The 70,738-nt window shown below is 49.5% G+C and overlaps 1 protein-coding gene across 3 annotated transcripts; it reads left to right on the forward strand.

The window, feature by feature from the left end:
* The first annotated feature begins 1,019 nt into the window (after positions 1 to 1,019).
* Positions 1,020 to 32,267, forward strand: OLFM1 (olfactomedin 1). 3 transcript variants are annotated; one of them, XM_030506840.2, is made up of 6 exons: positions 1,783 to 2,574; positions 13,825 to 13,974; positions 19,279 to 19,434; positions 21,899 to 22,118; positions 27,269 to 27,375; positions 30,514 to 32,264. In XM_030506840.2, the coding sequence occupies exons 1-6, from the start codon at positions 2,509 to 2,511 to the stop codon at positions 31,186 to 31,188; spliced, it is 1,374 nt and encodes a 457-aa protein (XP_030362700.1). In that variant the 5' UTR covers positions 1,783 to 2,508; the 3' UTR covers positions 31,189 to 32,264. The 3 variants fall into 3 exon arrangements, with proteins under 3 accessions (XP_030362701.1, XP_030362700.1, XP_030362698.1); XM_030506838.1 differs by lacking the exon at positions 1,783 to 2,574 and adding an exon at positions 11,238 to 12,095 and having other exon boundaries at positions 30,514 to 32,267; XM_030506841.2 differs by lacking the exons at positions 21,899 to 22,118; positions 27,269 to 27,375; positions 30,514 to 32,264 and adding an exon at positions 21,335 to 21,702 and having other exon boundaries at positions 1,020 to 2,574.
* Positions 32,268 to 70,738: the final 38,471 nt, after the last annotated feature.

A 70,738-nucleotide genomic window follows, 5' to 3' on the forward strand; every position in this document is an offset into this window, starting at 1 on the left:
ACAGGGTTTCACACTCTGGAGCCTAAGTTCAATCACAAGGTTCTTGATATTAATTAAGAAAGGCTTCAAAAGGGGAATAAATTAGACCAAATTGCACAGCTGATGCTTTTGTCATTTACCCAGGTGAAAGCCCTGACTACTGCCATGAGGCCAATGAAGGCAAATGTCTATAAAAGCAAAGCAGGGGGAGAAAAGCGATTCCCCTTTGGGGATGTGCTGTTGCTGACTTAGGAAAGGTGCTGTTTCAGAGCCTTATCTTTTACCACTGTGGAAATCAAGGTGTGGTTCTTCTGTTCTGAGGTGTAGGACACCCAAACTGGAATCACCCTCCATGGTCCCAGCGACTTAAGGTGAAACTCATCTCATCCTTGAAAATCTGTATGTGAAAGAAGCTTTTGTTGCTGCCCTCCTGCACCTCTCGAATCTTAGTGGTGGACTTGGCAGTGGTAACGGTTGGGCTTGATGATCTTAAAGGTCTTTTCTAACATAAATGATTCTATGATTCTATTTCAAGCCCCGTGAGCTCCAGATGTACCTGGGCGCCCGCATGAAGCATCCTGAGCTGCATCGACCACGCGCTGCCTCGTGTCACAGGGTTAATGGGAAGCTGCTCAGGTGGGTTCCGAAGGCACTTTCAGCAGTGCACCCAGCAGGGAAATACAACCACGTGTAAGTCACTCATCCTCCCTCCTCCCCGTGATTTGGGGGACTTTTTTGTCCCTCTCTGATCCCTGCCAGGGCTGAGTGATGCCTGTGGTAAAAATTAAAAGATAACTAGAACTTCTAAGGCATCAGGGCAGGATGTGTTCGTACCATGGATGCTTCTGGCCTCATTGCACTGCTTTTGATAAAGTCAAGGGGAGCTTAATGCTTTTTAAAGGTCCTCAGCTTTTATGGGCTATAAAGCATTGACCTTAAAGGGAGGTGCTGAGGGAAGTATATTAAAGAGAGCTCTATGTGGGGTGGTCAGAGTTGCAGTTTTCTCACGGCTGCTCTCAGAACTGCCTCTCTCTGAGCTCTCATTGAACTGACATGTTGATGCCCTCCCTAGAGAAGAGCTGTTTGAAGCTGCGGGATGCTGCAAAACTCACTCTCAGGAGGTCCAGGACAACCTTTCCTTGGACATTTGCTGATGGCAGCACCCAGAAGTCTTTATCCAGTTTGTTCCCAGCTGTTTGTCCCCACTGAGCATCAGGCACCGTGCTGCAGATTTCCTGGTTTCTGCTGAAAGCTGCACTCTGTGATCCCGGGACTTAGGAAAGGCAGAGACCCCATCTCTGCCCTGGGAATAACTGGTACCAGAGGACTCCAGAAGAAACCCTTTAGCAATGAGCAGTCAAGGGAGGAAACCCTCTTGTGGGGCCCCTGCTAATGGTGGGCCTGTGGCATTTCTATTAAATCATTCAATAATCATTAAGATCTGCATCACATTTCTCACCTCTGGAAAAGAGGAATGGTGCTATTCACCTGCATTGCCACATCCTGAGACTTCACAGTATTTGTGAGGTCCTGAGAAAACCCTGATTTAGGAAGCATTGGAGTATGTGGGAGAGAGAAATGGGGGATAAAGGGTCCCCATGGACCTGGGGGGTGTCACAGACATATTGCAAGTGGGTGCTGCCTGCAGCCCCCCGCATCAGCAGGACCCTTTGCAGGGTGCTGGGGGTGGGTGCAAGGGAGGGTCTCTGGAAAGCGAGGGGGTGCCCACCTTTAATTAAATGATTTAATTAAGGGCTGTCACTGCCTTTCGTTAATTGAGGGCTGAGCCTTACAGCAGGTGCTGCTCGGAGCCCTCCTGCAGGGTGGGTTTGCAAAGGCAGCTTTGCTCGGGGGGGTTGGTGCTTTGGGGGGGATGGGGTCCCTTTGCACACCTCCTTGCTCCTGGGCAACCCGGAGAGCAGGGGATGCCTCGTGGGTCCATGAGCTCGGGGTGGGAGGGGGTCCCCGCAGCATCACCCCACTGCCTGGGCTGGTTTTCCCCCTCTCCCTTTGCCGTGGTTAGTTAAATTTCCCCCGCCTCAGTTGATGTCACATCCTGTTCCCCAGCCAGCCCCTGCTCGCAGCCAGCCCTACCAATTCCTTTATTTTTTTAAATCCCTGTCCTCTCCCCATCACCCCCCTTTTCCAGGCAAACTTTTGGCGATAGCCGCGATTATCGCCTCGTGCTCCGCTGCATTTCTCCTCGCGAATGGTTTTCAATCAGGGGAGCCATTAAAAAAAAAAAAAAACAAATCATCATTCTAGCCGAGAGCCAGCGCCGAGAGCAGCGAACCGGGATCCCAATAAATATGCAAAGTGCAGGCTCTGCTGAGCCGATTCCTTGCGCTGCTTCCTGGGGGTGCTGAGAGCCGCCTGGAAAACCGGCCGGGCTTTGGGTTTCATTGCGTTTTGTTGCCTTTTTTTCCCCGTGTTTTTCCCGGTGGGAAGCAAGCCCCGCTGCCGGCGGGAGGCGGCTCGGGCTCGCCGGCGCTGATCTGTATGCGAGCTGCCTAGGACGGGGTGCGCGCCATGCAACCGGCAAGCAAGCTCCTGACCCTCTGCCTCCTCATCCTCATGGGCACCGAACTCACCCAAGTAGGTCTCTCTCGTGCTTTTCCCACCCTTCCCCCTTCCCTCCCTATTCTCCCCAACGCCATTTTCTATTAAACCTCGACAGCACAAAAGAAAACTGGGATGAGGACCAGCCCCCCCCCCCCCCCCCCCGCACCCCACTTTGCTCAGCCCCGGGCTGGATGGGGGAGCGGGATGGGGGGCTCAGGACACCGGACTCCAAACCGCGGGGAGAAGGAAGGGGCCGTCCCGGCGGGTGTTGGGGGTCCCTGGGGTGGAGGGTCCCCATCTGCTGCCCCGCTTGCAGGGAAAGTTGCAGCCCCCCCTCCCGCCACCGGTCTCGGCCGAGTTCGGGGCTGCCTGTCCCGGGTTCCCGCAGGGACCAGCCCTGAGTGCACGGTGATGGCCTCTCCTGCCCCCCTCCTCCACCCCAGCCCCTCGTGGGGGTCGCTTGACTGGGTTTGGGTGACATTTAAAAGTCCCTTGATGTTCCATTGGTGACAGGCTGGTGGGAGAAAGCAGCATCTTATTCACCTCCCTCTCCCCCCTCCGCCTTTTCTTTTTATTACTGGATTTGAATGCTTGTCTTTGCTGTCCCAGCCCCTGGACTGAGTAAGGAGTGAGGCTGAGGAGGGGGAAAGGTGTGACACAAAAGCTATCACTTGCAAGTGGAAATAGAAGTCTATTTGACTTCTTTAAGATCACTGGGGGGAGGTTGTCTTTGGTGGCTTTTTTTTTTCCCCCAGCCACTGAGGAAAGGAAGAAAAGTAATTGCAAGAGGATGCTCTAGATTGTGGGGTTAATTGTGATGCTGCCTGGAAGCAAGAAAGAAAGAAAAAGAAGCTATAAATAGGAGGGGAATGGAGGCTTCTTAGTGTAGGAGCAATTAGCAGCTGGGCTCTCATCCTGGATGCTTTGTGTAGATTATTTTTCCCTTTCTCCTACTGACAATGCTCTCCCCTGTCACTGCCCTAGTGCTGAAGTTTCAGAGGCTGAAGCCTTTTGGCTTTGCACCCTCAGAGTATTTCTGCCACCCCCGGGGAGAAATGGCTAAAAGTAAAAAGCTGCTTTAATTGCATGGAGAGAAGGGATGGGAAGGTTGTCATTGGAGGGGAGGGGGAAGCAAAGAAATCCAAGAGCTGTGTGGATGAGGAGGGGTGGGAAGGATCCAGAGCCGCAAGTGAGCGCGCAGGAGAAGCCCATTGTGTGCGGGAGGATGCGCGGGGCGTGCGCATGCGCCGCAATGGACAAAGCACCCGGTGGCCACCAGCATGGACCAGGAACCCCAAAAAGGGGCTCCTGGCACGGGCCACGGCAGCAGCGTGTGAGGCTGGCCCTTGTCCCCCAGCCCCACCAGCCTCCCCTCTGCTCAGCCCCGGGGTGCACCGAGGGCCTGGGGACGAGGGTAGTTGGTACCCACTCCCCAGGGGCTGCACGTCCCTTATCAGCTGCGATGGTCCCGTCGCTCTGCATTCGTGGGTTTTCCAAGGACACAGTTATCACCTCCTGTGCCAAGGATGCTGTGGTGCCTGGCTGCTACTTCCTTTGCTTGCTTGCTTTTGTTTTGTGGATGCAGCACTCCAACTTTCTGACCAACTTTAAATCAGGGTGGGTTTGAGCACTGCGGGTGGCTTCAGCGGTGACCTCCAACCTGCCCCAGGCAGTGGGAAGCCCCTGCTAAAGCCCTGCCTCTGCCGAGCTGCCTTTGCTGGGGCTGGTGGCTGGTTTGCAGTGTCCAATGGAGCTTTGCTGCCTGCAGGTAACTGGGTCCTGCCAGGCCCCATGCTGGCCATGCAGAGCTCTCTTTACCTGCTGACTCGCTTGGCACTGCAGAGCCCCTTCAGAGTTTGAGCATCTCATTCCTGTAAGCACAGCTGGCAGATGCTATCCCCAGATATGCCTTGCAGCCCAGGCACCGCCCAGCTCAGTGTCTTCACGTTTAATTCAGCATTGGATTCACATCTCTATCACATGTGAGAAGTGTCTCCCATCCCCTACAGAGATCCCATGCCAGGGGAGGAGGGAGCGAGGTTCAGGGGAGGGAGATTGCTGGTTTAGGCAGCTTTCCCTGATGATGCAGAAGCTACTGCCACCCCTTCCTCTTCCTCCCTGCAGTGACACTGGCAGGCCAGCACATGAGGCAGAAATGGGGAGAGGGATGGCTGTTAAATGGGGCTGGAGGGGGGGGAGCACGTGGCTCTCCTTCCAGCTGGGTGCTGGGAAAGCTCTTCACATGGGGGGAAGGGAGTTGTCTCCAAGGTATTGGTGCTGCAGCATCCTCTGATGGTCCCCTGGGCAGGAGGAAGGATGCTCACACCCTGCTGGGAGCGCATGGGGGATGCACAGGCTGCACCATGGTGTTGGGGGGGTTTCGAGACCTGGATGTGGTTTTGGCTGTGTGAAACAAGGGGAGAGCTGCCCCTACACCCCCTTCCCACCCCATCCCAGGCCCTTGCAGAAGCTCCTGCGTGCCTCTCGATCCCCTGCCAAAGATCTCCTAACTTGTTCTGCACCTTGCCTTGGCTCCCCACAGGTCATAACCCAAAATGAGGTATTGAGGCTGGGTTGAGTGGCTGGTTTTGGGGTGCAGTGGCTGGGTGCGGGGGCTAGGATGGAGGTGCAGCACCCTTGCTCTGGCTCTGCATGCGGTGCTGGGCAGAGTGTGGGGCTTTCTCTCCTTGTTGTTTTCTCAGTGAGACCAAGGGCAGGTCCTGTGGTGGCCGTGGAGGATCAGAGCCAACTGATGCTCTCTAAGGATGCGCTTGTCACATGCAGAAGGATAGAGCTGCCAGAGGGTTTGGGCTGCTGTAGCAAAGCCAGAGTATGGGCAGAGGGGACCCAGGATGCCATTGCTTGTCTGTCTGTCCAGCCTGTCCTTCTGTCATGCCCTGTGCTTGCTGCTGAGCTGTTACTGGTGAAAACCTCTTCGTGTTCCTCAAAGTTTTGTGGCGCTGACATCCACTTACCCGGTGATCACTGCAACCACGCAGGAAGCAGTGGTTGCAGCAGGAGTTAGTGCACATGTAGGGCTTCTGCAAGGAGAAAAACAAGCCAATTCTGCCATTGATTTTCCTGAAAGCACATCAGGTCCCTTTGGGGCTGTTTTCATGGGAAGGATGAGAACTGCCAGGGACACGCTGCCCTTCCCAAAGCTGCCCCTGTCCTGCTGTGCTGGCTCACTTCCACCCATGGGCATTGCCCAGTGCCCAGTTTGGTGCCCAGGCTCTTCCCTCCCCTCTCAGGGAAGCACATGGGAAGGGGCAGGATTAAGCTGGAAATCTGCAGCCGGTAACAGGAGGCAGCTGCCTCATCTCATAAACCAATTTGTGTCTCATTTCACTAACTTCAGCTTTAACCAATAAAAAAGAAAGGTAATTTCCAGCCCTGGGTTGTATTTATTACTCCAGTTACCCGTCCTCGTAATCAGTATTAGCATCACTACGTAAAGTAATACAAAACTAATTACTATCTGAGGGAGTTAGACAAAGGCTGTAGACTGTGTTGAGAGTGGAAGGAGATAATTCTCCAGTTACGAGTGTTGGCTTTGCTCTGCTGTGATGAAGCTATGAACAAAAGGGGACTAGGCAGGGACAGGGACACCCGAGGAGTGTCCCTCTGGGGTTTGTTGCCTGTAGGTACCTTGGCCAGGCTCTTTGGGAGATGCAGATGGGCGGGGGATACCTGAGAGGTTGAGTCAGTCCCCCAAAAGGGGAAATGCACTTGGGAAAACTGAGGCACAGAGTCTGAGCCATGTCTGAGCACCAGCAAATCCTGACTGTGGGGGAAGAGCACCTAAAAATCCTAGTTCTGCTGCTTTTGTGGACTCTAGCTATTGATTGTGACTGCCCTCCCGGAGCTGAGCCCAGGAGCCCGGCTCCCAGCCTCTGGATTGGTTTGTCCTGGGTTTTGGCCCTGGGAAGGGTTCTCCCTGTTCAGGACTCAGGTCCTGGCTCCCATCTGGGAAGCAGCGTTCAAACCTATCTGAAATACAGAAGGTCTCCTGGGGAGGTAACAGTGGGGCAGTAGCACAGCCATGTGCCGGGATCCCTGCTCTGTTTCCCAAGCAATGTGCAGAACAGGATTTCAGTGTAAAGGCACTTTGTGACTGGAGGCAGGCAACTGGCCCAGGGGAGTACACCCAAAACATCATCATCCCTAAGCAAAACATCTGAGTGACAGGAAACCTGTGCTGGCTGTAATGGGCTCTGCTCCAGCCCAGAGGCTCTGACACTGTTGCCACTCGCTGTTAGATCCCAGGTTTAATATCAGGAGCAGCTTTAGCTAAACACAGGTTTAGCAAAGGGAAGACCTGCAAAGGGGTTATTGTGTTCCAGTGTAACACAAAGAGCAGGTTCTTTCTGCTCACCATGCAGATAACTATAAAGGAAAGCTTGCACAGGGTTTGCTGGAAAAGGAGTGGTTCCAGTGTCCGTAGCTGGGCTTAACTCTCTGGAGCACATTGGGCTGCCTGATCCCAAAAAGTGCGGCACCAGGAACAGGCAGTTTCACACCATGTCCCAACAGGAGCTGGCAGTGACTGCAGTATCATGGTCACTGTTCCCAAAGCACTTTGGGGTCTTTTATTGCCATTTTGTTTCCTTCCTTCGTTTTCCCTTGTCTGTCCATCCACACTCTCCCTGTGCCAGGAGAGGGGTTTGCTCTGAGCTGGGACAGTGCTGAGGTGATGCTGTCCAGCTCCAGGACTGAGGGTGTGTGAGCGATGACAGCACTGATAGTGACAGGGAAAAAAACAAGGACTTTTGGAAGTCAGACCCAAACTCAAGGAAATCTGTTGTCATTCATTGCTGTGGCTGTTGTGACCTGCTGGGAGACAGATGCCCCATGGCAAATACAACAGCAGATGGCGCCACGCTCCAAAGGTGATGGGGTACAAAGTGTATGTTCCTTCGTGAGGATGAGGTTGCCCACGCTGCCTGCCAGGGTGGGTGCCTTTTGTGCCCACTGCTGTTCCCAGCCCTCCTGCTTCCCATGGGCTGGTGGGGAGGGATTTGGGGTCCTTCCACCCTGCAGCTCCCCTGCCTCATGCAGCCTGTGCTCCTTTGCAACAGGGACTCTGGCAGCGCGGCATCAGTAAGGACTTCAGGTGGGATGTGAAGAGTCAGTGGAGGCACAGTCCTCCAGAGGCTGTTTCAGAGCCCCTCCGTCAGATACAGGAGGGATCTTTGGAGACAAGTCACTTAGTCCAAGTGTCTAAGGAGGATCCCTGAAGTTACACAGCAGGGTCCTTCCGGACAGAACAGACCTTTCCCACAGCATCTCTTGGGTCTTCAGTGTGGAGAGGATACAAAAAGAGCTGGAGTATGGGCTGTGCCCGCAGCACAGAGCAGTCCTAGGGCAGGACTGTGTGCCCTGCTGCATGACGGAGCTCTGTGCTCCTGGGACAGGAGCTGTCAGCCCTGGGAAGGTGCCTCCATTGGTTCCTCAGCTGGACACATCTCCCTCACTGGAGATGGGTGTCAGCTGAGATGCCTCCAGCATTTACTGAGCAGGTTGGAGCAGCAGCAGGAGTTGAGGCTGTTAAAATACGGGTCTATGTGTTTCAAAGCAGCCCCCTTCCTCTCACAGTGCAGTCAACAGGAGTCCTCTCACTGGGGTCCACAGATCCCATCCCCACAAAAGCTTGGGAGCAACAGGAACTTCAGCACCTCTTCTCTGAACCAGCCAGGAGAGGGAGACAATGACCGGCGTGTCCTGCGCACACACACGGAGGAATTGGCCCTATTTGCAAGCCCTGACCCTTGCGGGGCTCCTTTAGGCAGCCAGCCACGTTTGGCAACATCACCTCCCAGCAGCGGAATTTTCCGCTATAAGCAGCTATTGTGGAAGAGCTGGTTCTGTGCTTTGTCTATCATTGCTCCTCTTTCTCTGCTCACAATACATGCACAGGGGAGGATCTTTTGTCCCTCGCAGTCCATCCTTTGCTGGGGTTCACTCTCTGCTTGCAGCAGGGGAGCTCCTGCTCGTGTGGGGAGGGCAGCTGCAGGGACCGTATCAGGACAAGAAAAACTCGGTGACAACATGAGAGGGGTTTAAAGCAACATCTTGTGCAAAAAACCCCAAAGTGACCCCCAAATCAGAGCTCAACGGGTTCAGCAGAGCTGGTGCCAAAGAGATTTGTGCAGACATTACAGTAGCAAGTTGCTCTTTAAAGGTCAGGTCCTGCTTTGCTCTGGAAGGCCCGTCAGTGGATGCTATCAGGTCAAAAAGAGTCACCTGAGTCTCCTCCCTCTTGATTTCAGGAGCCTTTCTTCTGATTTGCTCAAGATGAGTAAAGGCAATGTCAGGTCTCCTGCATGGAGTTCATGTCCTTACTGTATTTTGCTGGCTGTGTTTGTTTTGTTGCCAGGCTGGGCTTCTGAAACCAGGGAAGTCACTCAGGTAGGGAAGAGATGTCCATGTCTGCACATCACCTACTGCAGACTCTGAGATGACCAAGGTAATTTGCCTTTTCCTGCTTGATGCCCATGCCCTGGCAGGGACCTGTGGCTGCTGCTCCTCTCTCTGTGCCTTGCTGTCCCCGCCTGAAGAAGCTTTAATCATGGCAAAGCACTTGAAGGGCATAAGCATGAAATTACCTGTGTGCACTGGTAGGAGATTAGTCTTTCTTTAATCCAGGTGGAACCCAGAGCAAGGCAAGGAGTGCTTCTTACCCCACTGAATACCATTTTAAATAGTAAAGTATTTGTAAGTCTAATTTCCTTTGTATGTGTTTGGAGTAGACAAATAGGAGGGATAAACTTTACTTACAAACTCAATTTCAGAATTAACATTAAGGTGATTTAAGTGCAGCACTCGAGTGTGGTGTGAAATCAGATCAGCAATCAGGGTCTCGAGTGCGACAGTGCTGAGCGCAGCACAAGCACCTGTGAGAGCAGAAGGGGCTGAATGGGAACAGAATGGGGAGCTGGGATTTATTCTCATGGATAGAAGCCACCTGAGGCTTTTCCCTGATGAACCTGGTCCTCAGCCACAGCCCGAAACTCCTCCTTGGTGCTCACCTCCTCGGGCATGACCTGCCAGCAGTTTTGCTATGGAAAGAATGCTTGATTCGTGGGCTGGGTGAAGCTGGAAATAGTTTATATCTGCTTTGGGAGCCCTAAGCAGGGCAGTGTCTGATTAAGGGGGCAGGCGTGTTCTCTTATTGATCTGACCTGGTGCTAGTGCTCGTACTCCACCTCATCTCTTTCTCTCCACCTGGTGGATTTGCTCACTGCACTTTCATTTCATGCTCTGCAGCATCTCTTCAGTGCTCTGCAGGAACAGCCTCACTCGGCTCCCGCTAGTCCTCACTGTCTCTGCCCAGAGCAGCAGTGCTGGGTGCTGCGATGTCCCACACCAAGGGCTGCTCCCCAGCCAGCGACAAGGCAGCTCAGAAGTGATGGCATTTCAGGGCACAGCTCCCTGCTTCCCTGCAGGGACGTGCTCCGCACACTGGCCTGGGTGCTCTATGGCAAGGAAGCATCGGTGGGTCGAGGATTGGGCACCCCCTCAGCTGACACCCAGCCAGCTCCTGAGGAGGGGACAGTGGGACCTACAGCCCTGAGGAGCTGTGCCGTTAGAAGAGCAGCTCTGGAGGTAGAAGGTTTGGAGCTGGGCTGATCAGACTGCAGTGGGAATGTGGTGGCTCCCATGGGCCAGCCAGGCTGGAGCTGGTGCACAGGGTGTCCTGGAGCAGAGCCGTGGTGGTTGCTCCAACAGGCTGCGGCTGGTGCTGTACCAGTGGAGTGGGGGGTGTCACTTCCATCCTCTGGAGAGGGCCAGGGGATTGATTTCATCATTGGCTCTGCAAAAGGTGTTTAAAGGCTCACTTAGGGAAGGTTGTGCACGGAACTGCACACCAGTTGGTCAGAGACTTTGGTTCTGAAGTCCCCAGGATATTTCTGCAAATGCCTTCAGGAAATCTGGGTGATGTTCACTCCAGCTCACTGCAGGCTATATCCCAGGCCTGTACAGATATGCTGTATACACTGTTTGCAGCGTAAGAGCCTGCAGTGGGGTTCCTTGGCAGAGTTTGCCCCACAGCCACACCAGCCAGAGAATCACAGGTTGGTTTGGGTTGGGAGGGACTGTAAAGCTCATCCAGTTCCAACCCCCCGCCATGGACAGGAACACCTTCCACTGGACCAGGTTGCTCCGTGTTCCTCTTGTGTTGTGGGCCACAAAGCCAAGCATCTTCTTCCAGCTCTGGGGTGGGATGTCCTGGCACTCTGGCACTGCCCCAGCTCTCCTATCCGTGCACCTCTGCCTGCTGGGAATGGGGCAGGAGTGGGCAGGGGATTTTGATTCAGCTCAAGCTTGTTGGACTCTGTGTGCTGACGGAGGGCTGTGTTTGCAGACCGTGGTGAGGGGACAAGCAGGGATGTGGGGGATGCTCCGACGGCCCGGGGGGGCCGCCTGGGTCCCACACCTCGCGGCGTTGTGCGGGACCGGTGCAGCCCCTGCGTGCGCCCCAGCAGAGAGTGCTGCTCCCTCTGCCCTCACTGGCAGCACCTCCCATTCGTCCCGTGGAGAAGATGCGTCTCCGGTACAGGCGCTACTTCGCTGCGGCCGGTGAGACCGGTCCCGGTCCCGCACCGCTCTCGGAAGCCAGCAGAGGGCGCCGCAGGGCCGCGCCGCAGCAGGGCCACGCCGCAGCGGAGGAGCCGCCTCCGCCCCGCCCGCGCCCTTCTCCCGCTCCCAAATCGCCGCTGCCGCCTCCCGAGTCTCCGCTCTCCCCAAACCTTCCCCCCAACACACCTCCTCAAGTCTTTTCCCCAATCCCCCCCTTCGCAAATCTTTTCCCCTCTCCCCAAATCCTCCTCTCCCCTCCCCAAACCTTTCTGTTTCTCCTCAAATATCTTCCTCTCTCTCCAATTCCTTCCCCTCTCCCCAACTCTTTTCTCGCCTCCGTCCCCCCGCCTCCCCTTCCCCAAATCTCGCTCCCTCCCCACAAGAAAATTCTTTCCCTCCCCAAATCTCTCCTCCCGCCCTCCGCTCCCCAAATTCCTTCTTCTGTGCCCCCCCGCCCATCCGCAGTCGCTCCGGCTGCCTGGGCGCTCCGCGGCGCTCACGCCCCCCCGCCGCTCCTCCCTCTCTCCCGGTCCCCTCCCATCCCCGTCCCGCCTCCTGCAGCCGCTCGCTCCGCTCCGGCTGGGGCGCGCCCGGTGGCGGCGGGCGCAGGGAGGCGGCACCGGCAGAAGCACCGATAGAAGCAGCGGTAGAGGCACCGGCAGCACCATCGCCAGCGCCGGGCAGCGCCGCGGCGGGGCGGCGGCGGACGATGGGCCGGCGGCGATCGGCGGCGGTGGCCGGGCGAGTGGTGCAGCCCGTCCCCAGCGGCATGAAGCCCGGCGCCGGTGCAGAATGAAGGGTGCCTGGCGCCCCCCCCCGCAGACATGTCTGTGCCTTTACTCAAGATTGGAGTCGTCCTCAGCACCATGGCCATGATCACCAACTGGATGTCGCAGACGCTGCCCTCCCTCGTGGGGCTCAACACCACCAAACTCACGGCGGCCACGGGCGGCACCTTGGACCGCAGCACGGGAGTAAGTGCGGGGCGCGGCGGGGGGGCTGCCCGGAGCATCCCTGCCTCCCGGAGCACCTGCTTCCCGGAGCGGCTGCGCCCCGCCGCCCTGTCCCTCCTCGGGATGAAATCCCTCCTTGCCCCGGTGCCCCCCCGTACCCCTGGGATCTCTAAGCCGCCCCCCACCAGACCCTACAGGACCCTCCCTCGGCTGCAGAGAGCAGTGTCCCGGGGAGAGGCAGCGCCCCTCGGCGTGGTGGGGCGGCTGGGGTGGCAGGAAGGGGAGCTCTTCTGCTTCAGCTCCTGCTCGGGTTTAGCATCCCTAGCCCGGGGCTGGGGGCGATCCGGAGCCTTCAGCCAAAGGGTTGCGAAGTTTCCCTCGTGGCCGCTTTGCAGCCGCCGGGGACAGCGGGTGCGGGTCCGGGTGCGGGACCCCGGGGTCTCCTCCGCGTCCCTGCCTGTCACCGGAGCCGGTCATGGGGTGGGAAAGGCAGCGGCGGACTTTCGGTGTGTTCCGGTCGTGCCGTATGTTCCCTGTTCCTGTGTTGCTGGAGCGCTGGTGCCATGCCTGGTCTTGGCACTTTGGGAATGGATGAGAAAACAATCCTTGTGTCTTCCCTTAGCAGGGAAAAATGGGCACCTTTCGCCTCCAGGCTGCATGCTTGTGCCTCCTGAAAGAGCAGAGCAATTACAGCTCTGCTGTGTCAAGTGTTTCAGGTAGTGGTTCTGCTGGTTGTGAATGAAGCTGGGGTTTGGATTTTTTCCATGTTACCAGGGATTATGAGACCCATTTATCATGTTTTTTCCTTCGTGTTTGTTATAGCTGGGGAACCAAATTGTCTCTCTGCCTCACTGTCCCTCTTAGTGCACATCTGACAACATGGGTGTTTCATCACGATATGGTCTTTAAGGTCCCTTCCAACCCTGACCATTGTATGATTTGCAAGGTGATTTGTAATATATTGAAACAGTAGAAAGAGCATTTGCCTCCTGGTTGGCAACACGGCGGTACCCCCAAAGTGATTGGAGCTTTAATTGTGGTTAAAGAATGTGTTTTGCCAAGTGCTGTGAGACCAAAGGAAAACAAAGAGCAGCACAGGGTGCATGAGGGGAGTTGGGGAGCGTGTTCAGGGCTGGGGTCCCCGACTGCAGCATGTCCTGACCCGCAGAGCATTCTCGAGGACATGGTTGTCTGGTGACCGTCCCCTTTCCAGGAGGGCTTGGTAGAGGAGGGGGAAACGTAACTCCCGGTGTCCCTTTACTCTGGAGAGCTGATTTTCCTGCTGCCGGATCTGGGAGAGCTCTGCAGCAGCACATTGATCCCTGCTCAGCCCTCAGCCCGGACACTGTATCCTCACTGGTAGCGCAGGCACATTCTTCCCGTGGCGTCAAGGAGAAGTCAAGTGCTTTGTACGAGCAAACAGGCAGCGGTTCTCCATCCCAATGCACTCGGTGCCCTTCAGCATGCTACAGCCCTTGCTGCCTAATGGTTTCCATCATGCCCATGCTTCCCCCCTTGCATTGCCTCCTTGCTCCAGCTCTTGCTCTCCTTTTATTTGTCCCCGATCCATATTTTTGCATTACAAGTGAATTTTGCCTGCTGGGCCCTCAGAGGAGCCTCCCTCTGCATCCAGCACAGCTCCAGGATCAGCCACATTCCCTCTGCTTCCTCCACTCAGGCCCCCTTCACCTCCTGCACCCCTACCAGGCCCCCCGCCATTAACTTCACCATCTTTCCCTGTGTCCATTAGGTGCTGCCTACCAACCCAGAGGAAAGCTGGCAGGTCTACAGCTCTGCCCAGGATAGCGAGGGACGTTGTATATGCACAGTGGTGGCACCTCAACAGACGATGTGCTCACGCGATGCCAGGACAAAGCAGCTGAGACAACTATTAGAAAAGGTAATGGTTGAGTCCTTCTGGGAAAGGTGGATGGTTTGGTGTGATGCTGGGCGTAAAAACCCAACTGGGCTGGGCTGAGCCTTGGTTTCCAGGGAAGATGGAGCCCTGGATCCCACGCCATGTGTGAAGCGGGGAATAATCAGCTGCAGTTGGGAGGATGAAACTCTAAGTATTTCTGAGGCACAGAGGAAAAGGGGCCATGGCCTAAAGCCAGGTTAAAACTGCTGAGATCAAAGCCACAGTATTGAACTGTATCACTCAAAAAAAGCTGTTATTTACCTGTTTTCCCCCATTACATTAACACCAGCAGTTTCAGAGCCCGAGCTTCAACAGGATGACAGAAGCTCGACTTAAAACCCCAAAGCCCGTGCGTTCCTGGCCAAGCTGATATTAAAAAGGTCGAATAAAACAGTACAAGCTGTCGACATCAAATAGCACAGAAATGACAGTTAGTGGGGTTCTTCCTAATGTTGACATCCACTTGATTAGTTTTTAATAGTCTGCTGTCCAGAGAGATCAAAGAATCTCATTAGGGAAACATTCCCGATAACAAGAAATTTTCCAGATAATGGATTTCGTTGCAGAAATGCTGTTTCATGTGAAATGCTCTTCTCTTTAAAATCTAAGTGGCCTCCTGTGCTGGATATTTAATCATCCCTCGTGCCCTAATGCTATGTTTGCATGTGCTGTGCATGACAAAGTAATTTTTATCCTGCTGCTTTTGGGAAGTTGCCGTATTAGTCACTCAAAACCATATTAAACCTACATTTAACTGATTTTCCTGCGTGATGAGGACAATAGAGGGAGGCAGGAAACATTTAGCCCTAAATGACTTCTTTGGTATGTCAGAGGCTTCTAAAAATAATACCACTCCCAGCTTTTCTTTCTCTAAGCAACAGCAGCAATCGGTCCAGCAGCACATTTAAGAGGCAGCGAGTGTTGTATTAGCAGCTGACACGGGCATCTGAGAGCCTTTGCATTCCCAGAACCACTCATATGCATTAAACAAGCAGGATTTGACCCAATGCCCTCAGCAAATGGGTCTATGAGACCTGGGATAACATCAGCTCCTGTGTGGAGGGCGTAAGTGCTCCGGGATTTTTCCCTTCTGCAGCTCTCTGGCTGCCAATGAATAAAGTGAGGGAGGAGCAGTATATTTCAAGGCATGTGTTCTGGGGGTATGGTACCTGCCTGCTAATCTGTCTGCATCTCACTCCTACGCTAACCTATATGAAAATCCCAAAATAAAGACTAGGCTCTTAGTGCCAGACATCTGATCTTGATGGAGGCTGAAATGATAATCCCTGTAGGAAAATGCAACTGCAGAGAAGAGCTTCCAGCATCCCGGGAAGGATTTCAGACCTGAAAACTCCTTCCCTCATCTGACATCTTAACTCTAGCTTTGGGGTGGGAAAACGCACATCTCCTGATTTCTGTCTGCCAGCAGAGGAAGCAGCATAATGTGTCAGAGAGGTAACTGGGTTTGGATTTCCAAAGGAGAGACCTGGCAGTTACCTGTGGAAATAACAAGGCGTTGTATGTGTCTGTGTGTGTACCCGTGCGTACGCAGACCAATTACAGCATCTTCAGTGCAGATCTCTGCACAGAAGCTTCAGCCGCTGAATGTACTTTGAGGATCAGAGCTGCCAAGACCCCATCTACCCTCAACTCTTGGCATGGGCATATGCATAGAACCTGCAGCTCCTGCTGCTTGCAAGTGAATCCTGGGCACCCCGTTGGGTTAAAGAGCAGGCGTTGAGTGAGGTGAGGTGAGCCAGGTCCACTCACCACCATACAACCTGCCAGCCTGTGTTCTGACACCGAGGAGCCTGAGCTCATCTTTGGCTGCAGTACACGGAGTCCTTCCAGCCTGGCATGTGTCAGGTGCTGAGTCCAGATCCTGGACTGCATCCAAACCAAGACATCACCCAAATCCTGTTCATAAACAGATTATGTTTTACCTTCAAACAGATTTTTAGATAATTTTTGGGCCCTGTTATCTGGGAGGACTTCCTCCTCCGATGGTTAAACTGTTTCTGGTTTCCTGCCAATTCTTGATCTTTGCCAGCACTGATTTCCGGATTAAACAGTTCTTTTTGTTCCTTTGATATTCACTCTGAGGTGTTTATAGGGAGGACAACAGCATCTCTTCTCAGCCTTGCCTTTGCTTTCTACAGAGCTTGTAAGATGAACTTCCCATGTCCTGGTCCATCGGCTGAGCCCATCTCTCTGCTAATCCTTCATGTAGACCATGAAAAATCTCCCTCAAGATGCCTCATGCTACTGCTCCACCAGTTTGTCCAGCTACTCAAAGCTAAAGATTCGTTCTAATTCAAACCCCAAAGATGGGCTTAGAACAGCCCTTTCTGAGCTGGCATGAAAGGCTGATCCACAGGGAAGCTTGAGCAGAGTTTAAACCATGGCTTTGACAAGATAAACCTCACTAGGATCATCAGGCCAGTATTGACCCTCTGTTACACTGGTTTAATTCTGAAACAACTCAGTGCCAAACAAGATGAGCAGAACAGCACTGGAAGTTTCATTTGTATTGGTTTTCTGTTTCAAATGCTAAAATTAACTCTTTTCCCCAAGACAATCACAGGTATCTCTTTCACATTAGCCTGATGGAAAATGAGGTTTCATTTGAGCGTGTGTGCTCCACCAATGGAGGCAAAAAGCATTTTAGCTGATGTTTGAGGATAGCAGTTAATGGCTGAAGCTGAGGGAATCTGAGAGCCCATATCCTTGGGTCTCAGCTCATTAGAGCACTTTGTACGTATGTTTAAGCTCTGAACAGTCTCGCTGAAATCTAATCATGTGCCAAAGTACTTTGCTGGATCAAGGGGGGAATGTGCTAATGAAAGAAAATGAGTAGATCTTCAGCTGATGAAGTACATGTTACTGTCGGGGATCAGGAATGGCGGAGATTGACTCAGTGTAAGTAAGTCTGGCCAGGATCTTGCCTGGTTGAAAATAATATGGGCAACAAAGAGTGAGAGTCTGGGCTTGGAAAACATACCCGAAATAGCACAGCAGCCTATTTTAGGTGTCTCTGTTTGGAGACATGTGAGGATGCTGTTTTCCTCTGCCGTCAGGGGAGAGGCTGACTCCTCCAGAGGTGATTCAGAGCAGAAACCTGAGTGAGATACTCTGATTCATTTCCCAGTGGAGTCTGTCTCTGCCTCCCCACCATCCATGAGGCAGTAGAAGGAGCCCGCTCCATAGCCTGGCTTAGCCCCTGTGGGGTTAGAAACCAGAAACCCTCTTTGCTGCTTACTTGCAGTTTGCCCTTTAATTGGGATTAGGCATTAGTGGAATAAATGAGATCAATTTTGTATGATCCCTGCGAGTCATTCCTATTCCAACCCATTGGAACAGTTCTGCTATGTAGATACAGCTCGACTAACAGCAGGATAGGCTGGATTACCAGAATACAAATATCTACAGACAAGTCATGCTTGTCTAAAGCTTCCCTTCTGCTGCCCCAGGGTGGAGAGAGGTCTTCAAACTCCTCCTCATCCAGCCCAGGTAACTCAGCAACCAACCATGTCTGCTGAGAGCTCATGTAGCCCGGGGGGGCACATGGGCTCAGGCTGAGCTCAGGTTTGCTCTTTTCCTCTTCAAACCAATAGGGTCTTGTTCTTCTCTTCCCTGCTCCTCAAACCTCCCTGAGCAGGTCCTTGGTGGTAGGCAGGATGGGTGCTGGTTCATCTCTGAGTAATGTGTTGGGACTTAGAGGCTGAAAATAGCTTCACCTTTGCTGAGGAAGACTGTTAGAGCCCTGGAGCAGTTGTTCAAAATGTTTCTTCACTGTTGGCCTTTGAAATAGGGGTTGTCCATACATTTTTAATAGCTCCCTGTAATAGTTTGCTTGTCGTTGTGCATGAGCAATGGGCGTTTTGATCGCTTCAGAGATGCAGACACCAAAGTTGGCATTTGACCTGTGCTGGTTTCAGCAAGTAGCCTCCGAGACCTGGCTGCGTGCGTGTGTCCTGCCGTCCCCTTGCTCTGTCACTTGAGGTAAGTCACAGCAGCCCAGTGGGATTTGCTGGAGGAAATACTGCACTTGCACCATTCTTTCCCCATCCCAGCCTGCCTGTGCTTGGCTTTGGCGAGGCTGGAGACGAGAGCGGATGTGACAGCAAGGGCTTTGGGAAGTGTCCCGGAGCGGATCTGCAGGAGTGGTGCTGGCTCATGTTTGGGCTTTGCTCAGACCCTCACAGATGAAGAGAATCGAAGGGTGCCTTTAATGTGGGGCCCTGATGCAGCCGCACACTGGGGTGCCTGATTCATTTCGAACAGACGTCATCCCTACGGATGCCAGCAGTCATGTTCCTGTGGGTAATGTGACAGCGGCACCAGTCGTGGGTTGAGCCCCGTGATGTACAAACCATGGTACAAACACAACCATCCCTGACGTAAAGACCTTAAATTACACCACTGTTTAATGCTAAAAGGTGCTCGGGTGCCTGCCTATGTCAGAGCTGCTTTTACCCTCTCTTAGGCCAAAAAGTGAGAGAAGGGAATATCTTAATAAATGAGATGGCAGCCAGCCTCCAGAATCAGGTCAGCCCAGCTATGGTTTCCTTCCCCTCCTTACACCTTCAGCTCTTTTTCTCACGATAAGCCCAGCCAACCTTCTTGCATCATTCCTTCAGCAGGGCCAGATGGGCGCCGCAGGGATGCGGCATCGCTCGGCTAGGAAAGATGCCGACATGGCACAGCCACCTGGGTGGGCAGGCTCCAGCGGGGCCACCCCGAGCAGGAGCTCCTGCGGTGCTTCCGAGCTCTGGGATGCCCTCACCTGCAGCTGGATTTGTTTGGCAGATGCTGTGTATATAAGCAGTAGTGCTGTTTGGCTAATGAAGTGTTACTAGCTGGGAGTAAAGTTTGCACTTAGGCAATCAGTGTCACTTACGTACATGAAGAAATGGTAATGTGCACCTCAGCAGAAGTATTTCTTATAGTCAGATGTGCTTCTGCTCAACTGAGAGCCTCTCCTCATGTGATGGTGAGGCCATCGTGAGGGGTGAGTTCTAGCACTGACTATAACCTATGTTTGCATGTGTGATTGTTATTCTCTGAAGTATGGCAGGATAGACATTTATGAACCCAATTTGCTCTGTTTTAGAGCATGGGGTCATAATCCTATGAGGTGCTATTGATTGACTAGTAAATAATGCAGAGGTGCATTACCATTTAGTTTGTTGACTGTGTAGGAAAAGGATTCAGCGTTGGGATGTGAGTGGGGCTGCCTCGCTGCTGGGGAAGCACCTTCTAACTGAGTCCCTTCTCGTTTGGCAGGTGCAAAACATGTCCCAGTCGATAGAGGTGTTGGACAGGCGGACTCAAAGAGACCTACAGTACGTGGAGAAGATGGAAAACCAGATGAGGGGACTGGAATCAAAATTTAAGCAAGTGGAAGAAAGCCACAAGCAGCACCTGGCAAGGCAGTTTAAGGTATGTCTGCTTTCCAAACTGCTACCCAAGCTGTGGCCAGGGATTTAGTGGGTGCACACAGGACTGTGGCCCTGGTCCCCATCAGCTCATGTGGCTGTTGGTCTGGTTGTACACAGTGCTGGCCATCATCCACCCATCCGGCTCCCCCCCATCCAAAGCACAGCCAGATCCAGGCTGCGGCATCACATCCTCCATCATCTGCAATACGTTTCTCTATGGGGTGAAAGCCTACATTTGTGCATTTCCAGACCTACAAACGACCTCGGTGCCCAAACAGCAGTGTAGGATCTCCCTGCAGCAGGGGTCTGCAGGGAGACCCTGGGGTGATGGAGGTCAGAGTGAGGTGGGTTCCCCTTCATGGCCTGGGAGGCCATGCCTACACCATGCCCAGGACCCATTTCTTGGGAAGAGCCAGGACCTGGGGCTCCATTTCCATTTCTGGCAAACCAGAACGGGCTGTCACCAAATCACCTCCCTCCAACGGGTGGTCGTAGCAGTGGGACAATTGATCTAAATATCAACCTCCCCAAAAGCAAACCCAAAGTACCACTGTTGCAGCTGTCCTCAGGGCAAACTGTGCATTTGAAGGATGTGCAAACATCCAAGTTTGAAGTAATGATGGGGGCAGCAGAGCCAGCACCTTCTGATGGGTTATGTGTGTTTTGTCCTGGTGTCCTACAAATGAGAAGGTATCAGTGAAGCTGCCATTGGGAGCAGTGGTGAAACGTCCAAGAAATTGATTGAGAACAAATGAAATTGCCCAAAAGAGGCTGTCAGCAGTATTTGGAGTCATAAATCTTAGTAATGCTTTGGGTTAATAGATATGAAAAACGCAAATGGAGAAGATTCCTAGTAAAATTTGGGGATGTTTTTGCTTAGACATCTGGCTGATCCCCGTCCTGGTTTGCAGGCACCTCCTCAGCGGCTGGTGTTTTAAAGCAGATTGGGGCTTTTTTAGTTGAAATGAAAAATTCAGTTAAATACTGAAATACCAAGAGTACATCATAAAAAGCTGTGGAAAAGGTTCTTAAAACTTTTCACCAATTCCACCTCCTCCACTCCTCATCTCCGGTTCTCACAGGACCCTAAATTTAGCTCCGCAGTCTGGATGGAAAGACCAGCTTTCCAATTTAAGCATGAGTTTCTTTCTATTTTTTCACTTCTTCATTTTCTTCCCCCTCCATCCCGATGAGTTTAATCCTCCCCGTCGCCAGCCAGGGAGCTTGCACCAGCAAGTGCAAGTACATAAGAAAGTAAATATATTCCCCAAGTGCAAAGCGCAGGAGGAAAAGCCTCATGACATATATAGGAGGGGATGGGAAGGAAGGCCAGAGATGAGGCTGAGGAGCAATCTGTGGTCCCATTCTGCCCGAGCTGCTTCAGCAGACAGGCACATGTCCCAGCCCTGCCTGCTGGGAGGTTGGCCACTGTGTGCAGTAATTTGAGCAGCACCAGGTACGCTGCGTGTATCTAACATGCTTCATTAAGGGTAGGTGCATGCATATTTATGGCTACTCATTAGCGGCTGGAGCAAAGCATCCTCAACGAAATGCTGTGTAGCGTGCCTTTAAATGAGGCCTTCATTGAATTAAAAAAGATACATAAAAACCCTCCAATTCTGCAAAGTAAATTCGATCATGACTTTGATTTTGATGTTCCTTATAGCATGCTGAAAAACAGTAAGGGCTTTTTGTCTAATTTGCTGCCAAAGCACCATTTGAAATAACAGCCACAGCATTTTGTTTCTGCTAATGCCAGCATTAAACTGTGAGTGGTTTGGAGCTCTCGTGTTGTTTTTTTCTCTCTCTAGTCCGTAAGAGTATGTGTCTATGAATGGCTATCTATATAAGGCAGGTTAGCGAGCTAGATCCTCAACAGTATTTCATTTTCTTGCTTACAGGGCTAACTTAAAAGCAAGTTTTTTCAATGCTGCAGTGACTGAAGAAGCAGTTCACTCCCATGTAACCATGAAAAGAGGGCCACAGAGCATTTTGCACCATGCATTGATTTTTTTGATTATTTTCCAAATTAGCACCATATCTCACTAAGGAACCTTGAACCACCCAACCAAGATCTTCCTTTGCATGCAATTGTAGATGCATTTCATGAATAGTTTGAAACCCTTGTCAATGCATATATATATTATTTTCTTTTATTTTTTGGAAAGAAAAAAAACGACAAAAAACAACTCTTTGTGTATGTGATCTGAAGCATGTAACCCTAAGATGTTGCATTCTAAAAATGACAAATAAAGGCCTTTCCCAAATATTTTGGTGTTCTGCAGCCTGTTTAATATGTTCTTTCCAATACATCATTTGGACCAAAATAATAATTAAACTAGTTTTAATGATAATAATTGTGGGATATGAACATTTGCACTCACGTAGGAAGCGACCAGGTCAAGGCAGAGGGTTGCAGATTTTTGCACGCATAGCACTGAACCAAGCTTATTTTAACCTTGCAGGCAATAAAAGCGAAAATGGAGGAACTTAGGCCTTTGATACCAGTGTTGGAAGAGTACAAAGCCGATGCAAAATTGGTATTGCAGTTTAAAGAGGAGGTCCAGAATCTGACGTCAGTTCTAAACGAACTCCAGGAAGAGATTGGCGCCTATGACTACGAAGAGCTTCAGAACAGAGTGTCAAATCTTGAAGAAAGGCTTCGTGCATGCATGCAAAAATTAGGTAGGCTCAGAACAACATGGTGGCACTGGCTGAACACCATCGGTGTTAACCCACGCATCCCGTCTGGAGGCAGAGATGCTAGACTGGACATCTCCTTGGGCCTGGCTGTAAGGGATGAGCTTGCACAGCCAGGTTTGATCCTGAACATCCTTATGCTATCAGTACCATCCATCCCGGGAGTAGTCCTGCTGAGGATTACTCGCAGGAGCGATGTTGCTCATGGTGTAAGTGCTACAGGATCGGGCCCTGGGCTGGGCATGTGGTGTTTTGCAGCGTTTGCATAAGCGGGCGGTGAGACGCGGTCCATGCGCTTATGCAAAGCAAACACATGCACCCGTGTGGCTTGTGCATCGATGCCCCATCTTGTTGCGAACTGGACCTGGCACATCAGAGGTCTCGTGCACCACGTTGAGCAGCGTGTGTGTGTGTGTGTGTGTGTGTGCAGGCTGTGACTCGGTTTCCCTTTTCCCTTTTGCATCTTGCAAATTCCTGTTGAGAAGAGCATGGCGTAGCTGGGGTGGGATAGAAATCCTCCCCATCCTTCCTGTTCCCCAGGGGAGCCCCTTCCATCAGGCCAAGTCAGCAGCGTGAGAGATTCATCTCTAATCTCATTCAGAGAGTATTAATTGGCTGAAGCCTGTTGGGTCTATTTTGGGGAGACACAGCAGTAGCTAATCCCAGTGTCCCAGCCCAGAGGTGGAGAAGGGGGAAGGTGGGTGCTGCCTCCTGCAGCTGCAGAAGCCTCCCTGCTGGTTGCTGGCCCAGCTCTGACCTGATTTGATTTCTCCTCACATTATTGACTTTCTTGTTACGCAGTTTAGATAATCTAAACACATGAACTGCTCCGCAGTCTATTTTGGTAGCACATATGAAATTACACTCTCAGGTAACTTCACGGAAGATCAGATCTCTCCTGAGCACTTTATATCCTTGGCAAGGTAACGCTTTGTTTCTCTCTTGTCTCTGCTGGTGGGATTGCTTTTGCTTGTTTCTAGATGCCTCCACACTTCAGTAAGCAGCCGCCTCCCCTGTATTTCCATCTGATGTGGCCCTTATAAGCCACCTCTCACTTGGAATCGGGGAGAAGGAAGTGATGGTCGTGGAGAAGGCAGCAGAGTTGGGGGGTGGCAGGGAAGCCCTGACCTTGTCCTCACCCACTTGAATTTCACCCTGAAGCCCTAGTGGGGACAGAAATGATGGAGATTTTAATGACTTGATGCTTTCTGTGTTAGCAGTACCTAATTCATGGAGTTTTATCATGTGGGGACTGTACAGACATCTCAGGAATGACAGTCCTGCAGTGGGTAGGATAAGAAAGGATGGAGACCAGGGCCGGGAGTGCCTGATTGACCAGAGCAACCCCCCGGCAGCCCCACGCTGGCAGCACGGGGCAGCCCTGCCTGCGAACAGCTTTTCTCATTCCTCCCCTGCTGAAGGCAGAGGTGGGTGTGATGGGAGGAGAGGTGCCCACTCCTTGGGCACCATCTGCTGCTGCATCCGTATCCTTCAGCTCATCACTTGAAGATGAGGCAGAGCTGTAGGTGATGGGGAGAGGGACCAGGGGTTTGAGTCTGGGCTGTGGAAGCTCTTTCACAGGGATAGCTCTTTAACCAGAACCATCCTGGACCCCACAGCCTCTCTCCAGCCAGCCTTAGTGGAGCTGTCCAGGCCAGGCTGACTCCATCAGAGCCAGGGAAGCTGTGATGATCTGATGATCCTCCCGCAGACCCTGGACAGGCTTTAGGAAATAGCTCCCAAACCATTCAGGGCTCCAAAATAAATAGAGTTTGCTCTTGGACCATTAGCCCCTTCTGCTCTGGGGCATATCCTGCCTCATTACACCCCTCTCATGCTCCACCCAGGCAGGAGCCCAGGGAACTGATGGTGAGCTCTTCTAAACAACTTCTTTTATAAACTTTTTGGGGGAGGTTGAATCTTTCTGAGGCTTTATTGGGCTTTTTGGCTGTGCCCCTTCTTTTTCCATTTGCTCTCTCTGTGACCATGGTGTCTGGGCAGTGTTTCTGCCCTGGGGTATTGTATCACCCCTGGGTACTGGTGGAGATGGATGCTGAGTCTCACAAACGTTTCGCCCAGGAAGGTGATTTATTTGGTCACTAGGCAGCAAACAACACAGATTGAATTTCCAATGTTGTTTATGGCTCCGGAGTGTAAATCAGTGCAAATGGTGGTTAATCGAGTTAAATTGGGATAACAACCTCACAGACACTTGGCTGCTGCACGATGAGGCTGTTTGCTGCAAATTACCTGTTCAGAGGGATTTGCTGGTGTTTCAAAAGGAATGGTTTAGCTTAGATTTGCTCTGCATGGGCAGCAACACTGCTCACCTGATGCACGTTCACCTTCTAGAGCTCAGGGTTCAGCTTGGAGTGCTCAGAACAGGATCAGGGACCTGCCACAATAAGTATGGGGTGAGGGAAAGGGATGTATTCCCATTCAGTTTGCCTCTCCCCACCCTCTGGGAAGCACCAGGGCTTGACAGTGCAGCAGCATCTTCCTTAGACAAGGTCCTGTTTTGCATTTTGGGCTTCTTAAGCATTATTGATGGATCAATAGTGAAAACATCTCCTGACCCTGACGTGTGTGAATGGGATAAAGGCATGTTCAATCTGTTATTCTGTTTACATTCTTAAAGATCACTATTTATACAGGGATTTTAGTGTTTCCATTAGTGTTCCTAAGAGCAGCCGTGGAGGAGCTGGGAGGTTGTCACTCCTTGACGAGAGGGGGAATTCAACCTGACAGCAGGAGCTCTCCCTGACTCCTGCAGAGAATCCCAGCCCACAGCCCTGGTGCAGGGACGGGACCAGGACTGGGATGAGAGGATCCAACCTTGGATTCATGGGAAGCCCCAGCAGGGAAGGTGCTTGGCTGTAGCAGCAGCAGCCTGAGCAGAACTGCAGAGTCCAGAAGGAGATGGTGCTGGTGTCGGTGGCTGCGTTGGTGGATAAACTGCTGCTGAGCTGCTCAGGATTGCTTGTAGGCTGGATCTGAGGAGGAATATGGAGCGGAGGTGTTGGTATCCTGGGAGGATGGAGCACTCGTTTTAACTGGCTGGAGCAGAGCGTGTCTTCTCATGCTGGAAAATTCCTGGTGCAGCTCGAGGAAGGGGCTGTGTGCATGGAGATGCTGTGTATGCAGAGTGCTGAGCTGCAGGGGTCAGGTTGGCTGCAGGGTCACTTGGGAAGAGGCTGGTTTGTGCTGTTTTCTAGGAGTAGGGACATGCAGGCTTGCATGGGGGACAGGTCCAGGGAAACTGGAGTGAGAACAGGTCTTTCATGTATGCCCCGAAAGCTCACAGGCTTCCCCTGTATCCCGGACTCATGGATGAGCACCAGGTCATGCTTTCCTAATTAGAGGCCTTAAAGGATCCATTTTAGACTTTCCCTCTGGCATCTGAGTGCCTGTGGTAGATTTACACCAGGAAAGGAAACACCTTGCCCTGTGTAAGAGCAGTCCTCTTGCATTGCTGAAGAGGTGCTGTGAATGTGCCTCCAGCTAAACACATCTGAGCTGCAGCCTCCCCATTGCAGACACACCAGTTCACCCTTAGCAGCTGCTGCTGCTGCTTTTTAACATTTTTTTTTTAAATCAATGAGCTTTTATCCAACGTTTCTCTCCAGGGAAATGGAAGAGAAGAGATAAAGTGACAGCAACGCAGGGCTGCGATAACGGCAGGCAGCGTTGAGCAGATCTGTGATTAGAGGAAGGCTGGTCCTCTGCTAGGGGAATTTGCAAGACATTAAGCATTTATTATGGTAACCTGTTGCATCTCTTTGTCAGTACCTTGTTCTCCTCCAGAGCTGGGAGGTTTTGAAGGCACCAGGCAGGAGGATAAGCTCCCAAATGTCGTGTCTCAGTGAGGCCAGGGAAGCTCCCTGCTCTTACGTGGGACCTCTATCTGCCTGGTGTCTGAAGGCTGTGGGAAGACGGGTGGTTCCCTTGGCCATGTTGTGCTGGTGTATATCAAGAATAGCTTCATCTATTTTATGCCCCAGGCTAAGGTGACCCCTTTGGCCACAGCTCAGAGCTGAGAGAGGTGGATGTGTCCCATGGCTGTGATCGGGAATATAAAGGGTCAAATGAGGCTAAGGAGAGAGGCAGCAAAGAGATATTGTGGACTCTGTGTACTGGAAACATTCCAGGTCAGGTTGGTTGGGGCTTTGAGCAACCTGATCTAATTGAAGGTGTCCCTGCTCATCGCAGGGGTTGGAACTGGATGACTTTTACTGGTCCCTTCTAACTCAAACCAGTCTATGATTCAGGTTGGTAATTTAGAGCAGAAGGACCTTGTCCTGAGCTGGCAGAGCGATACCCCTGTTTCAGCAGCACCTCCAGGGGCTCCCACCCCCAGCCCCACACCTGGGTACCTGCACTGAACCACAGGGCCATGTGTGCTGCCATGCCATGCCACAGCTCAGCCTGCACACCCAGCACCCGGAGCAGCCATCCCATCCCACCACCACCTTCCCCTGCCCCAGCCTGCCAGGGGCTCCTCCTTCAGAAAGAAGTCAGGAGACAGGAGGAGGCTGGTGACTTCATTAGTGTCTCTAAGTGTGCAGACATGATAGAGAGAAGGTGGATGGTAGAAGCTGGTAAATGGTGTTTGCAGGGATGAGATTTTATTGCACATAATTTCCCACCTTTTCTTTTTCTCTCCTTTGCATAACCTGTACCAAATGCCTATTTCCAGGAGGGCTGGAATGGGCACATCTGTCTTTATGTCAGCTGCACCCACTCTATTATAGCAGAAATGAGCAGAACATTCAGCTAATTTCCCTACCTGGCTGCTCGACCCTGGCTAACACTTCTCATAGAGTCATAGAATCATCTGCTATTTGTGACGTTAGCAGCAGGGCTGCTTCAGGAAGGCTCCTTCTTGGGGCTGGGTGATAAGGCCAGTCGGTTCTTAAGAGGCATGAAACAAACAAAAGCATCCCACAGTTACTCTTGGCCTAACTACCTCTAACTAAATAGATCCAGAGCTGCCCATCAGTGGGGCAGAGCAGTGTGGTGTGAGTGGCTGGCTCTGGTGCCCCCCACTGGGGCTTCAGAGCTGGCTGGCATAGACCCCCTGCCAAAGGAACCGTGTGGTCTGACGTGGTGCTCACCAGCCTTGAACTCTTTTTCAGCTTGTGGCAAGCTGACGGGAATAAGTGATCCCATCACAATTAAAACCTCGGGGTCCAGGTTCGGATCGTGGATGACAGACCCTCTCGCTCCCGAGGGAGAGAACAAGGTAAGACCGCGAAAGCTTCGTCTTTGTGTTCCCACTCCACTGATGGGGCTGAGGTCATTGAAAACTCATTACATCCCAGCACCAAAGCCCAGGTTGTGCCCTGTGAAACCTGTGGAAGGTTCAAGTCCATCTCACAGGGCTCTGCTGGCCTCCTCTGCAGCAGCATGGAGCTGAGGATTCCACAGGGAGCATGAGGATAGGGCTGAGCAGCCCCGTGCAGTGGTCCCTTCCCAGAGCAGGTAAAACTCACTGCAGTCATAAGCGTGCATGGTCTCAGAAGTGTCACCACAAGGTCTGAGCCCCCCATGGCAGGGAGAAATCCAATACTGGGTTTCCCATTTGGGTTTGGCAGCCAGGAGGAAGCCAGGGCTGAGCAGAGGGACCTGGTCCCTGCTGCTCTTCTGCTGCCAGCACCTCCAATAATGTATCTGGCTGCCATTGTCCTCCATCCTCCTCCTTCATTGGTGTGAGGAATTAACTGACTGCAGCCAGAGAGAGATTTGTTTTGCTTTGTTTGGGTCTTTTTTTTCCATTCAGACTATTCAATTTTGATCCCAAGGAGGTAGGAGGCCAATAACTGGCTGAAAATCAATCCAGGCTTCCCGTGACTGATGGAATGGAAAATATCTCAGAGTGTTTGCTGAGGATTTGCAGGCAGCAAAACAAAACAGAAACCTCAGAGCTTGGCTGCATGGTAATTCCCTCCTGCATGCAGCATCCTTCATCAAAAGATGAAGGCACCAGCAAGGGCTGTATTGGGGCACCTATTCTGAGAGCTCTGCCCTGTGATCAGTTTTCTGTAGCTAAGAGAGGACGAGGGGTGCTCTGGATGAGGGATGCTCTGAAGAAGCCACCCTGAGGGTGACTCCATTTCCCCATGGATGCACAGCAATGAAGCAGCAGTGACTTGAGATGTTGGGCTCTTTCTCTGAACCAGCAGCCAACTGGTTGGCACTGGTTCCCCAGTATGACACCTCCATATTTTACAGTTATTAAACCAATAAGATTCTCATCAGAAGTGAGATGGGAAGGCTTTACCAACATCACATCTTGTCTTGCTCAAGAGAGGGGACAGACCTGTCCCCTTCAGGCTGTCCTTGCTGCATCCCTCAGCACTAACATGATTTATACATCTGTGAAGGGAGAGCCAGGCCTGTTGCAGCTGAAGCTGGTTGATCAAATGCTAAAGATCTTCCCATCTTCAGAGAGTTTTGTCTCAAACCACTATTTTTGATAGGTTTTTTTTACCCGTGCCTTATTCTGCAGGGTATTTTTGTCCTGAGAGTGGACAGGCCTGTAGCTCAAGCTTCACAAGCATCTGTGTGTATATAATATATAAATGCACTGGGAATTTCATCAGAAACAGAATTAAGGGAACTTCATTGGCTGCCCAGCAGAGTGGGAAGCTGGGGATGAGGAGAGATGGGCAGTGTATCATATCCATCTTATGCCGCCAAGCCCCAGGAGGTGGTTGGTGGTTCATAGGTTCATCTGTTCATGTCATGAGATCATTGAACACAACTGGGGAAAACGGTGATCCCGCAGGAGCGTGTCAGTGGGTGGATGCTGAGCACTGGGATTGACAGGTATTGGCAGGAGAAGGTTGCTCAAAGGCAGCCGGTGTGATGAGGTGCTGCTATCCATCAATCTCTGCTTCTCCAAAGCCGTTGGGTCCTGCCACCTTGCAGCCCCAGTGTGTTGACATGGGGTTCTGCTCTTCTGGGCTTTTCTTTACCTCTCTAAAAGCTGAGCACAATGCATTGGCATGTGTAATTCTTTTAATTCCAGGTAATGAAATGGGAGCAGCAGAGAGACAATCAGTTTTCTTGGGGGGGTTTATGTTATTTCCCAAGCTGGTTCAGTCGAAGGCATCTCATTAGGTGCTCCCCAGCACCACATCTTGGAGCAGAAGCTCTCCCAGGCTGCAGGCACGTCTCTACTGTGGGCTCAGGGACACGTTGTGGGTTTTCTCCGGTGCTGTCACAGCCACCCTCCAGCCCGCAGTGGTGGTGTGAGGATCAGAGCTCTTTGCCAGGCATTCATCCCCCCTCTGCAGTGTTTTCAGGGGGTAACAATGGAAGGCTGAAGTTCCCTACAAAGTTTTTGCAGACCTCACTTGGCCTTTCAAATACAGCAGCCAAAAGCCTTTACATGCACACACAGTGTGTAAATGTCTCCTAATGTCTCTCCTAAGTGACCCTGGAGACAGCCACACTGCAGAGACAACACTATCAGCTTTTACAAGGGGTTTGTTTGCAGAAGTTTGGACTACAGCAGTACCCAAACTACATCCTTTAAGGCTTCCCTCTTGCTACATCATTTTCTCCTTCCTAACCAGCTTTTAGGGAAAGCAGCTATCTTTGTTTTTAGGCAGTAACTGCATAGAATGTCACTCACTGAATGGGTATTTCTTCTTGATATTAACTGCACAGCTTGGCCATTTGCCTCGGAATTGGTTTCATATGACAAAAGCTATTTCTTTCAGGAGTCTAGACGGTGTCCCCAGTGAACTGGCACTTAAACGATGATCTAAAATCTCTCCCCCATCTCCTGATAGCAGGATTTTGATGGCTTTGTCTCTCATAGCGGCCTTGGTTTAAGCTTTTGATGCAGAAGTGTATGATTTTTAAACCAATATGGACTTTGCCTGATTTTCCTTGACAATGAGCGATTACATCCGTTGCTTCTGCATGCCAAATTAATGGAGTTCTGCACGCCACATTAATGGAGTTCTGTGCAGCAGCTGGGATAATTCACTGAGTGCTGCCGTGATGGGGCTTGCAGGAAGCAAGAGCAGCATCAACATAATGTGCTGGGTTTAGCCAAAGATGTTAATTGCCCTTTGGAAGGATGGTGCTAGTCATGCAGCAGGTCCCAGAGAAGCTCCCATGTTCCTGGAGAGATACCAGGTTACTCCCGGGAAAGCTTTGCTGTTCAGTTGATTTCTTAGCTGATTTTGGGTTCCAAGATTTGAGTTTATTTCTGAGTGAAGGTGACAGGCGTTGGACAAAGCGTTTTCCAGTGGGTTGGATGCCTTGCTCTGAGTTTTGCTCCCAGCTCAGTTCCCAGGTGATGTGCAAAGGGCTCAGGTGGGTCTCTGCTGTTTTCTAACCCCTCGTGTTTCTGCTGCTCACCCAGGTCTGGTACATGGACAGCTACCACAACAACCGCTTTGTCCGTGAATATAAATCCATGGCAGATTTCATGAATACTGACAATTTTACCTCTCACCGTCTCCCTCACCCATGGTCAGGCACTGGTCAAGTGGTCTACAATGGCTCTATCTATTTCAATAAATACCAAAGCCACATAATTATCAGGTTTGACTTGAAAACAGAGACCATTCTCAAGACACGCAGCCTGGATTATGCCGGCTACAACAACATGTACCACTACGCCTGGGGTGGCCACTCGGACATTGACCTCATGGTGGATGAGAACGGGCTGTGGGCTGTCTATGCCACCAACCAGAATGCGGGCAACATCGTCATCAGCAAGTTGGACCCCAACACCCTGCAGAGCCTCCAGACCTGGAACACCAGCTACCCGAAACGCAGCGCCGGGGAGGCCTTCATCATCTGCGGCACGCTCTATGTCACCAATGGCTACTCGGGAGGTACCAAGGTGCACTACGCCTACCAGACCAACGCCTCCACCTACGAGTACATCGACATCCCCTTCCAAAACAAGTACTCACACATTTCCATGTTGGACTACAACCCCAAGGATCGGGCCCTCTATGCCTGGAACAACGGGCACCAAATACTTTACAATGTCACCCTCTTCCACGTCATCAGGTCTGACGAGTTGTAGTCCATCCTTCTTTAGAAACTGATTTAGAAAAGGAAACAAAAAGGAAAAAAAGGGAGAAACAAATTTAAAAGAAAATACTAATGTCAAGAAAACACACTTTAAATAAGTAAACATATAAACAGCTGCCAAAATTAAGATCAACATCATGGAGGATTATTCAGCATAAACCCGACAGATCAGCATTACCTCTACATTTCTAGAAGTCTGGCCCTGTGTTATAGACTCACGAATAACCATGTACTTGCAGCTGGAACTGCACTTAAAGAACCACTTCAGTTTGGGTTTTGTTTTGTTTCTGTTCCGATAGCAAACCTATAGTACATACTAAAGTAAGGCAATGACTGTTGAAGGTTTATCCTTGGGAGACTCGCTCTCTTCTGTATGTGGGTTGCATGGACATTCCCCCGACGTCCCGGTCAGCTGTGATGGATGTGTGATTTGTATCTCGAAGAAGAAGAAGCTGACCCGTGAGGAGCGCTCGCTGTCTGAACAAGACCTATCACAGGTTAGTTTTCTTTGCCTTCCATTGCAGCTACTGTCTCTCAACTGTGTTCTTGTCACTTAGATTAACTGTGCTGAGACCCGAAGTAGCTCATGGATCTGTGTCTTAGTAACTATTAAACACGATGGTTTAAGTATGTATTATGAACAAGTTGTTGTACCCATATTGTTTGAACTTATGTATTCAGCAAATATATTGTATAATGTATGTCTGTTATTTACCAGAGGTGGCAAAACTTTGTATGTCCAGTTTATGCAATGAATGTTGTAAATGCAATGATGTAGTTTGGATTAATAAATGATGGTTTTGTTTCTAAAAAGAAAAAAAGAGATCAGTGTTCACCCTTATACACAGATAACCAATTTCATGTTGATAATTACAGGAATATTCTCTTACTGTTATACTATCTACATAGCATTATGGTGGTTGGAAATCGCTTCTGTGGAAATCCTGTGGCATCAGGTTCCCATGGGAAGCCCCGGTTATGGAAACGTGAAGGTAATTAATTTTTTTTTAAGAGGAAAACTTTGTACTATCCACAGTTATCTAAGGAACAATAAAAATATTAGGAGACTTCCCTGCTTTGGTTATTGTCTTCTCTGTACGTGTGACCAAGAGGGGTAACAGGGACTAGTGGGGGGGGTTGGAGGTAATTTTTGAGCCACCATCCTGACTCCCCTTACACTTCGAATTTGGGTATTCGTAGAATCATAGAATGGGTTGGGTTGGAAGGCACCTTAAAGATCATCTTGTTCCAACCCCCTCGATGGGTAGCTGCTGCCAGGAGGGGCTAACAATGAGGAGCTGGGGCTGGGAGGATGGAGGGTTTGGCTGTGCTCTGCAGGGCTCCTGCAGTGGGATTGCCTCACAGATACTGCTTCAAGGAGAGAAGATCCTTGTGCTGTTGCTGCCTGCTGATGTGGGCTGCAACTGCCGGCACTGCCCTGCTCAGCCTCTTCCCTGTGAGAGTGGGGTCAGAGGGTGACAGCGATTGAGGTCAGGGCTACAACGGGAGGAAATGGTGGTGTCTGTCATGTTCATTAGCATTGGAGACATGGTGCCTTCGACTGCCGGGTGCAATCGGATCGTTTTCCTTCTCAGATGCTCAGAGTGCTGCTCATGCTGAATTTGCTGTAGTCTCATGCTAGCAAAAACCTCCTTCCATTTAATGCAGCTAGCATGGCAATGCTTGTTCTAATGAGCAACTGGTACTGTTGGGTCCTGAGCACTCAACACAGTCATTCCTCTTGTTTTTGCCAAAGCAGGGGCCTCGCAGCGTTGCAGGATGCTGCAGTACAGCAACACACACCTTGAAATGATCCAATCTGTGGTTTCCCAGAGCTGGATTAAACCACAATCAACAAACGATCCTCCACATGCAGATGTTTGAGCCAGTTACGTGGGTTTAAGATACTGCCCTGTGTCAGCACTACTCTTCCTGAAATGTTGGCTGTATCCAGAATGGGGACAGCTCTCTGAGGACCCATTTCTGTGCTACACATCGTATTTCCAGGGCTCTGGACTGCCAGGTTTGTGGAGATATTCAATATTTAGCAGTGCTTTTCCCTCCAAGAAGCTAAAAACGGGGGATAGAGACCCATGGTGTAATTGGCAGCAGTATTGATCTTCAATGCACAAGAGAAATCTGTTAAGCCAAAAAGCTGTAAGGCCCCTGCAGTCGTTTCTATTTAATTAATGTGTTTCTTCAGTGCCAACTCATTTAAAGGGAGCACGCTGGGTTTATCAGATATAGAGCTGGATCCAGCCACTGCTGCAGTCGATGGGACGGGCGCCGATGCCTACAGCAGGGACTAGGCTTTGCAGGCAACTAGAAGCGCTCAGCACCTCAAGCACATTGGGGTGATGCTCACACACTCTTGCTGGAGTCCTGAACCAGGGCTGGTGTCAGGTACCACACGCCGAATTGTTTCTTGGTGCAGATTATTGTCCCACACAATGGAGCTGTGCTGATCGCTCTGAGCACCAGCCGGTTCTTCTCTAAGACCTCTGTAGGTGTTCATGAGGGTTGTCCCAGCCCATCTGTCTGGTTTTGGGGAGATGTTTCACATGGACATAGCAGGACATCACCTGAATGTGCCACCAACCCAGCCAGGCACGCTGCTACTGAAGCACTCCCTGTGCCAAATTACCCAAAGTCAGCTTTGTCATTAGGCGAGATTTGAGGACAAAAGAACACATTTGCTTCAAAACATTGATCTGCAAAAATAAATTGAATTACAGAAAGGCAAAATACTGCTGTTTGCTTTAGGGCACAGCTACATTTAGATTCTCATTTTCCTAGTGCAATTCATTTAAGACAAGACTCAACAGCACAAAACGTCCTTGAATACAACAAAGCCAGAGAAGCTTTTCTGTAACATGGACCCAAAGTTAATGAGATGAGAAAAGCACTTTAAGGGGTGTACCTTGGTCCTATTTGCCTGTAGTGCAATATTCTATAAATGGATGCCATATGGTCATATACTTATTGGTATGTATTACTTTTCAAGTGGATGAGCCATTCAAAGACAAGCACATCCCAGAGGATTGCTTTCTATAGCCTTTGATTTACTTATTTGGTGCGTGAGGCAAATTTAGCCGTGGGAGTCAGCGAGTTACTTCAGAGAAGCATCTGACCATACTTTTGTATGTGTGTTTACGTGTTGCTAATATTTTACAAGGGATTAATTTGAAAGCACTGCAGTAGACGTTTGTGAGCGCTTTGGTTTGATGCAGAAGCCAGGTTCTGCTCCCAGCCCCATTAACCATGCTGAGTCCCAGCTCCGTAGCTGAGCTGTTATGGAAGAAAATTAACTCTATCCCAGCCAAAACCAGGGCTGTATGTAAGTGGACAGATTTAATTTTGCAGTTCCTTCATCCTTTGAGTCAGATGAACTGATGATCTCCAGCTGGTTCATACCTGCCTTGGAATGAATGGGGTATCTGTTGGGGCTTGTTCTCATTCTCACAGTTCATGGTCCTTTTCCATCCTTTCCTCTGAGACAACCTGGAGCCCTAATGCCCACCCAGAGGACCCCAGCCCAGCTTTTGGGCATGGTGGGACACAAATACAGCACAGCTGTGCATAGTGCCAGCTCAGACCATGGGCAAAGCAGTTCCCAGCACCTCATCACCGTGATGCCTTGTCATTCTCCAGCCCATGTCTATCAATGTGTGTGACTGGGTCTGTGTGCTGGGGAGAACCTGGATTTTGGGGCTCACATAGAGGAACTGAAGCTCATCCTTCCTCCACCGGTGGCAAAGCTCATGGGAGCAGCAGTGGGCTGTGAAATGCAGCGACAGTGCTTACATAGACTGTCCTGTTGAATTAAATGAAGCTTAGCACCTGGCCTAAAAGCCAGGCAGCAATCCTGGCTGTTGCTTAGCATCATCACAACACTGAGAGCTAAAAATGTTCCTTTTTTCCTTTGCTGTTCCTCCTGTGACCTTCATTAGTTCTGCAAGCACCTAATGCAGAGCCCATATGGAGACAGTTATAATGAAAAAATGAATCCTGGCCCCTTAATTAGCTCCTCATTATCTGAGAGCTCCATATTGGAGCATTAAACCACTGCAAAGCAATTGGTTGAGTTTCCAATTAAAACTTTTTAGAATTGTTGAGCCTTTTAATACTTTGTGTTGACAAATCGTCTTGGACCTGCACCAATACACACATTTCCATCACTGGGGAGGGACGGCTGGGGAGCTGGTAGTTAGTTAGTCATGTAAAATCCTTGGGTTTAATAAAGGCATAAACCATGTCAATGAAGCTGCTCTTTTTATACCTGGTACAATAGAGATGCCTCTGAATGACTACTGAAAAGAAAGAGTCATTAAGAGGGCAATTACATGCTGATTTCCTAATAACTCTGCTTTTACAGCACTGTAAAAACAAATGTACACATCCCTCTTTGTATTAATTTACCCTGGATATGCTCCTACCCACGCTGGTAGGTGCTGAGCCCCTCTGTTTCCTCAGGGGTGAATAAGGAGCTTGTAAGGCTCAGCTCCTCCCAACAGCACGCTGCAGGATTAGGCCTGTCATGAATAAATAAAAGCCAGATGGGCATGGATTATATCCACTGTGCTGTGCAAGCTGTTAGCTGGAGGAATGCGGCTACCAGATATGGACACAGAAGAAAAATGGGTCTCTCCTATGAAGCACGGAGCCACACAGGCATCACCTCAATGAGTTTATGGCTTCATTACTGTGCCAAAACCATGAGGAGGTGGGTGGCTGATTGACAACCCCAGGGCTGAGCAAGTCCTGAAATCTGCAAAGCCAAAGGGAAGCAAAGGGAGCAGCAATGACTCTGCTGACCTGGACAGGTAGTAAGTGATTTGCTTCTTAAAAATGGTTCCCAAGCTACTTAGAAGGGATGGCCACCTTTATATCACATCCAACAAGTACAACGGAGGGGTGCAGCTTATCTGCAGCAGAACAGGCACCAGCTCACAGGGCTTCAACTAACCTCAGACAGCTTCTTCCTCCTGTAAAATAGTCCCCATGTCCACCAGGCTGTATGAGTTCACAGCCATTAAGGGTCTGTTGTATAATCATTGTAGGAGGACACATATCACCCATGGGAGCCAACTGGGGGAAGTGGCTTTGGTGTGCACAGAGCTGTGAGGAGGGATCAGTGGAAGCCATGACAAACAGCGCAGTGCCAGAGCGACCTACGCTGGACTTTTTGTTCTCAGCCTGTGCCAAGGACTTGTGATAATGTGGTGCTTCTGTTCTTTGGGATGTTGTAAAGCCATGAGCTGATCTGTATTGAACATGTCATTTGTATTCCCACGCTGTTTTTTAAGCAAATCTGTCAAATAAAACCAAAAAAGGAATGGAAAGAGAAATGCAAAGGAGTGATTACATAAGGAATTCTCCATGACCATTCCAGGCACCGGGCTCTGCTGTCCTCCAAGAGAAGGTTGAAATGACCCTGAGAAACAGCTTTGGTCTGGGATGGAGAGCAGCATCGCAGAGCACCAGCTCTGACACCCAGACAGGGGCTCAGGGCCACCTCCAGCCACTCTGCTACTGCGGTTGTCCAGAGGATGCTGCTTCCCTCCTGCCCCTCAGCATCCTCCAAGCTCTGGGGCTGCTTTGCAGTGAATGAGCTCCCTCTCGCCAGACACAGGCAAGCTCTTTCTCACCCTCCTGGCTTTTTGAGCTGGCTTTTACAGACCTCACCACTTTCAGCATCACTTTTCCCCGCCCTTCTGTGAACATTTACCCATTTTTTGCGCTTTCTGAGCACCAAAAAACAAGGTGTCTGCAGGCAGATGAGCACCTGCAGCAGCAATGTGGGTCCTTCCTCAAGCACACATAGCGAGCCCCCAGCAACACAAGCAAGGGACCTCAGGGACAGGAAGCATGAATCTGCCATCTGTGGCAATTTAGCATTTACCAGCCATATTGCACAGGGGCACTGTCACTCTGAATGAATGTTAAAGCGTTTCCTCTATGTGGTCTGAGCAGTCTCCCTTCCCCATCAAATTGGCCATGGCGTGCCATAATAAAATAGACATAGTGGGGCTGTGAAGGGTCACTCAGAGGGGCTGACATTCACTCGGGGAGGTCCCCTTCGTAAGGAGGCATTCAATTAAAGTTTTATTGCAATTCTGCAGTGTGAAGCCGCAAGGGTGAGCCTCGATCACTGTGCTGGGACTTTAAATTAGGAGCTGAGGAGGAATTTCCAGTGATCCTGGCTGTGGGCATGGGACAGTCAGCTCTGCTCAGCTGCAGGAAGGAGAACATTGGTGTCACCACGCACTTGGCTCTGCTTTGCAGGACTAGCAGGATGAGGAAGCAGAAGCATGGGATAACCTGGGAGCAAATGTCATCAGGCAAGGATGAAAGGCTAGATCTGGAGTGCCACAGTGAGAGGGACCGAGGCGCATGGAGTGGGATCTGGGAGCCAGGGTTCCAACAGCACTTTGAGGAATGAGACTCAGGTGTGTCCTGCAAGCAGGTGTTAAGTGTTAGGTGTTAGGTTAGCCTGCAGAAAAGGTGTTAGGTCAGGCCCACTGTTTTTGAGCACAAATATTTGCGCTCTGAAGCCAGGTATCCTCTTGCAAACACTGCTCAAGAGCTGGCAGCCTTCAGCTGCCAATGCACAGGCTGCACAGCACATTGTGATGCTCAGATAGGAGCTGAGAGTTGTTTCCAGACTTCCACAATTCTTCTTTTTATCATTTCCCCTGAAGCAGCAGGAAGAATCAGCACAAATCATGGGTGTAGCAGTGGCCGGAGGCATCTGGGACTTGCAGTGAATGGAGCAAAACAGGGTTGTGACCCTCTGCTACAGCAATGATGATGATGATGGTACTGGGCCAGGTCTGAGCGCCTGTCTCCTTGCTGGACAAAGGGCTGGGCACTGGCCCTCTGTGGATTTTAGGATCAAAGTCCCACCCATTCCTGGGAAGGAAACCAGCCTCTGGAAGCACAGGGCGTTCTGCAGGAGGAGATCCTGGATTTCTGCTGAGCATCCTGAAGTACCTAACACATTACCACTCAAGTGCAGGTGCTTGGAGCAGAGCCGCTGCTGCAGTAAGACAGAGGATGAGCTGCTGTAAGCGAACAGGGCTCTGTGCCCAGATTTTAGCCATAATACTTTCTTTCAAAAACTCCATAAACCTGCGTTTTGCACAGGAGAAACTGTCAGACTTTAAATTACCATCCATCGTTATTGTGTTAGCATAATGCGAGTGAAAAGAAGCTGCTCTGCCACTGCCAGATGTTCCTGCTCCTGCTCATTGTAGTGGTGATGAGCACGGTGCTGCTGGTCCCAGTCCCGGCTGGGAGCCAGGGCCAGGAGCCCCGGACGGGTAAAGAGCTGTAAAACGTTCCAGCCTTTGGCATAAAAACAGCTTCTGCAGCTAAACCAGATGGGATAAAACCTGGGGAAGAGCAATCAGCCCTCGCACACGATGGCTGTCAGCTCAGGGTCAGGAAGACATTTGTCCTGGGGGTGATGGAATCTAATGGACTGTGTTAGGAGCTGTAATGCTCTGTGCTGATAGCGTGCAGCGGTAGCTGCTGTTGCTGAACCAGGCTGCCAGGCCTGAGTCCAGTGCTGCTCTGATATGTTTTGTATTTTAACTATTAAATGCAGAATTAATATTGTAATTCCCATCTATTAAATTGATATCATAAATGCTCTGCTCTGTCAAATACCCGCTCGACCCACCTCTAGTCCAGGCTCTGCCTCCTCACTGCAGGAGCCCACACAGCCCCGTGCTTTTGGCCGGTTGTGGTTTTGGATGCAGCTCAGATTCCATGAGGACATTAAACCAGTGGGTGTTAATTAATTCCTTGGAAGCAGGAATGGAGGGGCAGGGTAGGACACTCCATGGGACCATGCAGCCAAGCCACCATCGCACCCAAGGGTGTCCTTCGACAAGGAACGATAGCTGCGGGTAAGTAGAGAGGAGAAGTCGTCCAGAACCAGGGAACATGGATCACTTCATCCCATAGCAACAAGCCCATTCAACAGGAGGAGCGTGTTCACAGCAGAGCCCTAAAAAAGGAGCTGTTAAAATAAACACTGGCATATCTCACACCTCCCTCTTCCCTGAAGGATGGTCTCTGGAAGCACATGTGGACAATCTAGGGAAGGGAAGAGAAGGAGGATCATGATGAAGGGGAAGATTAGAGGTACTCTAATGAAGTGCTGAAATTAATCCTCTGTTGTCTTTCACTATCTAATATGTTTAATCATTGCGGCTTCTCTGTTGTTCACTGATGAATCCAGGAGTCTCTTTCAGAGCATCTGGTCACATTATTCCTTTGCTTAATGACAGCATCAAAAAACCCCAAGTGTTTTCTGGGCAGCTTTTGCCTTACATACTGAATGTCACCTCTCAGACAGGTAACAGTGTTGTGGCCGTGTGTGACCCCATCTCACACCCATCACTGCACCCCGAGCCCCCCCCAGCCTGAGGAGGAGATGCTGCCATCAGAAGGGAAAATCCTCCTGGGGCTTAGAAATGTGGGAATTCATCACTGGAACAGACAAAAGGCCTCTCTGAGCACCCTTCTTGCTTCAATGTGAACGGCTGGTTTCAGAGGGGCTTCCTTGCTGTCCGTGTGTCTCCTTGCTATGTGGAGAGGATATAAAAAAATCCCATTTTCCTGGGATAAGGTTCCTGGAGCCTTCCCAAGATTGTGCTGCCCTTGTTCAGAACCCTGGGACAGATGCTTTGAGCAGCGGAGGTGTCTTCTATGGGTAAGCAATGCCCTGGGTGCACAGCTCCTGGCAGGCAGAGCTGGGAGCGTGTATGGACCACTCTGAAACCCCACAATTTCCTACATGAATGCAGATAACATCACACGTGCCATCAATTTGCCTCCAGTGACACCACAGAGTCACATATGTGCATGTTAGTGTCCGAGGAAAGGCCAGGATGATGTTATTTTGGAGTTAGCACCAGAGTTGCATTTGGTGCCCTTCCTCTTTCCCCTCTTTTTGTTGTTATCTTTGTATCAGAGCAGGCCAAAATGTCAACATGTCACCGTCACAGCAGAGCAGCTGAAAATGTGATCCGATTGGAGAGCAGGGCAATGATGAGACAGTTTATCTTCCCCACACAAACAGCACTGGATGAACCACTGGGAAATAAAAAACCTTCAATAAATCATATTGTCTCTGCTGTGGAAGTAATAACAGCAGCAGCCCCAGGTACAGGGAGATGTTTGTTCTGAGGTGTCGTGGCTGGAGCCAGGCTAAACCCTCCTGGCTGCTCCCATGGGCAGAAGGGTTCATTCACTGGGGTGGGGGTGCAGGGGACATCCAGAGCCATGCAAAGGCCTGGGAAGCTCTTTTCCTACCGAATTCACTCCTGTGCTGGAGCGGGGACTGTTCTCTTGGAGCTTTTACCCTGGGGAGGCATTTAACTCCTTGTAATGGGGTTGTTTGTTTGCAGAAGGCTGCTTTGCAAGGGGAATTCAGCAGGCAACGGTTGTGATGCCAGGTTAGACAGGCTTCTCTTTCTCTTTGCTTTTCCTTGCTAAATCACAGTTTCTCACTGAAAATACAGATGCAGAGGGGCTTTTTTCCAAGCCCTAAGCCCATCTGCATCTGGAGGAGCAATGTCTGGCAGCAAGCTGGGCTTGATGAGGAGATAAGAGCAGACTACATGAAGCGCTGAGCAATGCAGGGATGGTGGTTTGTCACCTCCATCCTCAGGAGGGACACCATGTCCCACCAGACACTTCTGGGGATGACACAGCCCTCCCTGCCCCTCTAAGAGACCCATCTCTGCAGGACAGACCTCCAGTCAAATGCTGCAGGTTGGACACTCCATCTTCTCTTGCATAATCACTGGGCTGAAGAAAAGCAACTCATGACAACTTCCCACTCACATGTCCAACCCCCTGCAAATGGCTTCTTGCCCCGGTGGAAAAGAATATTGTGGGACTGCCATAAATAGGTAGTAATCAAATAATGCTGCAACCCACTCCCATCTGCCAGCAAAAGAATCCTGCCCAAGTGAAAGCAAGAGAGAGATGGGAAAAATCACTGTCCTGCACCGTGCCCTGGGCATCAGCGTCTGTTCCATGCTTCCCACCCATCGCGCTGCTGGAGCAGGAATAGGTGGGCAGCACCTCTCCGGAGCCAGGAGGAATTGTTGGTTGCCAATGAACATGCTGGAGCGCAGACATCTGGCTGACAGAGTCATGCATTTTCTTTATAATATGATATTGGCAACATTATATGAAAACATTGATGAAAAATGAAGCCAGATTCTGGGTGTAAAACTTTGTCATTCAGCCTTGCATCACTTGGAACGTGACCGCGTGGGCTTCGCTTATAAAACAGCAAGGGACCAGTTCTGCTGGATAAAAATCAGTGCAACAAAACTCAGTGTAGAAGTCAGGGCCCCTTTGCAGCATCAACACGTGCTGGAGGCTCTGCCCATGCTCTGTGGCTGCTCCCAATAGGTGATGGGCCACCCCAGGGTCCTGCTCAAGGGATATGAGGCATTCACACATGGCCCTGAAGGACATAAATGTCCTTTGGATCCATGTCACCCAGGTCCGTAGGGGGTCTTTGTGGGCTGGACTGGTTACAGATGCTTATCCAGGTTTGCTAATAGGGTATTGGATAAATTACTTCAGCTCTGCAAAGAGCAGCTTCTCCCCAGTTGCCTCAGACGACACATGTTGAAAGGTGAGAGCAAGGCCCTGGGGCCTGCAGGGGTGGGGAGTTGGGACATGCAGGATGGGGAGCCTGCTTTCTTCTGGGATAACCAGCAAAAGCAGGAAAACAAACCAAAGTTAAACTTAAAAAGTATTTTCTTCTGCTTTCTCTGGTTTTTCTGCCTGACAAGTAGCAACATAAGCTGTAGTCGATCTACGGTGAGTTCCTCAGATGAGAGGGGAGGGAGAGGCAGGACCAGCTCCAGCCGTGCGCCCACCCTCTGCCGCTGCTTGAGCCCATCATCCCCAAGGACATGTTGGGGCTTGGGTCTCTTCAGCCTGAGATACAAGTGATAATGTGCGGACATCCTTGCTTTGAACCACTGGCTATCAAGGGCACATTGAGGAAAACACAGCACCGGAGGCTTTGGGTTGAGGGTCCAGGGTCAGGGCAGCCCCTTCCCCTGCCAGGGCCTTTTGGAATGATGGGGATGGGTGGTGTTGGGAGCTGGTCCTGAGCAGAGACCTTGCATGTGTACAGAGAGTGCTGATTCATCTTGCTGCCACTTGAGACAAAAGAATATCTAATTAAGTCACCCGTGTATAAATAAATGTACAAGGTGTAACCTCAGGAGCCCGGAGCAGTGCTGGAAAGTCTCAGAAATGCACAATGTGCTTTTCCTCTTCTCACCTCAGGGACTGCCCCTTTAGTTAGAAAATATCAAAGAATGGGTTTTTTTTCTCTGTTGCGGTATTTGTTTTTACATTAAAATGAGGTGATTTTCTCTTTCCCTGCACTTCAGCTGTCTCAGGTACACCAAGTCTTTGATAACCTCACTCAGAGTGAGGGCCCAGTTTCCAGCTCCATCAAAGGCTGTGTGGGGTCTGCATCCTGCTTCAGAAGGGAGCTGAAACCAAAGCCCAGCAACACCAGTAAACAGGTAACTGCCGGTGGTGCTGTAATTGCCGGTACCCCTGGTCCTAATGGCAAAGCTGAGGTGTCTGCAGCTGCAGGACACGGCACCAGCCGCTGCCCTTTAATGAAGCCTCATTAAAAGGACTGCTGCAGTGAGCTTCTGGCTCCGTCCTGCAGCGGGAGTGAGCAGGGAGATAACAAGAGCCCATGCCTGGGGTTGGAAATTGGTGTTTTTCCGTCTGTCCCATCCCCAGTATCTTCCCAACTGCTGGTGGCTGCTGGAGTTGTTTTCCCAGCTGGAGCAGGGGCTGAGGCCAGGTTAAGTCTCCCCTGAAGCATCACCTCTTCCCTGTTGAACTCTCACCTTTCCATAGAACTACAGCCATTATTTTTATGTCCCCTTTTCATCTTCAAGATCTTGCTGTTAACATCCCCGAAGATGTCTTTGTTGCCTGTTGAGCTGTAGCCTCCAAAGCATCCCAGCTATTTCTTTTGATGGCATAAAAAGGTTCATAAATTGCCACCTTGGCCAGGAGCTTTGGGTGTTTGTGAGAAAAGAACTCCCTTGGCCTCTCCCCTCTTCACACAGTGCTTGTTAGGGCTTTTACAGTCCTCTGGCCTGAGGCTAACAGCAAATGGTGAAATAATGGGAAGAGTGCTCGCCCATCCCTGCCTTGCTGCAGAGGGACCGTGTTGGCCCCATCCTGCTGCCCTGGGGATGCTGGTCTTTGTGCGTGGCAGTGCCTGGGAGGAGGTGCTGTCCCTTGCTGGAGGCAGTGAGCTGATGCACTTGCTGGTGGGATGACCTTGCCTGGCAAGGACTGTATTTCTGAGGCTTCAAAGCACTGATCATCCCCACTGGTCTGGCTGATTAAAAAAGCAAAGATCTGAAAGTTCTTGCACTGAACTTGAGTAATAACAACATCTCCCTCTGCCTGCTTCAAACAGCGGGCTGGGAGGTTATAATTAAACCTGTAATCTATGCACACACCCCACTGCTTTCCATCGCTTGACCCTTGGTGGAGGTGATGCTGCTGCAGCCCATGTCACGGGCCCATGCTGGCTGTGCAGGAGTTCTCACTGTCCCAGTCTCAGAGGCATCTGCCTAATTGCACCAGCAGTGTCTTTTTAATGTGCTTCCCTGCACTGCCTACATCTGATAAGGTCAAAACCACCTTGAGGACAGCTGCTGGGCTGTCTGGTTTGGCTTTTCCTTTCCTGGATGCAGGGAGGACACAACTGCTCTGACCTTTTACATAAACCTATTAAAGGGGATCAAAAAGCACAGGTTTTTTCCTGAAGCAGTTGGGAGGAAGTGTCTGGGATGTGTTTTATTTGCCACACCAGCCTTCTCAAAGAATCCCTCACGGGATGGCAGGGCTCTTGGCTGGTTTTCACAGAAAATTAAGTAGAAAAAGGCTACCTCCAGGTAGAACATCCCTGTCGAAAATCAGAACTGGAATTTTATGGTTAGAAAATGAAGGAAAGGAACAGCAGCAGTCCTGCTCGCTGGGCTTCAGCAAGGCTGGGTTCTGCTTTTTCTCCTTTGAAATCTGGGACTGGTGCTGCTGGAGATATGAAAAATCAAGGCAGATTTTCTAATGGGTCCCTGCAAGGCCTGAGTTTGGAGCAACCACATTGCTGTGACATGGTGGAGACGTCCATGGACTTGGCCGTGTTTCAGATGTGAAGCCAGGAACTACAGAATGCTGCTGGTGCAAACCATGACCGCCTCCAGCAGCGCAGTGAGCTCGAATGATGGTCTGCAAGGGAGGAACCAGATTTGGGAACCGGTGACTGCAGAGAGCAACACTGACCCATTTTCCTCTGGATGATGGATACAGGGATTGGTGATAGCTCCATAGCAACTGGATGTGCACGGTTTAATTATGAAATCCCCATGGTGCTCCCTTGCAAAGATAAACGCAGGATGTTTTCACCTCTTGCAGCCATTAAAAAAACCCTCTATATTTAGAAGGTCCTGCTCCACTTTGCTGTGTGCCAGGCAGCAGCGCAGCCTGAGGAACGACAAGTACGTCTGATCAACACAACGGCATGTCCTTCCAGGAAGGTTTGTAAGCTTGAGGAGTCTGGTTGTCATCACATGGCACTTGGAGTGGTCAAAACCAGTGCTGGGCACTCTTGATCACAGAGGTGGCACCTCACACCCATTTGACCCCAGTGCAAATAATACTGGATATGACAGAGAACCTGATAACCCCATCCCAGACATTAATCCCGAATGGGGAGACAGATACAGCAGTGGTGTTGGATCCATGTGTGTCATCCATGAGAGATTTGAGAGAGAGAAGGCAACAGCAGAACAACTGTATTTTGAGGCTATTTTTTAACGTTCGGGTTCTTTCCTCATTGTCTTTCGTTGTTGCTCTCCACAACAGCTCAGGTCAGCTTTTATTATGTTCAGTTGTCCTGTCCCCTGGCACAGAGTACTGAGACACAGACAGCCAGAACTTTTAGATAGCATGATAAATAAAATAGATGCTATTATTAAAGCACTGTCCTGTTTTCTGCTGCCATGGTATCTTTTGCCTTGTCTGACTTATTGCTGATGTCTTCTGTCAGCCCCGCTCGCCTTCCTGCGGTGTATGATTTATGGTCCAGGGAGACAGAGCAGAAACATGTGAAAATTGCAAATGAAGATGCTGGGAGGAGCACAGGCAAGAAGACGTGATGTGATTATGACGAGGGTATGCAAATGGGTCCTTTCCCCACTACCCTCTGAGAGGGGACGGTGTTCAGGACAGCATGTTCAGACAACTGAGCAGCTCGGCTCCAGGGCTCCAGCTCACAACCTCCAAGCTGGGAGAAATAATACCTGGAGCAGACAACAATCCCTGTCATTTTCCAAGGTGAGCTTACAGAACCACCTGTGAATGCCTCCAGTGTGGGATGGCATCTGGTCCTAAAGGTCTAGGTAACAGCCACCAATGTCCAGATCCAGCAAAAGCATGGCACCAGCAACCAGATCCTCAACTGCTGTAAACGAGTCTCATTCCTTCTGCTTCAAGGAGTTTGTTCTCTTTCACATCTGTTCCTCTGCAGGCCAGTGAGGTTTGGGTGCAGGCAGGACACGCACCCACATGCTGCTGTGTGCTGGGAAGCTGTCCTTGCTGGTCATTGCTGGTGCTTGCTGGTCTCCTGCAGCTCAGCAGGATGCTATTTTCATTACCATGTCTGAGGCTCGTGATAACTGAAAGCTGTTCCACTCAGTCCTGCAGCCTCCCCACACTCCTCTCACGCATCCCTCCTCCTGCCAACCAAAACCTGAGAGGAATGTTGGAAATGCCAAACAAGCCCGTGATTTTCAGTGCCTTTCATTGCACCTTCCATAAGAGCCAGGCTGGGGATGGGGGCTCATGTCCATGGGTGCATGGGACCCACCTGCCCAGCCTGAAAGTACTTGTGTGCTGGGCAGGGAGAGCACAGCCAAAAGGTTCCCTGTCACCCTCCGTATATTCAGGGAGAAAATGAAAAGTGGGGATTTAGGTTAGTTTGAAATGAAAATTAAACCAGGGAGTCATTTCATTTCCTTGCACTGAACGGCACAGGAATTCCAGTGGCTGCTTTGGGGCAGATGCTGCTCCTTTAATCTGGTATTTTGGCCAGTTATACACACATGTACGAGTCCTGCTTGGATTACACTTCTGCATCAAGGATTACAGTTCAAATCCAGCAGTGCTTTTAATGCCTGGAACTGGCCAAAGCAGCTGATATTGTATTTCAGGAGTGAAAACACAGCCAGAGGGTTAGTCATTCTAAAGTATGATGTGGGATTATAATGCAAGTTGGAGAAGCCAGACATACTGGTCCATTTCCAGCTGTGTGTTTTTCTCGGGCCAGGTCACCTGCTCGTGGATCGCTTCTTGGTTGTAGATAGGTATCAGGGAAAACCAGAGGAGCGGAGCTGCGCTGGAATACCGGCTCAGCGCTCCCAGCCAGCTCCCTCTGCTGCCCAGGGAATCCCAGCTGTGATCTGCCTGTTTGTGAACCGGTGGAAACTGCAGCACAGGAGGCACTGCAGGTGCCCCAATAAACATCAATATCCAGAAGGTGTCAAGAGGACCCAGGGAATTCAGTTGCTTTGGGTTCTGGTGCTCTGTTTATGTTGTGCCACTTTAACATCCAGCTGAAGAGACAACGGTGCTGTCTGTAGGAACATGTATAAATGTGCATGTAAATTATATCTAAATATTAGATGACTCGAGATGCCCTAAAGCATCCCTGTGGATTGCCAGAGCTGATCGGACGCCTTGCTTCCTGTTGGCAGCCTTCCAGATGTGAGGAACTGGTTGCAGGAGATTGCGTTATGGGGGCTTCATGAATTACCATTTCTCAGCGGCCTCTACGATGAATCTTAAACTGTTAGGGGTGAAGTAGGTGAAAGAAAATAATTCCTTTCTTAGGCCAGTCATCTCTGGGAGGTCTGGGTGGTCAAGCAACCCCACAGCTCCTTCTGGATCAAACCTTCTCTGTGCTATGTAATACAAACCCACCAATGCAGGTAATTGTTGGTTAAACAGTGAATCTATAGGAAAATAAGCATCGCCTTGAGCAGTGAATGCAGCTACTCAAACTGCTCTGGAGCAGAAGAAGCCACCCCCATAAGCAAGGGGTACACCCAGTGCCAAAACCTCCGTGCTACAGGATGTTGGGAGAAAAAGGCATTTCCCTGGCTGTGGTCTCACATCATCTGCTCTGGCTTGGGAAGGGTTAAACCTCAGCGTCAAGGCTTCCTCCTCCCTCACCCCCCGCAGGGAAGGTGCTAATTGCACCGGCTGAATGGGCCAGGGATTAGCAGTGAACCAGGTGAGAACGAAGCTAATTAGGTTCCGCCAGCCCAAAGCCATAAGTACCCCCGTGATGAGGAGTGTGGCTCCCCTGAGTGGAGGATGCCTCTGACTCGAGAGCTGGAGCAGTGCCTGGGACCCAGCTGTAGGCTGGTACTTGCTCTTGGAGGAATCTTGCATTCTGGTGAGTAGCAGCATCCTCATTGTCTGCATCACCTCGATTGCATCTCTCTGCTTTGCTTCCCTTCCTTGGTTTCCTTGAAGCAGCACTGACCGTCTGTGTGTGGCTCACAGGGGACTGGGCACCCACCACTGCTGAAACACGGGAAGCCTTTGTCTGAAGGGCACAACCTCATCAGCATTTGCTCTTTGGAACCTGGTTGGTTTGTGGAGGTTGTGGCAGGGAATGAACTGGAACTCTTTGAAGGTGCCTCTGTCATAGAATCATGGAATGGTTTATAGTGGAAGGGACCTTAAAGCTCATTCAGTTCCAAACTCTTGCCACCGGCAGGGACACCTTCCACTACAGCAAGTTGCTCCAAGCCCTGTCCAACCTGGCCTTGAACACTGCCAGGGATGGGGCAGCCACAGCTTCTCTGTCCCAGGCTCTGAGCAGCAAGGAAGGGTCCTGAGTCTGTGCAGTGCGAGGCTTGAAGCCCATAAGTGACAGCCTGTGTTACGCACAGCCCAGCTTTCCTTGGCAGCATTAAACTAAGCATGGCTACTAAGCTCACTCTTAATGTGGCTAAATACAAATATTTTGACTGTTGCCCTGAACATGGTATTAGGCATTAGCTGGAGTGGATGCTTTGGAGATAAGGATGCTATTTTTCCAGTAATTATCAGACACTTGAAAGCAGCTTGGTGTTAACCCACCAGGGAGGTTGCACATCCTCCCTGGACCACTAGTTTCTCCTGCTGGGCCCTCACAAGCACCAGTTGTATGTTTGCACACAGTAATATTTGGCAGAGCTTCAGCAGTCTCTGTGGCTGGGGCCAGGTACCCCGCTGGTAGAGATCAACTGTGCTCAACTGAACCGTCTGAGAGCACAGCCCTTTTATTTCATCTCTACTTGCAGGAAAAGGAGCTCAGAATGGCTTTACTGTTGAGTGAAGTAAGTTCAGTTGAGGACTCTTGAGTCATCTTGGCTGGAAATCACTCTGGGTAAACTTTCCATTTCAGTAGATTTAGGGAAGTAGGAACTAAACTGCTTGGGGATTTGAGATGGTGGCAGAGGTTGATAAAATATTGAAGAGGCATGCCATCTGTAACTCCTGGATGGAGCAGGGAGCAGGGATACCAGCTGGGCAACTTACCCACATGCCAAGAGCAGGAGAGGCTGCTGTCCTGTTCTGATGGACATCCTGCAGCACAGGAGATGTTCCCAGGAAAAGCACACATCAGATGGCCGGGATGACAGATGGCAGTTTGTTAGGGATTTGCATTCCTTTTTTTTCCTGGTGTTTGTGACTACCACGGTTGATAACATGCGGATGAGAGGCAGCACTTGCACAGCCTGAGCAGGGCTCTGCTCTCCTGCTAGAACTTTAGTCAGATTGTTTATACACACATTCCATTAAAGCAAAGAGCCGAAGGAAGAGGTTTCCCTGTAGACTTAAAGTTGGTGTGGGACAAAAGAAGTTGTAATGAGACTGTACGTTTTGGGATGCTGTAATCCCAGATGCTAGCTCTGCTCAGGGCTGTGCTGTGCGGCTCATGTGTTCCTGCTCAGTTAGACCTGTCCCAGGGGATGCTGCATCAGCCGCTCGTAGCACAGGACACCTGACACTGGGGATGGGATTGCGTCCATCTAGTGGAATAATTAGGCCCAAGCAATCCGAGGAACCCTATACAAATGAAGCCATTAATTGCAATTTCAGCCTTGGCGGTCAGGTGATGAGATGCTTCTTCCCATTCTTGCCAAAGAACGAACTAAAAGCCGAGTCTAGCGCTAGCAAGATGCAAGGCTCTCTCTGTTTTCACATACGAGGAGGAGAATCCCTGGGAGAATTGGGCTCCTTGTTCCTGCTCAGCTTTAGCTATAGCCTGAGTTAAAAGAGCAGCCCTATTTGCAACACAAAGACAGATCCCTTTCAGCTTGTGTGTTTGCTTGACGTGGCCTATGACAGAGATCGTGCTACAGCCAAAGGAGCTGCTCGGATCCTGCTGGAGAAGGCGACTATAAATAGGCTGCTTTGATGTGTAAAGATGTTAAATGGATAACAAAGGAAGGAAAACAACAAACACTGAAAGCGTTTACAGATCAGCGTTCCCAGATGCAGGGCTGAGCAGCAGGAGTGAGGCTCCATTGAAGCTGTGGGAGAGGACAGAGTGGGGACCCTGCTAGAAGCTGGAAGCAAATCCTGGCTTTGCTGGGATGAGGCTGAATGTGGGATAGAGGGAAGATCGGCAGTGACATGGGAAATGGGGAAGGAAACTTGCTTCTTGCATAAAATCTTCTTTACATGAGCAGCAAGAAAAGGCTTTAGTAAAATGATTAGGTTTTGAAGTCTGATTTATTTATTTAAAGACGGCTTATTTCTATGTAGAAAGCAAAGCGCTTCTCCTGAAGTCCTGCTCTGTTATGCACGTGCAGGTTTTGCTGTGGAAGCGGAATCAAATCCACGAGGGCTTGGGGGAGATGCGAGCTGCTCTGCTGCACTGGTCCTCCTCTTGATTCTGGTGACAGTGTTGACAGCATCTCTTCCAGCTCAGGTGCAATGAGATACTCTTACATGGCAGGAGGCAGGAGCTCAGTAGAAGTTATAATCCAAAATTACAAGTCATATCATATTCTTTTTATGGTTTTGTCACCACATTTCCACCTTTGTGGTTAAGAGCATCACCTCTTGCTTTGCTCCAGCTTCTGCGCAGTCCCAGTCTTCCTCAGTCTAAAGTTACTCTGGGCTAGAAGCAAGTCAAGCCCAAACTGATCAGTTTGGTGTATCCGTTCTTGTGCTCTCCCTGAGAAAATCAGCTCCAATGCCATGATGTGTGCAGGCAGCCCCCTCGGATTCAGGGAGCTCAAAGGTGCAGCAGCACCCTTTAGTGAAGCATGTGTTTAAATAACAAATCAGATTTGACACATTATGAACTTTTCAATTCTTCTCCTGAATCCTTTTTTTTCCTGCCGAGACTGCTACAGGTAAAGGGATGTATCTTCCCTGCTTGCCTCCACCAACAAGCCTGGCTGGCTGCAGGGTCCAGATATTCTCATTTCACCTCTGAAATGATGCATTTTCTTTCCCATAGAAGTGGTTACGTGTTTCCCAAATAGCTTTTAGACTTTAACCTTTTCAAACTCCTCACTGGTGGCAGGGCCTGCTCTGTTATTTCCAGATCGGGTTGGCATTTTAACAGGAAAACAGCCTTTCAGTAAAAACAGTAATTTTGAGCAACAAAAAATAGATTTATTGAACAAAAGAATGGATCTTTCCATTGGGGGAATGTGAATGAGAGTTCCTTGGTGCCACTGGGGATGGCTGCTGCCTGCTTTGCTTTCTGGGCAACTTTGAGCTGAAAACTGGCTCCCCCGAAAGAGATTTATTTATTTTCTGGAATAATTTTCTGTAAAATATTCCACCTTTTTATTTTCTGTTCCCATTTAGAGCAAACAAATACAAGTAAATCAGCTCCAATTATTTCCCCTCTGCGTTTCCCCTAAGGCTGCACTGAGATTATATGCAGATAAATAAATTACGTTAAACAATGGTAAATTGTCCTGAGTTGCCTTTTATCATCAGGAAGTTGTGTTGGCAACTTGATAATCTGCTGCTGCTGTTTGACGTGAGCTTAGTTGCTGCATCTAGTCATGAGATTATTCCGAACGTTATACTGGTGCCTCTAAATTAAGCATAGAAGTGTTTTAGGGCTTTTTGCAATGATTGCTTATTTATTTAATAATGAATATTTATCAATAATGAATTTAAACCAAAGCTTGGAGCCTCCTCTTCCAAGCACGGGAAAACACAGAGGACAAGCAGCTGGTGGCATACAAGCAGCAGCTCTTTAGAATAGAGCTGGGCCTGTGGAAGGCCAGAGAGACCCAAGCTGAGATTTCTGGGTTCTCTCAATTCTTTCTCTTTTGAAGTGAATTTTTGCCTTCTCTGGGCTTCACAGCCATTTGTAGTGAAAGGAGAAGGATCTTGCTCCATGTTGTAATGTTGCTGTGCTACAGAGGAGTACTTTTTGATAGGACTGGTGGAAAATTTGACCCTGTGGTTATTTTTGACAAAATGACAAATGACAAAATTCGGGTTTTCTGTAGAGAACAACTTTGACAGGCACTGCTCTCCCTTCTCTGATTAAAGAATTACATTTATGCAGGGTATTGTTTCAATGTAATTCATTCAATTTTCCATCCAGGCTTCTCGGGAGAGGGAAGGAGAAGACACAACCCACACCTTCCACTTCACCTCTACCTGGGTTACAACTGTTAAATATTTCCTTCCCCAAATAAGCCAGCATCCTCACAGAGCATCTGCCCTGAGAATCAAGCAGTGGAGGTGGAGCTGTGGTGGGATGAGGGAAGTTGGTACAGGGGTTCAGGTGGCCATGGGGAAGGTTTCCAGCCCTTTCTTCGCTCCTACCTCAACCCAGAGACACTTTGCACACTCATTTCCTCTGCTGAAAAACATCCACAAAGATGTTCACTGGGGAGGTTGAGGCTGTGTGAGGCAGGTCTGTGGGTGCCTGGGCTGTGGTGCATGGGGCCATCAACTTGCTTAATGAAGAAGTCTTGAGCTCGTTGTCCATCTCCTTGGGCTGCCCTGTTTCCAAGCTCTCTGCCCACCCATCACTGTGCTGTAACTGAGAAACTGATTCATTCACCAGGGAAATAACAGTCTTTCTTCCTCTCTGTCTTAATTAACTTGCACTGCTCCTCTGGTCCTGGCACAGAGTTTCCAGCACTGTGAAACTTCAAGCTGCATTACAGTGGTGATGGGTGGTTTCCCAGACACCAAAAAAAAATGACCCTCAAATTTCCAAGCAGGAGATGAGGCCGCTCGTAGAATCATGGAATGATTTGTGTTGGAAGGGATCTAAAGCTCATCAAGTTTCAACCCCCTGCCACGGACAGGGACACCTTCCACTAGAGCAGGTTGCTCCGAGCCCCTGTGTCCAACCCGGCCTTGAACACTGCCAGGGATGGGGCAGCCACAGCTTCTCTGGGCACCCTGTGCCAGCGCCTCACCTAGGAAGAACTTCTTCCAGTCCAGAGTGGACAACAGTAACACGAACCCTATTTCCCTAGCAGATGTTGGCCCTTTAGGTCTCCTCTTCCCTCGTGCTGTAGCTGGGATATGGTGTGTTTGCAGCTCTGGCAGGATGTGTAATGAAACACCTGATATGTTATGACAAGTAAAGGGCTTTGCAGCGCGGTGGTTAATGCTTCTGCGTGTGTGGGTGATAGATCCTCTGCTGGTCTGTTTCCCACTACGAGGTACAGGTTTGGTGACAAGGATGCTGTTCCCAGCATTTTGTAGTAGAATCCTTATTATAATGATTATTTAAAATTAGAGGGTGAATGGATATGCTCTTGACAGTGAGGGATTATTAGTGCTGATTAAAGCCAATGGCAGTACAGGCAGGTATTAATAGACTGTTCCCTGCACATTTCTCTCCCAGCCTCTCTCTCCTGCATACTTTGTTCTCTTCATTGAGCTGCTTTCCAGGACACTGAACAGTAATGTCAGGACCATTGCACTCCAGCTGTGAGGTTATTCCAGAGCAGAAGTCATCAAACTGGCCAGTATTTCTCATGCAAGCTACTGGCTTATACTGGTCCTTTGGGACAGTCCAGTGCAAGCACTACTTAGGAAACAAAGCAGCTCTTCTGCTGCAGGAAGCTGCAGCCTGCCAGGCACAGGAGCATTTTGCCAGTACCATGAGGCATCACAGGCAGGGTGAACTTTGAGTATTGACTCCTGCCAAGCAGGGCTGCATTTTGCTGCAGCCAGGGAAGAGCTTTGTGCCTGCTCTGGGAATGCAGCCTGTGCCGGAGCTTCAGGTCAGGAAGGATTCCATCTATTTCTTGGTCTCAGAGCAGAACAAAAACTTGACACAGAACCCAATTGATAACAAGACATTCTGATGGCACTTGATGCTGAAGATAAACCCTGGGATCCCTCTAGCATTAGGAACTGCTTCTCCACAACTCCAGGGCTTTGCCTTAGAGATAAACTGTGTGTGCCTGTGTGTATATATGGCACCATGTAAAAGTCAGGAGATGGGTTAGGAATCATAGCTGCTAAAGCCTGTGATAGAGACTGAACAGGAGTCCTTAAGTAGCACAATCACACAAGGCTGTATCATTTGAACTCTTTGGTGCTCCATCACTTTTACAAGTCTTATAAGCCAAACATCTTTCTTGTATTTGGACAGGGATTTGTTCTAAGCACAGATGCTGCCTGGTGACAATAAACTCAAAAGTGTGGTTAATGAATAACAGAAGATCCTTTTCATTTTCTTTTTCCCTTTTATTTATTTTCCTCCAGCCTGTGATCTTGAATGTCAGCACGAGGGATGGTGACAAGCCGTTCGACCCAGTGAGTTACAGCATTATGAAAACCCAAACTGGTTGGTTGTATGAAGTTACTGAAAGGAAAGAAAGACTTGATCCCCAGCAGAGCAAATTACACCTCATGGCCCACATACGTCCTAGAAAGATGAGCATGCAGGCTGGGGAATGGGGGGGAGCAGGAGGGAAGGGGTAGCTCTTCTCCCTCAGGAGATGGGGCAGATGCCTCCTGGTGTGTTGTCCTTGGTGGCTCCCAGAGTAGGAAAGCAGCCTCTCTGCTTCCAAAATACTGGTGCTGCTGCCATGGGAAAGGTAAGTCTCTGATGGAGGAAAGCTAATGTGATGCCGCTGGGATGAGGGTGACATTTCTCAAAAGTAGGAGGCCTCCTCTTCCCTGTGTCAGACTGATTTATGCTCCTCGGAGACAAACCAGCTCTGAGTGCTCTTTGCATGACACGCACGTGAGCTTCCTGTCCCAAGCTGGCTGCCAAGCTCTTCATCTTGCAGTGGTTCTGTCCCCCTGCTGTGCCCTCGAGGCTTTCCTAAACCTCCTTGGCTTGTCTGGTAGCTAAAAAAAGCCCCAAAAGCAGAGCTGACACCCGAGATCTTCCTTGAAGGCTTCCTGAAATCCAAATTAATGGTGTCATCTGTGATAGTCTGGAGCCTTACCTCCAACATCATAGAAAAGGTTAATAAGAAGGCCTAAAAATAACTGTTGCCCTCAGAAGTTGGACTGTACATTTCCAGCCTTCTGTTAATGTCTCTGATAATCCCCAATTCCTTCCTTTCTGACTAATAGCTTTGCACTTGGCATTTCTTATGGAAGACCTATCTCTACAAGATAGGATTAAAAATACATTATTAAGCAAACAACAAATTTCCCCATCCTCTCAGTTCCACCTACCAGTGTGTACAGTGAAAAAGGAATTTTACACATATGTCCTACCCCAGTCGATCTGCACCACCCTGCACCTTCTTGCTGACCCGCAAACATACCCACAAGAAACCCTCGAGGGCAGCAAGAGCCTGGAGGCTGCAGAAGGTTTAAACAGGAATGTGTGTCTCTTGCTCCTCCCTGTGTGAAAGGAGGAACAGCTTTCCCTTCCCCCAGCCTGGGATATTAATACAAACCTGGATTCTGGCCAGAACTCTGCCTCCATATCTTGCTGGAGTAGCTCGCTTCTAGCTCATCCTTCTGTGCAGGAATGGCCCAGCACCACCTCCAGGTGGCTGCAGCCCTTGGGGATGGCTTTGCTGGGCTGAGAGCCTCGCTGCTGTGGGGGAGAAGGCAAAGGGATGGATGTTGGGGCACAAGGGGGGGTCAGGTCACTGCACAGCACCAGCAGGGATGCTGCTCTCGCCCCGCTCAGCGCTGAGCCTTTGAGTCGGTGTTTTACTCTGCTCTGCAGCTTTATTCTTGCTGTTCCTGCAGCACCATCTTCTCTCCTCCCAGAGCAAAACATATTGTGCAGCTCAAGTTGTCAGTGGTAATGTTTCCCTTCTGCAAGAACAAAAGTAGCAGAAGTCAGCTCCTTCGCTCTCTGAGACTCGCTGGTTGTTTGCCACTAGGAATGGCAGAGATTACAAGCCATTAACAGGAGGATTTTTGCCTTGTAAGGGGGAAACCATGGAGGAGAAATTCAGCTCTTGCATATTTTTAGCAGCCAAAATGAAGCTTTAGATGGATGCTCTCTACGGCTCTGTTCCAAGACCATAACCCTGCTTTTGGGGTGCAATCACTTACTGGTAAAGCTGCAGCCAGCTATGCTTAATGAGAAACATGCTCCAAAAGGAGAGGTTGGGAGACTGCCATTCACCTTCAGGTTTCCTGTGGTGCGCATTGTCTTTAGGTAAGTGATGGACGGGTCTGTTATGAGAGCTTGGAATTAGCAGCCCTTACCTGAGGCCAGACATCTTGAAAAGGTTTCCTTTAAAGGTCCTGGCTCTGGAGTGTCTCAGTTTGCCCTGGGATGAGAAGATGAGAATGAAATCCCACATGAATTCTTCTGTGACCCCCGCACGTCTTGCCAAGAGCCACATGAAGCAAAACCAGCACTGCTTTTCTGACCATCTCCTGGCTGACTGAGACACAGACATTTCAGATAACTCTGAGGGAGTGTTGTTGCTGTGTCTTGTTCGAGAACTCTCACTTAAACGTGGATGGTTGGAAGGAAGAGCAAGAAAAATGGGTACCTCCCAGTGATAGGTCAAGGGCACCTAAAGCAGACAACAGGCAATGGGAATATGTGGAAGGAAGCAATGACCTTCCACCCTGTTCCTGTAATTCAGAATACCCCTGGGATCCATTTACTCTTACCCTCCTGTTCTCTGTCTTTAGGTGGCTAAAAGGTCTTCACTGAGGCTTTTTAGATGGATGCCTACAGTTAGGAAGTATGAAAGGTCCCCAAAAGACTTTTCAGCTTCATTTTTCCCATTGTGAAAGACCATGGGCCTTGGAGTAAGGTGAAGTCCTGCTTTTCATTCAAAGCATAGGAGATGATAGTTTGATTTAATAAAAGTATATAGACATACATACATTGTGTATGGTGCATTTCTTTCTCCAGTGTTAGCTTTGTGATGGGTGGATGTAGAGGAACATATAGGATGGAGACTGGACCACTTTAAAAGTCAGGACTTGGGCCAGTGAAAGTGCTGCTGAACTGAAGTTTCAGACCAAGTGGCACATTGTTCACGTATTTCACTGCTTCATAAGCAAAATGCCCTGAAAGGTTAATGAAAGTGTGAGGCAAACTCAGCCCGAACAAGTGTTGTGAGGCCAGATGACAGAACCAGGAGCTGACACTTCCCAACAAGCTCAACAGTGAGAATTTGTTTAAATGTAATTAGTTGGTGTAAAAAAGGGCAAAAAACCCCTCTGGAGCCGAGGCCCCGGTGACTGTTGCTGCGCCTTTAGATTGAACCAATACATCTTTCTGTGTCCAGCTACAAGTGAGGGGGGGAAATCACTCTCATTTCCTCTGAGAGACGGATGAAGGGGTGTGAGCTGGTAGCTAATGCCGGTGGCTAACGTGAAGGGTCATGTCACCATCAACCGCTGCCTCTTTCTCTGACCTCAAGCTGTCAGCATCTGAGGATGCCTGTGTGTCGAGTGTGCAACATTAATATTCACAGGGCAGTTGTGATATTTCGGTGTCGTTTGACAAAGAGCACTTCAGCCCCAAGTATAAAGTGCTCCAGATACACACAGGTTGCTGTTGTCACCAAGCCTGGCTCTGTGGGGACCTGCAGTGCTGCTGGCAAGCCTTGCTTCATGGGGACTTTGACATGCTTGCAGTCGCTCTTTCCAAGTGAATCTCAGCCTGACTTCCACCCAGATCTTTCTTTCTTCCCTTTTTAAATCTCCCTTATTGATTCTTCAGCCAGCACACTGAGACAGCACCCCTCAAGCCGTTCTCTCACTTCTCCTTACCTTTCGTTCACTTTTTGTTCATCCTTTCTTTTGGGTAGTAAAATCTTCACATCCTTCTGTGGGCACTGCTGTGATATCGTTAACGGCACCACACTGAATGACTGCTGTGGCTTTTGGGGTACACTCCTGATCAGTCTCAGCTTGGCTTTGAGCCATGGAGCAGTTTAGAGCTAGGATTGGTCTCACCTCCAGCTCAGAAGCAACTTCTCCCCCCTTACTCTGTCCCTCAAAGAGAAAGGTTGCACACTGATGTTTCCTTCTCTCTTGCACACCTCCCTGTGCTGGGCAAAGCCCATGTGGGATGGAAAAGGCACCCAGATTGCTGGGCTTGCCCGCTGCTGCCCAGGGGATGGTGTCTGACAGAGTCAAGGAAACAAACTGCCTTGCCAGAGCAGGTGAAAAGCTTCAGGAGCAGATGGCATGATTGTTCTCCCCATTACTTTTATTGCCTTCAGAATGGGAGAAAAGTGAGTGCTTGAGGGGCTGAAGCAATCGCAGGCTGATGGATTGGCATTGGACTCTTTCTGGCACCACGGCTAATGCTGTAGCTTGGGAAGAAGGGACCAGGGGTGGCAGAACACAGAGGGATGAGGAGAGATGTGCCATCAGTTGGTGTCCCTTTGGACATGAAGAGTGAGGGGGACTTTTGCTGTGAGACCAAGGGGACAGCTTGGAGGATGCTGTAAGCCAGGGAGGACAGTGTCAGGAGCAACACCCACCAAACACTTTGAGGGAAGGTTCACTGGCTACATTCATTGTGAATTTAGAGGGGGCTGAGGAAAGCGCTGTACATCCCCCACAGGTAGAGTGTGATGCTGTTGACCCATGTTCTGTTAAATACAGAAATACAACCTCCCCTCTGCTCCTTGTTACTCTCCTCCTCTCCCTCCCCCACCAAGCAATGGCCTGGAAATTGCATGTTATGGCCAGAAATTAAGACAATCTCTTTCTGGAAGCTTTCATCATTAACTGTTCATCACTTTGGAGTGCCTCCTGAGGTCAAGAGCATTTTGTCAGAGCCATTCATCAGCCAAGTGCTTGGTGCATTATCTAGGACTGTCTCCCAGGGAAGCCAAGGTCAAGCAGTAACACACCAGTGAGGTGACCTGCTCATTACTTTTGGAAACGTTTTTGTCAATGAATGGCCCTTAGCGAGCGTCTAATTTAGATTTAATAAGGCATCTAATGTTTGTTTAAAAGGACACTATACCTTCAAGGTATTTGTCATAATTGGAAGGAGGATATTTACCCGCTCTGTATATTAATAAACCCCTTAGAAGATGGAAATTGAAATCAGCTCCTTTAATGTCTTCTCTGGTACCCAGAGAGCTGGTCCTTGCAATTACAAGAATCCCTACTGGATTTTCCTAGAGCTGGGAAAGATGGAGTTGGACCAGAGTGCTGGGACCAAGTCATATCTGCTTCACCTGCTGTCCTCTGCATGGGGGAGACTCAGCCATTGGTACCTGCAAGGTGTCCACATCCATGTGTGAATGCATTTACCCTGTCTTAGCCTGAGCCCCCCATGTGCTGTGAGCCTGCCCTGCAAGAGATAAGGGAAAGCCCTGGAAGTATTTTGAGTCTGTTTCCCCCCATACCTTTTGCCAGGCATCTGCTCCAGGGCGACAGAATAGCATGAGCTGGGTGGTGACACCACGAAGAGACTCAGTGATCTCTGCACAAGATGTGCCACGGAATATCAAAGACTCGTCGCTTTATTTCTCTCCGGATATGTAAAACGCTGAGACTTGAGCAAATGGAAGGGAAAAAAAAACAACCTGCTTTTATGTACTCCCTCAGCCAGCGCCCTTGACAGATTTGTACACCCAGGAAACAGAGCGGTGTCAAGGCTGCAGTTAAAACCAGGACACGGCTGGCAATTGTCAGTGCCGGCTGCGATACACAGGAAGATAAATCTGGGCACAGCACTGCCTGCCTGAGCAGCAGCCCTGCCCCTGCTTTTGCCCCTGCTCCTGCCCCTGCCCCTGCTCCAGCCCTCAGCCACTCTCTTACCCTCTGAAAGAGGAGAAACAGGACGGTCTCCCAATGGAAGCTTCATTTTCCATCAAGCCCATACCAATCCTTTGAGGCCGGTCTCTGCCCCGCGCCTGGGAGCAGGGCGAGGGGCTCCGCGTCTTTCTTGCTAGCAGAGCAACCAAAGCATTGATTCCCCAACCAAGAATTCACTTTGTTTTATTCTGTGAGGCACTGTTGTTAATTGAAGAACCATCATGTGCTATTAGTATGTAAAAAAGAAAATAATTAGCTGATATTTAACTCTGAAATTATGTTGCCAAATAGCAGGAATTCATTCAGAAGATCATTAGGAAGAGTCTTAAAATGTGATGGGCTAATTCCAGGCTGCATATTCATGTTCTGTTGTTTGGGAAGCCCTGACAGTGAGATAAATGCTGGTGGGAAGCTATTAGAAAATGCAATTCATTTTTAATCCCATTACCTTGACACACATCAGTCTTTAAATCAAGGGATGAACCTTTTCAGATGATCCTGCTGTTATTACATGCTGTCTGTGGCTTGTGGGGGGGAGAGAATAGGTAGAATTAATTCTAAATATGTGCTATAATGTTAGATTGATTTCTTTATTAGCACCTTTTATAGTCAGTTCTCTTCATAGAAGAGCTCTGTCTTAGCTCCTGCTGACATAAAAAGATAGCCATGATGGTTTAAAATGAAGCCAATAAATGTAGAAATGTGGGAACGTGGGATATTTAATGGCAAATCGTTATAGATGGTCCACCAAATTGGGGAAGCAGAGACTGAATTACACCTCCTGAGATCTGACATCGTATTTGAAAGATAAAAAGCATAAGCAGATCCCTGAGTTGGGGACTGGTGCATAATTTGGAGGTTCATAATGGTTCCTCCAGACATGGTCTGTGTTTTGAGGTGATGAATCACCACCAGGTTTCGTGGTGTCTTCCTGGTACAGCCAGATTTTAACCTTTCTCCTGCACCCATTGCTGCAAAACGCAGCAAAAACTGTCTCACAGATCATCTTGTATCCACCCAAAATCCCAGCGGGGAAAAGAGCAGCCACAATTTATTAGCAGCATCAGTGTATTTTACTGCTCATCTAAGAATATCATTAATATTCTTTCATCATCTCCTCCACAGCTTTAAACCCTGCTTCATAATATTGAACCCGCAGCCAGCCAGGAATAAGCCCAGTTCAGTGTTTATTCCTCAGAAAAGCACTGTGTTTCCATGTTTTGGCACTGTGTGATGACATCTCCAAGGATGGCATGTAAGAAACAAACATTTTGGAACATTTAGTTTGATATTTCTCCACTAGCACATTTTCTCACTCCAAAGGTGAACTGTTTTAGAGCAGTTGATTAAATTGCTCTGCTGTCACTGGGTTCTGAAGCAGTTTAAGATTGGTTTAATATTGAAAAATAACATTTCCCTCCATCAGCAGGTTCCTGCCAAGGGTGGTGACCAGGACCTCGAGGCATTCGTCATCCTTCTGCCCAGCTTAAATCTCCTTTCTGTCTCTTTTGCCATTATGAAGATGGCAATTTCCATGGGAATATCATTCCAGTGCAGCAATGTCAGCCATGGCTACTGCTTCCCATGGACTTATAAATCACAACAGGGGGCTTTTTGTGTGAGGATTTGCCCCCATACTGCAGGAATTGGGCTGCTGATGCCTGCGGGGGTGTTTGGAGCTCAGAAGTTATGGCTCAGGATGGTCCATGAGGGAGAAACCAGACCCTTCATCTTCCCCATAAGCATATCTCTGACTCTGGATCTCGTGGCCACCCCTGAGCTGTCTCTGATGAACAAACCCATTCTGTTCTGCTCACAGGTACCCCCCAGCACCCTCTTCTCTTGTCATTGCAGATGGTGCAATACAGACTTTGCAGAGAGGAAGGGGTTGAAGATGTGCTCTAGCACTGCTCATGGCCCATCACATGCCATGGGGGATTTGGGGTTCTTTGGTGGGATTCCTGATAGTGGAGGCTGGAAAGGGGCAATTCTCCCACGGCGAGGTAAGCGCTGCAATCCATTGAAGCATGCTGTTGTGCACTCCGTGCTCTTGTCATGCAAATTAGTGTCCTTACAGAGCTGCAACATGTGTCTGAGTTTTAATTCTGGAAACTAACTGCAGCACAGGAGGAAAGGGCATTCATCATCTTGAGTAATGGATTTTCTATGACTAATATACTTGCTCCTGCATTCTTCAAGGGCAATGTCTTGACTCTCCCCTCTCTTTTCCTCCCCTTGAGGCACGGAGGAGCACAGCTCTCCAGAGTGAACAGCAGCAAACTGCTTTACACGGCGGGGAAATTGCAGTGGGTTTTCCTCCCAGCAGACCCGAGTGCAGCAGTTGCAGTAAAGCTCCTTGTGCTGCTTGTGTTCCTCTGATCGGCTGAGCAACATGCAGACCCCATGGGCATGAAGGAATAGGGGAAGAGTTTCCCAGTGTTGTGCAGTTATTGACTGGTACCTCAAGGAGCTGGATGGGGAAGAGCTGGGAAAAGGCTCCGCCACTGCCATGAGCAGGAGCAGCAGCAGCAGGATGTTGATGGATGATCAGGGCGAAGAATTGCAAGTCAGGGTTTCTGAGCCGGGGTCCCTGCCTCTGTCACACTTGGCCATGGGTTTCATTTATCCACGATTCATTTTCCCCCTGTGTGAAGCTGGGAGGGTGACAGACACTCTCTGGCTTCCCAAGGCACAGTGCAAGCAAATTATTATTCGTGCAGTGCTGCAGGTGCTTTGGGTGAAAAGGAAGGTTGTAATTGCAGAGCAATACTATTAAGTGGCAAATTGGATGAAACCTTTTACTAAATGAACTGTGTTTCAAAACAAAGGCTCTTCCTTTGTAAAATGAATCTACTTTTTAATGTTTCTTGCTTTAATCTTCATTCTTAAGGAAGATTTACAGTCTCATCAAGTCCTGAGAGTCAATGCTAAATTATTGTAATTTATTCCACATTATGTTACGTTGGTTTTTGCCACATATGGTATGTTACATTAATTTAACTAATGTATGCTAATTTTGTTCTAAATTTATGTCATGGTACCCAGATAGTATAGGGATTGATGCCTTAGAAATTAATGTAATAATAGCAATAATTAATAGTAATAAAACAAAGACTTTGGCATTGCTGCATTGGAATCCCTGAATGTTCCAACTGAGTTTATTGTAGCTTTGCAGCGTGACTCACTGGCTACTCAAAGAGAACAGGAAGAGATCTTGTCTCTTCTTTATAGAGTCATATTTCAGCCCCATAAAACACAAACCCAATTCTTGATAGCCCCATTGCAGCAAAAATTGTTGTTCTCTGTGGCATAGGACCTCCGAGCACAGTAATCTTTTATGCCTGTAAACTCCACAACAGCTGGACATTAAATCTCTGGATTAATCCAACAAGTTTCCCTCTTCCTCTCTGCCCAGTAACCAAAAGCTTTGTTCTTAAGGAAAGTATTTAATACCTTATGGCCAGGCAGGGCTCTAGCAAACTGGATTTGCAAGGGCACACATACCCTGGTGAAGGCAAGTGGCTGGTCGTTCTTCATCCAGGTGGAGCCCACAGCCAGGAACACCCTAGACTTCATTTTCTGGTTGCAATTCCTTTTGTGCAAACTCCTCTCATTAAATCTGCCCGGCATTTATAGATATTAGAGTGCACGTTAATTACAACAGGCTTTGATTAAAGGCACGGACCGTAAAAGCAGATTAACATTCCGCAGATTTTAAGCTTCTACCTGAAACCGTAGAGGCACCGGTTCAGGAAAACCCCGTTGTTCCAGGAAAAACAAATCCTGCACCTTCCCATGGGCAAAGCCACCCCTTTAATCTCATGTCTTGTCACTGTGCGGAATCAATGGGAGCTCAGAAGAGTTTCATCTGTTGCTCTAAGCCTTTCTGGTGTTATTGTTTAAGACTATTTAATCTCGAGGACAACAAATAAATATGAAATCACCCTGGAGCCTTTTGTCCCACTTCAGTGGCTGAAGTGCTGCTATTACCAGGGATGGAGAAGGAATGCTGGCTCATGGAATGGAAATGTCTTTTAAGAAGGGAAACCACCAGCAAATCTATGGCTGTGAGGGGAGCGTGCTGAGCCCTCCAGCTCTGCCCCTGGAGAGGACCCATCTCCTCCTGGGTTCACTTGCAGGGTAGGGGGGGGAAATTGGGGAGATTTAAGGCTGTTCAAGAACCCACAAAGCAGCAAAATTGCTGAGGCCTCGGATGCACATTCCTTTGTTTTTCCTGTAGAAGAGAAATGGGTTTTGTTCTGAATATGATGTTTGCAAACTATTGGAAATCTGTTTCCTCACCCTCCAGGCTGATGTGAATAATGGATTTAGAAAACTTGGTGCAGGCAATGCAACCGTGTGGGATGATGAAGGGAGCAATAACACTTGGCCTGAGGCTTGTGTCTTGGTAACCCTGGAGAAACTTGCCTGGTGACAATGACAGAGATTTTGTAAATGGATCTATTTGTTATTGGCAAGCAGGAACCATCATGGGCTAGAAAATCAGACTCCCTCCAGACACAGTCCTCTCTGCTGTAACAGTGTTGTCTGATGAAATATTACTTGGAATATGTGTGTAGACATGCAACACCTTTAGAGAACTGAGGCTCACCTGATCTGCCTGATTTTGGCTAAAGCATACCTTGGATGCCCAGGTGTGCTCTTGGTTCCTCCCTTTCCTGGAGGCCAGGTCTGCAGGCAGTGAGCACAGAGCACTGTGGTGGGATGCTGGGGCTTGGTCCTCACCCTCACATCTCAAGTTATTCAGGAGTGAACCTCCCAAGAAGTTGTTTGTTTTCTACAAGTACAAACCAGAAGAAGGACCCTTTAACAAGCTACTTTAGGAATAGCTGCATTTTCTAAGCCTTGGCCAGTGCTCCAGACCATGTATCACAGACTTGGAGAGACAAAAACATCTCTGGGTTTGCTTTTCACTGCAGATATAGGCAATGACTACACAGTCCCTTCCCCAGGCGTTGGTCTCGGAGGCTGCCAGGCAGCGGGAGCTCTGAAAGAGTCCTTGCTGCTTCAGAAACCAGCTCCCACCTTCGCTTTATTTTGCTTGCTGGCAAACCTTCTCCTGGAAATGGATTTCAGCTCCTCCTGCCAGATGGTGATGTGAACCAAGGGCTGCAGACAGAGATTGCCTCCAGGCTGAATTGAAAATGCCTCAGTACATTTTATTTTTGTCCAGAATGCCTTTTAAGAGCCACTCGGCTCAGCAGCAGTGAGCAGTCCCCAGGATGCGGAAGGGGCTCTTCCAGCAGAGCCTTTTGCTGCAGCAGCCATTAGTGATGGTTTGTGTTCACTGAGATGGCTTGTGTTCACCCAGAATGGCTTGTATTCACCCATGTAGCTTGTAGTCACACAGCACAACCCAGTGCTTCCTGAAAGGAGAGCTTTTACTGCAGCCACATGGGCTGTCCTGGGGAGCAGGGTCTGGGTAGCAACCCTAGGTTCAGGCTCAACACAATTCTACTGTGCTGTGAGCACCAAGGCAAACTAGAGGAATCCTTTCTCTCATTGGAATTATTTAGCAATCTCATAGCTTGTGCAGTCCAGTGCTGGAGGCTTCCCCAAGGGAAGGCTGGGAATGGGGTTTAGTACCTGCAAAACCACTTCTCCAAGTGCTGCCTGTGTGGCGATCCCTAGTAGTAATGACCCATTGGATGCCTGGGAAAGGAGTCTTCACCCTCAGCAGGTAAAAGGACATCTATGCAAAACAATGACCAGTTGTTTATTCAGTTTCCTGTATTCCCCACTCTACTGAGGGTGATATTTGCTCTTGAGCAAAAGTTCCCTCTGACCTCAGGTCCTGCCATGAAGTCACGCACCCGCACTGATGACGTCAGTTGTTGCTATGGCGGCAGTGTCAAAAATTCCTCTTCTATTATTGTTTAAAGGGAATTATTCAGTACGTTCCAGATCAAAAGCACTGGATGTTGGGATGTGCCTCTGAGCTGCAAAGAAACTCAAACAAAGCCCAAAATAGCAATATTTGGATAAACTGGATGACAGCCAGATTGTCCTGTGCTCGTTTTCTTGTCTGCATTTTTCACTGCCTTCTTAAGCTGCAGGGAGCAAATTCAGTGTGTGAGATGCATCTTCCCAGGAGTTTTCCATGCCGCAAGGCATGCAGCCACCTCTGCATCATGCGGGCTGGCTCCAGCATCCCACCCTCTCTAGCTGAGCCATGTGCTCCTCTGCACATGCCTAACACCACTGCTTTCAGCACAAGTCCTTCTGCTGCCTGGGCTCTTGATTGACTGATGAGAAGTGGTACCCAGGATATGGCTGATAGCAGCGCATCCACATAAATGACGTGGGTTTTCATAGCGTGCAGGGAACTTCAGGAATCTCTATCCATGAGGCCACGGATGGACTTCGGCATCCTCTGTAGATGTCTCAAAATCCAGACATGTTGCTTGTTTTGCCAAAACTTCTAGGAACTTTAAATATCTTGGAGCTTTTCAGCCTCTGTCAGCATCAGCTGATATTGACCATGGGCTCAAATGCTTATCATGCTTTGCCAAGAAAGGTTGGACCAGATGATCCTTGAGGTCCCTTCCAACCTGGTATTCTGTCATTCTATGCTTCCCAGATGTTGGGAGAGGAAAAGGAAAGGCATGTGAATGCACACATTCACATGTATGTGCTACTGTCACGCAAGCCTCCAATGATTTCCAATGGCAGTTACATGCCTAGAAATAAATGAATGAATGGAATACAGGCTTTTGCATTTTGGCCCCACATCACCAAAGCTGGGGCTGTACGAGAGCTGCCTGCAGATGCAGAAGGATTTCAGTGACTTCCCTAGAGGTCTCATCCAAGAAAGAGAGAGGACAAAACATGCCACTGGTTATGAGGATAAATGCTCCTCTTGGTATCGTGATGCTCAGCAACATCTATATTCATTGCTGACAGACTGCGGTGGGTTGTGCTGGTGGTGTCCTGCTTCTATACCATCTGGAAATCTTACTTTGCAAATGGTTTTGATCCCTGAGCAGCAGGTTGGGAGGGATGCCCATGCTTCCTGACCCTTTCCTGGAGCAATACCCATGGCTGGGTCCGCGTCTCACCCATCTCACCACCTTCCCTCCCTCCACATTGTCATTCCAGGCCACCTCTTGAAATTGTATCTGATGTTTCCAGTCAATGCAGCTAAGGAAGACAGATGCCAATGGGATGGAGATTTCACAGCTCTCCCAAGCTTCCCGACCCATTAATGTCATCTGACCTATATCAATACCAAAGTGATCTCAAAAAGAGCCGGGGTGTTTCAGCAATACAATACCCACATTGATACAGCTCAGCATGGGCAGGAGTGATTTTTTAAGGATAATTTCTTACAAGAATAAACCTTTTCCATTAGTCAAATATAAAGTGTGGCAGATTGGGTGGTTTTGTGTGTGGTGTTTTTCAAGGCAAAATGTTGGAATTACTACTCATCACCAAAAAGAGCTGTTCGGAGGCTGCATGTGAGAAAATTGCCAACTCTTATTGAATATCTTATTTGCTTGCAAAGTAAAAAGGAAAGTAAATGAGAAGCTCTACGCAGTAGCTGCATCCCTGGCAGCTTCCTTGTGTGCAGCCGCATCCGCCGCCTACGGTGTCTGCAATAAATTGTAATCCCGGCCGGTTGCTTCCTCTCCTTCTGTCCATACATTATATTTTCGCTCAGCAATTCTGACTTCCACCCACTTTTGTTGTCAGTGGAAGGAGGGGGAACAGAGAATAAAGAATGTCGCTGTATTTTCAGTGTGACAAATTACAGTTGATAGTTTATTTCCAGTTGGAATGTCCCATGATAAATGTGTGTGGTGGTGTCCCCCCAGGGTAGCCAATGGGCATCGGAGTGTTCTCTTTCAGATTTCCCTGCAGACAAGGTTTGTGGGGTTTTCAAGGCGAGATGGAGCTGTGAGGAAGGAGTTGTCCTGTAGGATTGTTGGAGGAAACAAACGATAGACTGCCACTGAGCATTGATTTGGGTTGCTGCGCTGTTGTTGCCTTTTCCCTTACTGAATCGACCTTGTCTTATAGATTATTAAAGTGGGTTCCTGTCAGGGGAGCCTAAAGAGGCTTCATCATTATCTGTCTGCTGAATTCGGGGCTGGTCTTTCCCATGTGAGTCAGGCCAGTGGAAACAGAGGGACTGTGGTAGGGAAGCTCCTGCATCATCCCCTCCTTGTTCACACCAGTATCTGGGCATCCCTTGGGTGTGCATCCAGTGCAGCGTGACTGGGGACCACCATCCTATGTTTAGTCTTGCGCTGGTCACTTCATGAGCTCTTGGTCATGCTTCTGAGCTGCAATTTACTGAAGTCCTGAATTTTCTGCTTAAAACCTTGGTCTCCTTCCAGTCCGAATCTCTCAGCTTTCTGGTGGTCCAGCCCTTGGCCAAGCGCTCTGCTCCCTGGCCACAACAGGGAAGCACAACCCTGCTTCAGGTCTAGACCAGGCACCGGGCATGGTTTGAAGATGGCTTTAGGGCACATGACGGAGGCAGGACCGTGTCTGGGCATCTCTGGCTGGAAATCTCAGCTAATTCAGCCTTGTCTTCACTGCTTTCAAAGCGTTAATTCCAGTCAAGATTGGTTTTCCCACGTGTGTGGTTTTCTGGCCAGCTCCTCAGCCCACACAGCTCAGGTTATTCCATCAACCCATCGTCCTCCAAATCAAACATGTCAGCAGTGCCTCACATGAGCTGGACCTCGCTAGGTCTAATTTGCAGCTCTACGGTAGCTAGATTAAAGTTTGTTAAAAAAATAATAAGGAGAAACTTCAAGGGACAGAAGAAGTTTAAATTGCAATACTATATATAACCTGTGCTCATCCTCCCCCACTGCCAGGTTTTAATTACCCAAAGATATTAAGAAAAAGCTGTGTTTTGTGCCTGGAGTCTTTAAATACGATTTTAGCCTTCCTTAAAGGGACAGCCCCAAGGGAGTGGTTTAAATTAATGCTCTGAAATGGAAACCCACTTCCTTCCTCATTCTTCTGTTCATCTCGTGTGTGTGGAATTGTCCTTAGTAAGAGCCCCACTGACTTCAGCTGCCATTTGATCAGACCCCAGAAGGCAGAGGGCAACCTCAAAAGCCATCCAGGCAACGAAAGCACCGCTAACGCTGGCTGGGGTCCAAGCTGGAGCCCTCTCTGTCAGACACATTTAGATGGATGTGTTGGAGGATTCACGCTATTAACTGTGGGAGTAGAAGTGGGGGAGAAATATCCCTATTCTCAGAGCGCAGCACTTCCCTGAGCATTCTTACTGTGAGCTCCAAATCCATCATTTCTGTTGTGTTTGCTCCAGACCAGTGAATACCGGACCATGCAAGCCCCTGTTGTTACCTCCTGGTGATCATGGTGGGATGTAGGCTGATGAGCATCACATCTCACTCTTGGATGGTACCACTGAATATTGTGTAAGGCACATCTGAGACTGCAGAATGGGAATTTAATTTCCAGGACCAACAGCCCAGAACCAGAATTTTACAATTTCAAGCCTCAAGGGTTTTGTCTTACTTACCATAAAGATTTTATGACCCAAGTCAAAAATCACTCAGCTTTATACTTTCCTCAGACATGTTACACTCCTTCAGCTCAGCCTCAGCATCAGGAGCTGTCAAATCCATCCGTGGGCAGAGGAGGATGTGAGCACATGGGACACCAAAGGAGCTATGGTGTTTCTAGGTCACTGGAGATGGAGGTTAAGGAGCTTACAAACCTGCTAGGTTTATTCTGTGAAATGCTGGCTTTCCCCAAAGCAGCAGAAAGAGGAGCTGTGCTGTGTAGCACTGCTGGCCATGACACTGAGATGGCTTACTCATAGGACACTGAGTCAAGTCCATCAAGCTGGAGGTGGGGAACTTGCAGTGACATTTGTCTTCCAATAGTATTTCACGACGCTGTGATGGAGGGTTTTCTGCTGCCAAAATGTCCACGGTCTCCCTAAACAGATGGTGAAAGCATCCAAATTAGGCAGATGTCCATTGCGTGTGTCCTGTGCCCCTCGACTCCACATCCCAACCTTGGCTGCCTCTTCTGACTGTACTCTGTTGCTGGCTGAAAATCACTAGAAAGCTGCAGTCCCATTTCAGTGGATTTTGGAGGTGGAGCAGCACATTAATCCCTGGAGCCAGCCACTGCCTTGTTCACATGTGTGGATCCTGGGAAGCCACAGGACTGTCTGAGAGAAGTCTTCAGCGAGCTCTCCAAGGAGCCATCGTCTCTGGCTGGTGCAAAGCTGAGGAAGGGGCTTTATCCAGTGATTTACTGCATCCCGACCCAGGCAAAACTCCTGTCAGTGGCCGGGGATGTGACCCAACTTCTTCATCTGATGGTCATGGTGTTCTGGGGGGAGAAGAAGGAAAAAAAGTTGTCTTTTCCAGAACCATTATATTCCTACATGCATGAGCAACTCCGAAATTAAACCCCTGCAACTCACTCTGCGAGGGCTGTTAACTCTCCATCCTAATGGCTTAATTAAGCTGTCTTGATCCAGGTAATAATTGCAAACTTTCTATCCAAGAAAGGTTTGCCGAGTTAAGCAAGAATTGATTAAACATTTATGCCTCTGACAGAGCTGCCTGCCCTTTATTTCCTCCCATTTGCTGTGAAAAGCCTCTTCAAGCCAAACACCTTCCTCCTGACAGGTTTTATTTCACCTAAATTTAAGTGTGTAACCAGCAACACACCGTCAGTGGGTACCAGGAGAGCTCCACAAACTGACTCAGGAGTGGGGACAGGGAAGGAAATGAAACCCAGCCGCATCTGCATTTATCTTAAAGGATAGTAAAGCACTTTTTAGCAGCAATAAAAACAGATTTAAGAGCTCGTCAGTGAAATTGCATTAAAAGTATCCACAAAAAAGCCACAATACATAGCTATGTGCTGATCTTTGGGGGTGTGCTGGGTCATGCTTTAAGCACAGATCACAAAACCCGGTGCAAAAGCCCATCTGAAAGGACACATCAATTCCTTACGGGAGCTGAGCAGGCAGGAGGGTGTCACATTGCCTTGGATGCTGCTGACATGCTCTGATTCCAGAGGCGTGACTGAACCCCTCACTCCTGGCTGGAGCATCTGTGATTCAGCACAAATCATGAGGCGTTGTCCAGCGTCTGTCCAGGATAACAGCTACTGTGCTAGGATAAGGGATGAAGAATTGAAACGGATCGCAGTTTAGGGAAGAAGATGCAGAGCAGGCCCTCCTTTGGGGGCAC

This window comes from Strigops habroptila, chromosome 15 (genome assembly GCF_004027225.2).
Source record: "Strigops habroptila isolate Jane chromosome 15, bStrHab1.2.pri, whole genome shotgun sequence".
In the NCBI taxonomy this organism is placed as follows: domain Eukaryota; kingdom Metazoa; phylum Chordata; class Aves; order Psittaciformes; family Psittacidae; genus Strigops; species Strigops habroptila.

Bases quoted from the DNA above. Each gene is read 5' to 3' on its own strand.
- OLFM1 (XM_030506838.1), top strand. From the start codon at position 11,946: ATGTCTGTGCCTTTACTCAAGATTGGAGTCGTCCTCAGCACCATGGCC. The intron at 12,096-13,824 runs GTAAGTGCGGGG...TGTGTCCATTAG, and splicing joins CCTTGGACCGCAGCACGGGA to GTGCTGCCTACCAACCCAGA. The intron at 22,119-27,268 runs GTAGGCTCAGAA...ACTCTTTTTCAG, and splicing joins TGCATGCATGCAAAAATTAG to CTTGTGGCAAGCTGACGGGA.